This window comes from Scardinius erythrophthalmus (assembly GCF_964197995.2).
Source record: "Scardinius erythrophthalmus genome assembly, chromosome: 15".
NCBI classification, from domain to species: Eukaryota; Metazoa; Chordata; class Actinopteri; order Cypriniformes; family Leuciscidae; genus Scardinius; species Scardinius erythrophthalmus.
Genome location: NC_138235.1, coordinates 3,535,151 through 3,607,239, shown reverse-complemented (window position 1 = coordinate 3,607,239; position 72,089 = coordinate 3,535,151).

The window sequence follows — 72,089 nt, the reverse complement described above, 5'->3', positions numbered from 1 at the left end:
TCTTATCAGTTTAATATCTGATACGTGCCCTACCCGGGCACCATATATTAAATTGATTTTTGGAACTGGGAGATGGAATAGGGGCTTGCTCCGTCCACTCCACGCATCGACCCGGTATTGCAGTACTTCTGGGAACGGTGCACCCACCCTTAAAGTGTTCAATGAAAGAAATGTCTTATAGTGTGACAGCAGATGTTCGTGGAATGTCGTAGGTGATCATATGCAATACCGGTGAAGGTAGAATGGTGGGTGTGAAAAAAAAAAAAAAGAATAAACTCTGTTCTTATCAGTTTAATATCTGATTCGTCCACTCTCCGGGGACTGCGTATTAAATCCATTTTCCGGAGCATGAAACCAAAAAAAAGAAGAAAAAAAAAAAAAAAGTCACCGCACATTTTTGATGTCTCTCTTGTCTCTTGGAGTCTTTTACTAACCGTCGGTGAGGATTGCGAAGAGGGACAGGGTCCCTCTGACTGGAGGCCTGGGAACTCATACTTACCTGGCAGGGGAGACACCATGATCAGGAAGGTGGTTCACCCAGGGCGAGGCTCGGCCATTGCACTCCGGTTGTGCTGACCCCTGCGAATTCCCCAAATGTGGGAATCTCGACTGCATAATTTATGGTAGTGGGGGACTGCGTTCGCGCTCTCCCCTGGACGCACACTGGTTAAAAGAGCAGACTGTTAAAGCTCCGCTTATTTTTTTTCTCCTTCCTCTGGTGGGTAATGCAACCTAGGAAGTCCAGAGAATTGAACTGCAGTGGTTGATCCAGAGATAGAAAACAACCTGGGACCAATCTGCGAAAGTAGGCTTGTTGTTTTGTTTGTTTTTTTCATTCTTCAAGCAATCTCCAATATTTAAGGAACGCTTTGATTGACAGCAGTGGTCCAAAGTTGTTCAGAATGAGGAGTTCTATCATGTGGTTATGAATACCTTGTGCACGTGTGAAAAATCACGTGATACACAGTCGCCTATATGGCCGTATTCAAGTTGTTGTTGTTTTTTTTTCTGTTTACAGCGCCACCAGGTGGCCAGTCGCCACATCCCTTTTCACGTGACCACGGGCTGAGCCCGTACACAGGTGTACCGACTTGGGTGTAATTGTCTCTTTGCCGCCGGAGAGTTATGGCCATTTAAGTAAAGCCTGCCTCGCCCACTGCCAACGTTTTGGCGTCCCGTCGCCAGCGGGAATCGAAATTCCCACTTTTTTTCCGGTCACTGTTGGCAGTCAGACTCCAGAGAATCTTTCGGCACCGGTTTGGGCCAGATTGGGCAAACGGCCCAGGACTACTGTGCAAAAGTAGGTTTTTCAGAAAATCCAAAATACCCGAAAATCTCGCCAGCGCGACCCTCCAATCCGAGGCGTGCGTCTCGTTCGGCCCGAGCCAAGGATTCCGGTGATGTAAGACACTTGGGTCTGCGACCGACGCTTTAGGAGTTACGAGCCATTTCCTGCTTTTGAACGATGATGATCCAAAGTCCCAGGTTGCACTCCAAAGTGTCGTGTTGGGCACTCTGTTGTGATCCATTTTCGGTGAGCTTGTTTGTTGGCGACCTTAGGCCCTCTCGCCGCGGCCCAGGTGGGCGTGGCCTTTGCCGGCTCCCCCGCCTCGGCGTCATTGTGTCATCGCTTCTCGGCCTTTTGGCTAAGATCAAGTGTAGTATCTGTTCTTATCAGTTTAATATCTGATACGTGCCCTACCCGGGCACCATATATTAAATTGATTTTTGGAACTGGGAGATGGAATAGGGGCTTGCTCCGTCCACTCCACGCATCGACCCGGTATTGCAGTACTTCTGGGAACGGTGCACCCACCCTTAAAGTGTTCAATGAAAGAAAGGTCTTATAGTGTGACAGCAGATGTTCGTGGAATGTCGTAGGTGATCATATGCAATACCGGTGAAGGTAGAATGGTGGGTGTGAAAAAAAAAAAAAAGAATAAACTCTGTTCTTATCAGTTTAATATCTGATTCGTCCACTCTCCGGGGACTGCGTATTAAATCCATTTTCCGGAGCATGAAACCAAAAAAAAGAAGAAAAAAAAAAAAAAAGTCACCGCACATTTTTGATGTCTCTCTTGTCTCTTGGAGTCTTTTACTAACCGTCGGTGAGGATTGCGAAGAGGGACAGGGTCCCTCTGACTGGAGGCCTGGGAACTCATACTTACCTGGCAGGGGAGACACCATGATCAGGAAGGTGGTTCACCCAGGGCGAGGCTCGGCCATTGCACTCCGGTTGTGCTGACCCCTGCGAATTCCCCAAATGTGGGAATCTCGACTGCATAATTTATGGTAGTGGGGGACTGCGTTCGCGCTCTCCCCTGGACGCACACTGGTTAAAAGAGCAGACTGTTAAAGCTCCGCTTATTTTTTTTCTCCTTCCTCTGGTGGGTAATGCAACCTAGGAAGTCCAGAGAATTGAACTGCAGTGGTTGATCCAGAGATAGAAAACAACCTGGGACCAATCTGCGAAAGTAGGCTTGTTGTTTTGTTTGTTTTTTTCATTCTTCAAGCAATCTCCAATATTTAAGGAACGCTTTGATTGACAGCAGTGGTCCAAAGTTGTTCAGAATGAGGAGTTCTATCATGTGGTTATGAATACCTTGTGCACGTGTGAAAAATCACGTGATACACAGTCGCCTATATGGCCGTATTCAAGTTGTTGTTGTTTTTTTTTCTGTTTACAGCGCCACCAGGTGGCCAGTCGCCACATCCCTTTTCACGTGACCACGGGCTGAGCCCGTACACAGGTGTACCGACTTGGGTGTAATTGTCTCTTTGCCGCCGGAGAGTTATGGCCATTTAAGTAAAGCCTGCCTCGCCCACTGCCAACGTTTTGGCGTCCCGTCGCCAGCGGGAATCGAAATTCCCACTTTTTTTCCGGTCACTGTTGGCAGTCAGACTCCAGAGAATCTTTCGGCACCGGTTTGGGCCAGATTGGGCAAACGGCCCAGGACTACTGTGCAAAAGTAGGTTTTTCAGAAAATCCAAAATACCCGAAAATCTCGCCAGCGCGACCCTCCAATCCGAGGCGTGCGTCTCGTTCGGCCCGAGCCAAGGATTCCGGTGATGTAAGACACTTGGGTCTGCGACCGACGCTTTAGGAGTTACGAGCCATTTCGTGCTTTTGAACGATGATGATCCAAAGTCCCAGGTTGCACTCCAAAGTGTCGTGTTGGGCACTCTGTTGTGATCCATTTTCGGTGAGCTTGTTTGTTGGCCACCTTAGGCCCTCTCGCCGCGGCCCAGGTGGGCGTGGCCTTTGCCGGCTCCCCCGCCTCGGCGTCATTGTGTCATCGCTTCTCGGCCTTTTGGCTAAGATCAAGTGTAGTATCTGTTCTTATCAGTTTAATATCTGATACGTGCCCTACCCGGGCACCATATATTAAATTGATTTTTGGAACTGGGAGATGGAATAGGGGCTTGCTCCGTCCACTCCACGCATCGACCCGGTATTGCAATACTTCTGGGAACGGTGCACCCACCCTTAAAGTGTTCAATGAAAGAAATGTCTTATAGTGTGACAGCAGATGTTCGTGGAATGTCGTAGGTGATCATATGCAATACCGGTGAAGGTAGAATGGTGGGTGTGAAAAAAAAAAAAAGAATAAACTCTGTTCTTATCAGTTTAATATCTGATTCGTCCACTCTCCGGGGACTGCGTATTAAATCCATTTTCCGGAGCATGAAACCAAAAAAAAGAAGAAAAAAAAAAAAAAAGTCACCGCACATTTTTGATGTCTCTCTTGTCTCTTGGAGTCTTTTACTAACCGTCGGTGAGGATTGCGAAGAGGGACAGGGTCCCTCTGACTGGAGGCCTGGGAACTCATACTTACCTGGCAGGGGAGACACCATGATCAGGAAGGTGGTTCACCCAGGGCGAGGCTCGGCCATTGCACTCCGGTTGTGCTGACCCCTGCGAATTCCCCAAATGTGGGAATCTCGACTGCATAATTTATGGTAGTGGGGGACTGCGTTCGCGCTCTCCCCTGGACGCACACTGGTTAAAAGAGCAGACTGTTAAAGCTCCGCTTATTTTTTTTCTCCTTCCTCTGGTGGGTAATGCAACCTAGGAAGTCCAGAGAATTGAACTGCAGTGGTTGATCCAGAGATAGAAAACAACCTGGGACCAATCTGCGAAAGTAGGCTTGTTGTTTTGTTTGTTTTTTTCATTCTTCAAGCAATCTCCAATATTTAAGGAACGCTTTGATTGACAGCAGTGGTCCAAAGTTGTTCAGAATGAGGAGTTCTATCATGTGGTTATGAATACCTTGTGCACGTGTGAAAAATCACGTGATACACAGTCGCCTATATGGCCGTATTCAAGTTGTTGTTGTTTTTTTTTCTGTTTACAGCGCCACCAGGTGGCCAGTCGCCACATCCCTTTTCACGTGACCACGGGCTGAGCCCGTACACAGGTGTACCGACTTGGGTGTAATTGTCTCTTTGCCGCCGGAGAGTTATGGCCATTTAAGTAAAGCCTGCCTCGCCCACTGCCAACGTTTTGGCGTCCCGTCGCCAGCGGGAATCGAAATTCCCACTTTTTTTCCGGTCACTGTTGGCAGTCAGACTCCAGAGAATCTTTCGGCACCGGTTTGGGCCAGATTGGGCAAACGGCCCAGGACTACTGTGCAAAAGTAGGTTTTTCAGAAAATCCAAAATACCCGAAAATCTCGCCAGCGCGACCCTCCAATCCGAGGCGTGCGTCTCGTTCGGCCCGAGCCAAGGATTCCGGTGATGTAAGACACTTGGGTCTGCGACCGACGCTTTAGGAGTTACGAGCCATTTCGTGCTTTTGAACGATGATGATCCAAAGTCCCAGGTTGCACTCCAAAGTGTCGTGTTGGGCACTCTGTTGTGATCCATTTTCGGTGAGCTTGTTTGTTGGCGACCTTAGGCCCTCTCGCCGCGGCCCAGGTGGGCGTGGCCTTTGCCGGCTCCCCCGCCTCGGCGTCATTGTGTCATCGCTTCTCGGCCTTTTGGCTAAGATCAAGTGTAGTATCTGTTCTTATCAGTTTAATATCTGATACGTGCCCTACCCGGGCACCATATATTAAATTGATTTTTGGAACTGGGAGATGGAATAGGGGCTTGCTCCGTCCACTCCACGCATCGACCCGGTATTGCAGTACTTCTGGGAACGGTGCACCCACCCTTAAAGTGTTCAATGAAAGAAATGTCTTATAGTGTGACAGCAGATGTTCGTGGAATGTCGTAGGTGATCATATGCAATACCGGTGAAGGTAGAATGGTGGGTGTGAAAAAAAAAAAAAAGAATAAACTCTGTTCTTATCAGTTTAATATCTGATTCGTCCACTCTCCGGGGACTGCGTATTAAATCCATTTTCCGGAGCATGAAACCAAAAAAAAGAAGAAAAAAAAAAAAAAAGTCACCGCACATTTTTGATGTCTCTCTTGTCTCTTGGAGTCTTTTACTAACCGTCGGTGAGGATTGCGAAGAGGGACAGGGTCCCTCTGACTGGAGGCCTGGGAACTCATACTTACCTGGCAGGGGAGACACCATGATCAGGAAGGTGGTTCACCCAGGGCGAGGCTCGGCCATTGCACTCCGGTTGTGCTGACCCCTGCGAATTCCCCAAATGTGGGAATCTCGACTGCATAATTTATGGTAGTGGGGGACTGCGTTCGCGCTCTCCCCTGGACGCACACTGGTTAAAAGAGCAGACTGTTAAAGCTCCGCTTATTTTTTTTCTCCTTCCTCTGGTGGGTAATGCAACCTAGGAAGTCCAGAGAATTGAACTGCAGTGGTTGATCCAGAGATAGAAAACAACCTGGGACCAATCTGCGAAAGTAGGCTTGTTGTTTTGTTTGTTTTTTTCATTCTTCAAGCAATCTCCAATATTTAAGGAACGCTTTGATTGACAGCAGTGGTCCAAAGTTGTTCAGAATGAGGAGTTCTATCATGTGGTTATGAATACCTTGTGCACGTGTGAAAAATCACGTGATACACAGTCGCCTATATGGCCGTATTCAAGTTGTTGTTGTTTTTTTTTCTGTTTACAGCGCCACCAGGTGGCCAGTCGCCACATCCCTTTTCACGTGACCACGGGCTGAGCCCGTACACAGGTGTACCGACTTGGGTGTAATTGTCTCTTTGCCGCCGGAGAGTTATGGCCATTTAAGTAAAGCCTGCCTCGCCCACTGCCAACGTTTTGGCGTCCCGTCGCCAGCGGGAATCGAAATTCCCACTTTTTTTCCGGTCACTGTTGGCAGTCAGACTCCAGAGAATCTTTCGGCACCGGTTTGGGCCAGATTGGGCAAACGGCCCAGGACTACTGTGCAAAAGTAGGTTTTTCAGAAAATCCAAAATACCCGAAAATCTCGCCAGCGCGACCCTCCAATCCGAGGCGTGCGTCTCGTTCGGCCCGAGCCAAGGATTCCGGTGATGTAAGACACTTGGGTCTGCGACCGACGCTTTAGGAGTTACGAGCCATTTCCTGCTTTTGAACGATGATGATCCAAAGTCCCAGGTTGCACTCCAAAGTGTCGTGTTGGGCACTCTGTTGTGATCCATTTTCGGTGAGCTTGTTTGTTGGCGACCTTAGGCCCTCTCGCCGCGGCCCAGGTGGGCGTGGCCTTTGCCGGCTCCCCCGCCTCGGCGTCATTGTGTCATCGCTTCTCGGCCTTTTGGCTAAGATCAAGTGTAGTATCTGTTCTTATCAGTTTAATATCTGATACGTGCCCTACCCGGGCACCATATATTAAATTGATTTTTGGAACTGGGAGATGGAATAGGGGCTTGCTCCGTCCACTCCACGCATCGACCCGGTATTGCAGTACTTCTGGGAACGGTGCACCCACCCTTAAAGTGTTCAATGAAAGAAATGTCTTATAGTGTGACAGCAGATGTTCGTGGAATGTCGTAGGTGATCATATGCAATACCGGTGAAGGTAGAATGGTGGGTGTGAAAAAAAAAAAAAAGAATAAACTCTGTTCTTATCAGTTTAATATCTGATTCGTCCACTCTCCGGGGACTGCGTATTAAATCCATTTTCCGGAGCATGAAACCAAAAAAAAGAAGAAAAAAAAAAAAAAAGTCACCGCACATTTTTGATGTCTCTCTTGTCTCTTGGAGTCTTTTACTAACCGTCGGTGAGGATTGCGAAGAGGGACAGGGTCCCTCTGACTGGAGGCCTGGGAACTCATACTTACCTGGCAGGGGAGACACCATGATCAGGAAGGTGGTTCACCCAGGGCGAGGCTCGGCCATTGCACTCCGGTTGTGCTGACCCCTGCGAATTCCCCAAATGTGGGAATCTCGACTGCATAATTTATGGTAGTGGGGGACTGCGTTCGCGCTCTCCCCTGGACGCACACTGGTTAAAAGAGCAGACTGTTAAAGCTCCGCTTATTTTTTTTCTCCTTCCTCTGGTGGGTAATGCAACCTAGGAAGTCCAGAGAATTGAACTGCAGTGGTTGATCCAGAGATAGAAAACAACCTGGGACCAATCTGCGAAAGTAGGCTTGTTGTTTTGTTTGTTTTTTTCATTCTTCAAGCAATCTCCAATATTTAAGGAACGCTTTGATTGACAGCAGTGGTCCAAAGTTGTTCAGAATGAGGAGTTCTATCATGTGGTTATGAATACCTTGTGCACGTGTGAAAAATCACGTGATACACAGTCGCCTATATGGCCGTATTCAAGTTGTTGTTGTTTTTTTTTCTGTTTACAGCGCCACCAGGTGGCCAGTCGCCACATCCCTTTTCACGTGACCACGGGCTGAGCCCGTACACAGGTGTACCGACTTGGGTGTAATTGTCTCTTTGCCGCCGGAGAGTTATGGCCATTTAAGTAAAGCCTGCCTCGCCCACTGCCAACGTTTTGGCGTCCCGTCGCCAGCGGGAATCGAAATTCCCACTTTTTTTCCGGTCACTGTTGGCAGTCAGACTCCAGAGAATCTTTCGGCACCGGTTTGGGCCAGATTGGGCAAACGGCCCAGGACTACTGTGCAAAAGTAGGTTTTTCAGAAAATCCAAAATACCCGAAAATCTCGCCAGCGCGACCCTCCAATCCGAGGCGTGCGTCTCGTTCGGCCCGAGCCAAGGATTCCGGTGATGTAAGACACTTGGGTCTGCGACCGACGCTTTAGGAGTTACGAGCCATTTCCTGCTTTTGAACGATGATGATCCAAAGTCCCAGGTTGCACTCCAAAGTGTCGTGTTGGGCACTCTGTTGTGATCCATTTTCGGTGAGCTTGTTTGTTGGCGACCTTAGGCCCTCTCGCCGCGGCCCAGGTGGGCGTGGCCTTTGCCGGCTCCCCCGCCTCGGCGTCATTGTGTCATCGCTTCTCGGCCTTTTGGCTAAGATCAAGTGTAGTATCTGTTCTTATCAGTTTAATATCTGATACGTGCCCTACCCGGGCACCATATATTAAATTGATTTTTGGAACTGGGAGATGGAATAGGGGCTTGCTCCGTCCACTCCACGCATCGACCCGGTATTGCAGTACTTCTGGGAACGGTGCACCCACCCTTAAAGTGTTCAATGAAAGAAAGGTCTTATAGTGTGACAGCAGATGTTCGTGGAATGTCGTAGGTGATCATATGCAATACCGGTGAAGGTAGAATGGTGGGTGTGAAAAAAAAAAAAAAGAATAAACTCTGTTCTTATCAGTTTAATATCTGATTCGTCCACTCTCCGGGGACTGCGTATTAAATCCATTTTCCGGAGCATGAAACCAAAAAAAAGAAGAAAAAAAAAAAAAAAGTCACCGCACATTTTTGATGTCTCTCTTGTCTCTTGGAGTCTTTTACTAACCGTCGGTGAGGATTGCGAAGAGGGACAGGGTCCCTCTGACTGGAGGCCTGGGAACTCATACTTACCTGGCAGGGGAGACACCATGATCAGGAAGGTGGTTCACCCAGGGCGAGGCTCGGCCATTGCACTCCGGTTGTGCTGACCCCTGCGAATTCCCCAAATGTGGGAATCTCGACTGCATAATTTATGGTAGTGGGGGACTGCGTTCGCGCTCTCCCCTGGACGCACACTGGTTAAAAGAGCAGACTGTTAAAGCTCCGCTTATTTTTTTTCTCCTTCCTCTGGTGGGTAATGCAACCTAGGAAGTCCAGAGAATTGAACTGCAGTGGTTGATCCAGAGATAGAAAACAACCTGGGACCAATCTGCGAAAGTAGGCTTGTTGTTTTGTTTGTTTTTTTCATTCTTCAAGCAATCTCCAATATTTAAGGAACGCTTTGATTGACAGCAGTGGTCCAAAGTTGTTCAGAATGAGGAGTTCTATCATGTGGTTATGAATACCTTGTGCACGTGTGAAAAATCACGTGATACACAGTCGCCTATATGGCCGTATTCAAGTTGTTGTTGTTTTTTTTTCTGTTTACAGCGCCACCAGGTGGCCAGTCGCCACATCCCTTTTCACGTGACCACGGGCTGAGCCCGTACACAGGTGTACCGACTTGGGTGTAATTGTCTCTTTGCCGCCGGAGAGTTATGGCCATTTAAGTAAAGCCTGCCTCGCCCACTGCCAACGTTTTGGCGTCCCGTCGCCAGCGGGAATCGAAATTCCCACTTTTTTTCCGGTCACTGTTGGCAGTCAGACTCCAGAGAATCTTTCGGCACCGGTTTGGGCCAGATTGGGCAAACGGCCCAGGACTACTGTGCAAAAGTAGGTTTTTCAGAAAATCCAAAATACCCGAAAATCTCGCCAGCGCGACCCTCCAATCCGAGGCGTGCGTCTCGTTCGGCCCGAGCCAAGGATTCCGGTGATGTAAGACACTTGGGTCTGCGACCGACGCTTTAGGAGTTACGAGCCATTTCGTGCTTTTGAACGATGATGATCCAAAGTCCCAGGTTGCACTCCAAAGTGTCGTGTTGGGCACTCTGTTGTGATCCATTTTCGGTGAGCTTGTTTGTTGGCCACCTTAGGCCCTCTCGCCGCGGCCCAGGTGGGCGTGGCCTTTGCCGGCTCCCCCGCCTCGGCGTCATTGTGTCATCGCTTCTCGGCCTTTTGGCTAAGATCAAGTGTAGTATCTGTTCTTATCAGTTTAATATCTGATACGTGCCCTACCCGGGCACCATATATTAAATTGATTTTTGGAACTGGGAGATGGAATAGGGGCTTGCTCCGTCCACTCCACGCATCGACCCGGTATTGCAATACTTCTGGGAACGGTGCACCCACCCTTAAAGTGTTCAATGAAAGAAATGTCTTATAGTGTGACAGCAGATGTTCGTGGAATGTCGTAGGTGATCATATGCAATACCGGTGAAGGTAGAATGGTGGGTGTGAAAAAAAAAAAAAGAATAAACTCTGTTCTTATCAGTTTAATATCTGATTCGTCCACTCTCCGGGGACTGCGTATTAAATCCATTTTCCGGAGCATGAAACCAAAAAAAAGAAGAAAAAAAAAAAAAAAGTCACCGCACATTTTTGATGTCTCTCTTGTCTCTTGGAGTCTTTTACTAACCGTCGGTGAGGATTGCGAAGAGGGACAGGGTCCCTCTGACTGGAGGCCTGGGAACTCATACTTACCTGGCAGGGGAGACACCATGATCAGGAAGGTGGTTCACCCAGGGCGAGGCTCGGCCATTGCACTCCGGTTGTGCTGACCCCTGCGAATTCCCCAAATGTGGGAATCTCGACTGCATAATTTATGGTAGTGGGGGACTGCGTTCGCGCTCTCCCCTGGACGCACACTGGTTAAAAGAGCAGACTGTTAAAGCTCCGCTTATTTTTTTTCTCCTTCCTCTGGTGGGTAATGCAACCTAGGAAGTCCAGAGAATTGAACTGCAGTGGTTGATCCAGAGATAGAAAACAACCTGGGACCAATCTGCGAAAGTAGGCTTGTTGTTTTGTTTGTTTTTTTCATTCTTCAAGCAATCTCCAATATTTAAGGAACGCTTTGATTGACAGCAGTGGTCCAAAGTTGTTCAGAATGAGGAGTTCTATCATGTGGTTATGAATACCTTGTGCACGTGTGAAAAATCACGTGATACACAGTCGCCTATATGGCCGTATTCAAGTTGTTGTTGTTTTTTTTTCTGTTTACAGCGCCACCAGGTGGCCAGTCGCCACATCCCTTTTCACGTGACCACGGGCTGAGCCCGTACACAGGTGTACCGACTTGGGTGTAATTGTCTCTTTGCCGCCGGAGAGTTATGGCCATTTAAGTAAAGCCTGCCTCGCCCACTGCCAACGTTTTGGCGTCCCGTCGCCAGCGGGAATCGAAATTCCCACTTTTTTTCCGGTCACTGTTGGCAGTCAGACTCCAGAGAATCTTTCGGCACCGGTTTGGGCCAGATTGGGCAAACGGCCCAGGACTACTGTGCAAAAGTAGGTTTTTCAGAAAATCCAAAATACCCGAAAATCTCGCCAGCGCGACCCTCCAATCCGAGGCGTGCGTCTCGTTCGGCCCGAGCCAAGGATTCCGGTGATGTAAGACACTTGGGTCTGCGACCGACGCTTTAGGAGTTACGAGCCATTTCCTGCTTTTGAACGATGATGATCCAAAGTCCCAGGTTGCACTCCAAAGTGTCGTGTTGGGCACTCTGTTGTGATCCATTTTCGGTGAGCTTGTTTGTTGGCGACCTTAGGCCCTCTCGCCGCGGCCCAGGTGGGCGTGGCCTTTGCCGGCTCCCCCGCCTCGGCGTCATTGTGTCATCGCTTCTCGGCCTTTTGGCTAAGATCAAGTGTAGTATCTGTTCTTATCAGTTTAATATCTGATACGTGCCCTACCCGGGCACCATATATTAAATTGATTTTTGGAACTGGGAGATGGAATAGGGGCTTGCTCCGTCCACTCCACGCATCGACCCGGTATTGCAGTACTTCTGGGAACGGTGCACCCACCCTTAAAGTGTTCAATGAAAGAAAGGTCTTATAGTGTGACAGCAGATGTTCGTGGAATGTCGTAGGTGATCATATGCAATACCGGTGAAGGTAGAATGGTGGGTGTGAAAAAAAAAAAAAAGAATAAACTCTGTTCTTATCAGTTTAATATCTGATTCGTCCACTCTCCGGGGACTGCGTATTAAATCCATTTTCCGGAGCATGAAACCAAAAAAAAGAAGAAAAAAAAAAAAAAAGTCACCGCACATTTTTGATGTCTCTCTTGTCTCTTGGAGTCTTTTACTAACCGTCGGTGAGGATTGCGAAGAGGGACAGGGTCCCTCTGACTGGAGGCCTGGGAACTCATACTTACCTGGCAGGGGAGACACCATGATCAGGAAGGTGGTTCACCCAGGGCGAGGCTCGGCCATTGCACTCCGGTTGTGCTGACCCCTGCGAATTCCCCAAATGTGGGAATCTCGACTGCATAATTTATGGTAGTGGGGGACTGCGTTCGCGCTCTCCCCTGGACGCACACTGGTTAAAAGAGCAGACTGTTAAAGCTCCGCTTATTTTTTTTCTCCTTCCTCTGGTGGGTAATGCAACCTAGGAAGTCCAGAGAATTGAACTGCAGTGGTTGATCCAGAGATAGAAAACAACCTGGGACCAATCTGCGAAAGTAGGCTTGTTGTTTTGTTTGTTTTTTTCATTCTTCAAGCAATCTCCAATATTTAAGGAACGCTTTGATTGACAGCAGTGGTCCAAAGTTGTTCAGAATGAGGAGTTCTATCATGTGGTTATGAATACCTTGTGCACGTGTGAAAAATCACGTGATACACAGTCGCCTATATGGCCGTATTCAAGTTGTTGTTGTTTTTTTTTCTGTTTACAGCGCCACCAGGTGGCCAGTCGCCACATCCCTTTTCACGTGACCACGGGCTGAGCCCGTACACAGGTGTACCGACTTGGGTGTAATTGTCTCTTTGCCGCCGGAGAGTTATGGCCATTTAAGTAAAGCCTGCCTCGCCCACTGCCAACGTTTTGGCGTCCCGTCGCCAGCGGGAATCGAAATTCCCACTTTTTTTCCGGTCACTGTTGGCAGTCAGACTCCAGAGAATCTTTCGGCACCGGTTTGGGCCAGATTGGGCAAACGGCCCAGGACTACTGTGCAAAAGTAGGTTTTTCAGAAAATCCAAAATACCCGAAAATCTCGCCAGCGCGACCCTCCAATCCGAGGCGTGCGTCTCGTTCGGCCCGAGCCAAGGATTCCGGTGATGTAAGACACTTGGGTCTGCGACCGACGCTTTAGGAGTTACGAGCCATTTCGTGCTTTTGAACGATGATGATCCAAAGTCCCAGGTTGCACTCCAAAGTGTCGTGTTGGGCACTCTGTTGTGATCCATTTTCGGTGAGCTTGTTTGTTGGCCACCTTAGGCCCTCTCGCCGCGGCCCAGGTGGGCGTGGCCTTTGCCGGCTCCCCCGCCTCGGCGTCATTGTGTCATCGCTTCTCGGCCTTTTGGCTAAGATCAAGTGTAGTATCTGTTCTTATCAGTTTAATATCTGATACGTGCCCTACCCGGGCACCATATATTAAATTGATTTTTGGAACTGGGAGATGGAATAGGGGCTTGCTCCGTCCACTCCACGCATCGACCCGGTATTGCAATACTTCTGGGAACGGTGCACCCACCCTTAAAGTGTTCAATGAAAGAAATGTCTTATAGTGTGACAGCAGATGTTCGTGGAATGTCGTAGGTGATCATATGCAATACCGGTGAAGGTAGAATGGTGGGTGTGAAAAAAAAAAAAAGAATAAACTCTGTTCTTATCAGTTTAATATCTGATTCGTCCACTCTCCGGGGACTGCGTATTAAATCCATTTTCCGGAGCATGAAACCAAAAAAAAGAAGAAAAAAAAAAAAAAAGTCACCGCACATTTTTGATGTCTCTCTTGTCTCTTGGAGTCTTTTACTAACCGTCGGTGAGGATTGCGAAGAGGGACAGGGTCCCTCTGACTGGAGGCCTGGGAACTCATACTTACCTGGCAGGGGAGACACCATGATCAGGAAGGTGGTTCACCCAGGGCGAGGCTCGGCCATTGCACTCCGGTTGTGCTGACCCCTGCGAATTCCCCAAATGTGGGAATCTCGACTGCATAATTTATGGTAGTGGGGGACTGCGTTCGCGCTCTCCCCTGGACGCACACTGGTTAAAAGAGCAGACTGTTAAAGCTCCGCTTATTTTTTTTCTCCTTCCTCTGGTGGGTAATGCAACCTAGGAAGTCCAGAGAATTGAACTGCAGTGGTTGATCCAGAGATAGAAAACAACCTGGGACCAATCTGCGAAAGTAGGCTTGTTGTTTTGTTTGTTTTTTTCATTCTTCAAGCAATCTCCAATATTTAAGGAACGCTTTGATTGACAGCAGTGGTCCAAAGTTGTTCAGAATGAGGAGTTCTATCATGTGGTTATGAATACCTTGTGCACGTGTGAAAAATCACGTGATACACAGTCGCCTATATGGCCGTATTCAAGTTGTTGTTGTTTTTTTTTCTGTTTACAGCGCCACCAGGTGGCCAGTCGCCACATCCCTTTTCACGTGACCACGGGCTGAGCCCGTACACAGGTGTACCGACTTGGGTGTAATTGTCTCTTTGCCGCCGGAGAGTTATGGCCATTTAAGTAAAGCCTGCCTCGCCCACTGCCAACGTTTTGGCGTCCCGTCGCCAGCGGGAATCGAAATTCCCACTTTTTTTCCGGTCACTGTTGGCAGTCAGACTCCAGAGAATCTTTCGGCACCGGTTTGGGCCAGATTGGGCAAACGGCCCAGGACTACTGTGCAAAAGTAGGTTTTTCAGAAAATCCAAAATACCCGAAAATCTCGCCAGCGCGACCCTCCAATCCGAGGCGTGCGTCTCGTTCGGCCCGAGCCAAGGATTCCGGTGATGTAAGACACTTGGGTCTGCGACCGACGCTTTAGGAGTTACGAGCCATTTCGTGCTTTTGAACGATGATGATCCAAAGTCCCAGGTTGCACTCCAAAGTGTCGTGTTGGGCACTCTGTTGTGATCCATTTTCGGTGAGCTTGTTTGTTGGCGACCTTAGGCCCTCTCGCCGCGGCCCAGGTGGGCGTGGCCTTTGCCGGCTCCCCCGCCTCGGCGTCATTGTGTCATCGCTTCTCGGCCTTTTGGCTAAGATCAAGTGTAGTATCTGTTCTTATCAGTTTAATATCTGATACGTGCCCTACCCGGGCACCATATATTAAATTGATTTTTGGAACTGGGAGATGGAATAGGGGCTTGCTCCGTCCACTCCACGCATCGACCCGGTATTGCAATACTTCTGGGAACGGTGCACCCACCCTTAAAGTGTTCAATGAAAGAAATGTCTTATAGTGTGACAGCAGATGTTCGTGGAATGTCGTAGGTGATCATATGCAATACCGGTGAAGGTAGAATGGTGGGTGTGAAAAAAAAAAAAAGAATAAACTCTGTTCTTATCAGTTTAATATCTGATTCGTCCACTCTCCGGGGACTGCGTATTAAATCCATTTTCCGGAGCATGAAACCAAAAAAAAGAAGAAAAAAAAAAAAAAAGTCACCGCACATTTTTGATGTCTCTCTTGTCTCTTGGAGTCTTTTACTAACCGTCGGTGAGGATTGCGAAGAGGGACAGGGTCCCTCTGACTGGAGGCCTGGGAACTCATACTTACCTGGCAGGGGAGACACCATGATCAGGAAGGTGGTTCACCCAGGGCGAGGCTCGGCCATTGCACTCCGGTTGTGCTGACCCCTGCGAATTCCCCAAATGTGGGAATCTCGACTGCATAATTTATGGTAGTGGGGGACTGCGTTCGCGCTCTCCCCTGGACGCACACTGGTTAAAAGAGCAGACTGTTAAAGCTCCGCTTATTTTTTTTCTCCTTCCTCTGGTGGGTAATGCAACCTAGGAAGTCCAGAGAATTGAACTGCAGTGGTTGATCCAGAGATAGAAAACAACCTGGGACCAATCTGCGAAAGTAGGCTTGTTGTTTTGTTTGTTTTTTTCATTCTTCAAGCAATCTCCAATATTTAAAGGTCCCATGACATGAAATTTTCACTTTCTGAGGTTTTTTAACATTAATATGAGTTCCCCTAGCCTGTATATGGTCCCCAAGTTTCTAGAAATTTCAATCGGTGTAAATCGAGCTTTTGCTATCTTTCTCTGCCTTTGAGAAAATGGAAGCTCAATCGCGCTGATCTTGAATCTCCTCCTTGTGACGTTACAAGGAGGAATGTTACCTCCCCTGTCTCTGCTTTGCCCGCCCAGAGAATATTTCTCGCCCATGAGAAAATGAGCTAGGAAGGAAGTAACTTAGGAACACGCGCGCGCGATTTTAGTTTGTCCACGAGAGATATCATGGCTTTTGAGCGAGCGAAGCATAACACTTGCTCAATAATTGGATGTACAAATGAACACTGAAGGGTCAATACAGAGCTGGGCTTGCTGAACGTCTGAAACTAAAGTCTGGATCACTCTCTTTGGCTCAGCTACACACCTCGGAACAGTAAGTCAACTAATGATATATAAGTGTGTTGCTTTACTGTTTATGTTTGCCTAGACTGTTACACGTAGAATGTGGCTGTCACATTAGCTATGCAGCCATGCAGTTTATGTGTGTGAATACACACACTGTAACGCGAGTGTTGTACACTTCTTTGTTATTTGGATAACCGTTTTCCTGTTGGTTATATGGCGCGCGCGATATCCGCATTTCAAGATCGCAGAGCTTGATGATGTAATTGTAATAAGATAAATTACAGATGTTACAGATCTCTCATGAAAAGGCAACAGTAGGTTCGCGTTAGCTACATGATAATAACTGTAAACCATCCGAATAAAGTACCGTATCCAGACATAATATTTTAAACTAACCATTCGGAAATGTCCTGCTGGAACCGCTGAGTTGTTGCTTCTCCATCCGGATCAGATTCTGGGTCAAACTGAAATGCTTGAACGACTGCGTGTCTCCGTGCCATTGCAATATATCCAATGTAAACATGCATGGTCTACCGTTGCCGCAGATGGTCAAGGCCACACCCACCCTCCACCTTGCGCCGCCTTTCTCCTCCTTATTAGTATTTAAAGCTACAGACACCGAAACGGCCCGTCTGAAGGAAGCTCATTCTGGGACTGGCTTATAGTGGCTATAATTCTGCACTGAGACTGAATTTTTGAAAAGAGATTTCAGATACAGTACTAGGGACCACTAAGGCCTATATTAAAGCCTACAAAAAATAGCATGTCATGGGACCTTTAAGGAACGCTTTGATTGACAGCAGTGGTCCAAAGTTGTTCAGAATGAGGAGTTCTATCATGTGGTTATGAATACCTTGTGCACGTGTGAAAAATCACGTGATACACAGTCGCCTATATGGCCGTATTCAAGTTGTTGTTGTTTTTTTTTCTGTTTACAGCGCCACCAGGTGGCCAGTCGCCACATCCCTTTTCACGTGACCACGGGCTGAGCCCGTACACAGGTGTACCGACTTGGGTGTAATTGTCTCTTTGCCGCCGGAGAGTTATGGCCATTTAAGTAAAGCCTGCCTCGCCCACTGCCAACGTTTTGGCGTCCCGTCGCCAGCGGGAATCGAAATTCCCACTTTTTTTCCGGTCACTGTTGGCAGTCAGACTCCAGAGAATCTTTCGGCACCGGTTTGGGCCAGATTGGGCAAACGGCCCAGGACTACTGTGCAAAAGTAGGTTTTTCAGAAAATCCAAAATACCCGAAAATCTCGCCAGCGCGACCCTCCAATCCGAGGCGTGCGTCTCGTTCGGCCCGAGCCAAGGATTCCGGTGATGTAAGACACTTGGGTCTGCGACCGACGCTTTAGGAGTTACGAGCCATTTCGTGCTTTTGAACGATGATGATCCAAAGTCCCAGGTTGCACTCCAAAGTGTCGTGTTGGGCACTCTGTTGTGATCCATTTTCGGTGAGCTTGTTTGTTGGCGACCTTAGGCCCTCTCGCCGCGGCCCAGGTGGGCGTGGCCTTTGCCGGCTCCCCCGCCTCGGCGTCATTGTGTCATCGCTTCTCGGCCTTTTGGCTAAGATCAAGTGTAGTATCTGTTCTTATCAGTTTAATATCTGATACGTGCCCTACCCGGGCACCATATATTAAATTGATTTTTGGAACTGGGAGATGGAATAGGGGCTTGCTCCGTCCACTCCACGCATCAACCCGGTATTGCAGTACTTCTGGGAACGGTGCACCCACCCTTAAAGTGTTCAATGAAAGAAATGTCTTATAGTGTGACAGCAGATGTTCGTGGAATGTCGTAGGTGATCATATGCAATACCGGTGAAGGTAGAATGGTGGGTGTGAAAAAAAAAAAAAAGAATAAACTCTGTTCTTATCAGTTTAATATCTGATTCGTCCACTCTCCGGGGACTGCGTATTAAATCCATTTTCCGGAGCATGAAACCAAAAAAAAGAAGAAAAAAAAAAAAAAAGTCACCGCACATTTTTGATGTCTCTCTTGTCTCTTGGAGTCTTTTACTAACCGTCGGTGAGGATTGCGAAGAGGGACAGGGTCCCTCTGACTGGAGGCCTGGGAACTCATACTTACCTGGCAGGGGAGACACCATGATCAGGAAGGTGGTTCACCCAGGGCGAGGCTCGGCCATTGCACTCCGGTTGTGCTGACCCCTGCGAATTCCCCAAATGTGGGAATCTCGACTGCATAATTTATGGTAGTGGGGGACTGCGTTCGCGCTCTCCCCTGGACGCACACTGGTTAAAAGAGCAGACTGTTAAAGCTCCGCTTATTTTTTTTCTCCTTCCTCTGGTGGGTAATGCAACCTAGGAAGTCCAGAGAATTGAACTGCAGTGGTTGATCCAGAGATAGAAAACAACCTGGGACCAATCTGCGAAAGTAGGCTTGTTGTTTTGTTTGTTTTTTTCATTCTTCAAGCAATCTCCAATATTTAAGGAACGCTTTGATTGACAGCAGTGGTCCAAAGTTGTTCAGAATGAGGAGTTCTATCATGTGGTTATGAATACCTTGTGCACGTGTGAAAAATCACGTGATACACAGTCGCCTATATGGCCGTATTCAAGTTGTTGTTGTTTTTTTTTCTGTTTACAGCGCCACCAGGTGGCCAGTCGCCACATCCCTTTTCACGTGACCACGGGCTGAGCCCGTACACAGGTGTACCGACTTGGGTGTAATTGTCTCTTTGCCGCCGGAGAGTTATGGCCATTTAAGTAAAGCCTGCCTCGCCCACTGCCAACGTTTTGGCGTCCCGTCGCCAGCGGGAATCGAAATTCCCACTTTTTTTCCGGTCACTGTTGGCAGTCAGACTCCAGAGAATCTTTCGGCACCGGTTTGGGCCAGATTGGGCAAACGGCCCAGGACTACTGTGCAAAAGTAGGTTTTTCAGAAAATCCAAAATACCCGAAAATCTCGCCAGCGCGACCCTCCAATCCGAGGCGTGCGTCTCGTTCGGCCCGAGCCAAGGATTCCGGTGATGTAAGACACTTGGGTCTGCGACCGACGCTTTAGGAGTTACGAGCCATTTCGTGCTTTTGAACGATGATGATCCAAAGTCCCAGGTTGCACTCCAAAGTGTCGTGTTGGGCACTCTGTTGTGATCCATTTTCGGTGAGCTTGTTTGTTGGCGACCTTAGGCCCTCTCGCCGCGGCCCAGGTGGGCGTGGCCTTTGCCGGCTCCCCCGCCTCGGCGTCATTGTGTCATCGCTTCTCGGCCTTTTGGCTAAGATCAAGTGTAGTATCTGTTCTTATCAGTTTAATATCTGATACGTGCCCTACCCGGGCACCATATATTAAATTGATTTTTGGAACTGGGAGATGGAATAGGGGCTTGCTCCGTCCACTCCACGCATCGACCCGGTATTGCAATACTTCTGGGAACGGTGCACCCACCCTTAAAGTGTTCAATGAAAGAAATGTCTTATAGTGTGACAGCAGATGTTCGTGGAATGTCGTAGGTGATCATATGCAATACCGGTGAAGGTAGAATGGTGGGTGTGAAAAAAAAAAAAAGAATAAACTCTGTTCTTATCAGTTTAATATCTGATTCGTCCACTCTCCGGGGACTGCGTATTAAATCCATTTTCCGGAGCATGAAACCAAAAAAAAGAAGAAAAAAAAAAAAAAAGTCACCGCACATTTTTGATGTCTCTCTTGTCTCTTGGAGTCTTTTACTAACCGTCGGTGAGGATTGCGAAGAGGGACAGGGTCCCTCTGACTGGAGGCCTGGGAACTCATACTTACCTGGCAGGGGAGACACCATGATCAGGAAGGTGGTTCACCCAGGGCGAGGCTCGGCCATTGCACTCCGGTTGTGCTGACCCCTGCGAATTCCCCAAATGTGGGAATCTCGACTGCATAATTTATGGTAGTGGGGGACTGCGTTCGCGCTCTCCCCTGGACGCACACTGGTTAAAAGAGCAGACTGTTAAAGCTCCGCTTATTTTTTTTCTCCTTCCTCTGGTGGGTAATGCAACCTAGGAAGTCCAGAGAATTGAACTGCAGTGGTTGATCCAGAGATAGAAAACAACCTGGGACCAATCTGCGAAAGTAGGCTTGTTGTTTTGTTTGTTTTTTTCATTCTTCAAGCAATCTCCAATATTTAAGGAACGCTTTGATTGACAGCAGTGGTCCAAAGTTGTTCAGAATGAGGAGTTCTATCATGTGGTTATGAATACCTTGTGCACGTGTGAAAAATCACGTGATACACAGTCGCCTATATGGCCGTATTCAAGTTGTTGTTGGTTTTTTTTCTGTTTACAGCGCCACCAGGTGGCCAGTCGCCACATCCCTTTTCACGTGACCACGGGCTGAGCCCGTACACAGGTGTACCGACTTGGGTGTAATTGTCTCTTTGCCGCCGGAGAGTTATGGCCATTTAAGTAAAGCCTGCCTCGCCCACTGCCAACGTTTTGGCGTCCCGTCGCCAGCGGGAATCGAAATTCCCACTTTTTTTCCGGTCACTGTTGGCAGTCAGACTCCAGAGAATCTTTCGGCACCGGTTTGGGCCAGATTGGGCAAACGGCCCAGGACTACTGTGCAAAAGTAGGTTTTTCAGAAAATCCAAAATACCCGAAAATCTCGCCAGCGCGACCCTCCAATCCGAGGCGTGCGTCTCGTTCGGCCCGAGCCAAGGATTCCGGTGATGTAAGACACTTGGGTCTGCGACCGACGCTTTAGGAGTTACGAGCCATTTCGTGCTTTTGAACGATGATGATCCAAAGTCCCAGGTTGCACTCCAAAGTGTCGTGTTGGGCACTCTGTTGTGATCCATTTTCGGTGAGCTTGTTTGTTGGCCACCTTAGGCCCTCTCGCCGCGGCCCAGGTGGGCGTGGCCTTTGCCGGCTCCCCCGCCTCGGCGTCATTGTGTCATCGCTTCTCGGCCTTTTGGCTAAGATCAAGTGTAGTATCTGTTCTTATCAGTTTAATATCTGATACGTGCCCTACCCGGGCACCATATATTAAATTGATTTTTGGAACTGGGAGATGGAATAGGGGCTTGCTCCGTCCACTCCACGCATCAACCCGGTATTGCAGTACTTCTGGGAACGGTGCACCCACCCTTAAAGTGTTCAATGAAAGAAATGTCTTATAGTGTGACAGCAGATGTTCGTGGAATGTCGTAGGTGATCATATGCAATACCGGTGAAGGTAGAATGGTGGGTGTGAAAAAAAAAAAAAAGAATAAACTCTGTTCTTATCAGTTTAATATCTGATTCGTCCACTCTCCGGGGACTGCGTATTAAATCCATTTTCCGGAGCATGAAACCAAAAAAAAGAAGAAAAAAAAAAAAAAAGTCACCGCACATTTTTGATGTCTCTCTTGTCTCTTGGAGTCTTTTACTAACCGTCGGTGAGGATTGCGAAGAGGGACAGGGTCCCTCTGACTGGAGGCCTGGGAACTCATACTTACCTGGCAGGGGAGACACCATGATCAGGAAGGTGGTTCACCCAGGGCGAGGCTCGGCCATTGCACTCCGGTTGTGCTGACCCCTGCGAATTCCCCAAATGTGGGAATCTCGACTGCATAATTTATGGTAGTGGGGGACTGCGTTCGCGCTCTCCCCTGGACGCACACTGGTTAAAAGAGCAGACTGTTAAAGCTCCGCTTATTTTTTTTCTCCTTCCTCTGGTGGGTAATGCAACCTAGGAAGTCCAGAGAATTGAACTGCAGTGGTTGATCCAGAGATAGAAAACAACCTGGGACCAATCTGCGAAAGTAGGCTTGTTGTTTTGTTTGTTTTTTTCATTCTTCAAGCAATCTCCAATATTTAAGGAACGCTTTGATTGACAGCAGTGGTCCAAAGTTGTTCAGAATGAGGAGTTCTATCATGTGGTTATGAATACCTTGTGCACGTGTGAAAAATCACGTGATACACAGTCGCCTATATGGCCGTATTCAAGTTGTTGTTGTTTTTTTTTCTGTTTACAGCGCCACCAGGTGGCCAGTCGCCACATCCCTTTTCACGTGACCACGGGCTGAGCCCGTACACAGGTGTACCGACTTGGGTGTAATTGTCTCTTTGCCGCCGGAGAGTTATGGCCATTTAAGTAAAGCCTGCCTCGCCCACTGCCAACGTTTTGGCGTCCCGTCGCCAGCGGGAATCGAAATTCCCACTTTTTTTCCGGTCACTGTTGGCAGTCAGACTCCAGAGAATCTTTCGGCACCGGTTTGGGCCAGATTGGGCAAACGGCCCAGGACTACTGTGCAAAAGTAGGTTTTTCAGAAAATCCAAAATACCCGAAAATCTCGCCAGCGCGACCCTCCAATCCGAGGCGTGCGTCTCGTTCGGCCCGAGCCAAGGATTCCGGTGATGTAAGACACTTGGGTCTGCGACCGACGCTTTAGGAGTTACGAGCCATTTCGTGCTTTTGAACGATGATGATCCAAAGTCCCAGGTTGCACTCCAAAGTGTCGTGTTGGGCACTCTGTTGTGATCCATTTTCGGTGAGCTTGTTTGTTGGCGACCTTAGGCCCTCTCGCCGCGGCCCAGGTGGGCGTGGCCTTTGCCGGCTCCCCCGCCTCGGCGTCATTGTGTCATCGCTTCTCGGCCTTTTGGCTAAGATCAAGTGTAGTATCTGTTCTTATCAGTTTAATATCTGATACGTGCCCTACCCGGGCACCATATATTAAATTGATTTTTGGAACTGGGAGATGGAATAGGGGCTTGCTCCGTCCACTCCACGCATCGACCCGGTATTGCAATACTTCTGGGAACGGTGCACCCACCCTTAAAGTGTTCAATGAAAGAAATGTCTTATAGTGTGACAGCAGATGTTCGTGGAATGTCGTAGGTGATCATATGCAATACCGGTGAAGGTAGAATGGTGGGTGTGAAAAAAAAAAAAAGAATAAACTCTGTTCTTATCAGTTTAATATCTGATTCGTCCACTCTCCGGGGACTGCGTATTAAATCCATTTTCCGGAGCATGAAACCAAAAAAAAGAAGAAAAAAAAAAAAAAAGTCACCGCACATTTTTGATGTCTCTCTTGTCTCTTGGAGTCTTTTACTAACCGTCGGTGAGGATTGCGAAGAGGGACAGGGTCCCTCTGACTGGAGGCCTGGGAACTCATACTTACCTGGCAGGGGAGACACCATGATCAGGAAGGTGGTTCACCCAGGGCGAGGCTCGGCCATTGCACTCCGGTTGTGCTGACCCCTGCGAATTCCCCAAATGTGGGAATCTCGACTGCATAATTTATGGTAGTGGGGGACTGCGTTCGCGCTCTCCCCTGGACGCACACTGGTTAAAAGAGCAGACTGTTAAAGCTCCGCTTATTTTTTTTCTCCTTCCTCTGGTGGGTAATGCAACCTAGGAAGTCCAGAGAATTGAACTGCAGTGGTTGATCCAGAGATAGAAAACAACCTGGGACCAATCTGCGAAAGTAGGCTTGTTGTTTTGTTTGTTTTTTTCATTCTTCAAGCAATCTCCAATATTTAAGGAACGCTTTGATTGACAGCAGTGGTCCAAAGTTGTTCAGAATGAGGAGTTCTATCATGTGGTTATGAATACCTTGTGCACGTGTGAAAAATCACGTGATACACAGTCGCCTATATGGCCGTATTCAAGTTGTTGTTGGTTTTTTTTCTGTTTACAGCGCCACCAGGTGGCCAGTCGCCACATCCCTTTTCACGTGACCACGGGCTGAGCCCGTACACAGGTGTACCGACTTGGGTGTAATTGTCTCTTTGCCGCCGGAGAGTTATGGCCATTTAAGTAAAGCCTGCCTCGCCCACTGCCAACGTTTTGGCGTCCCGTCGCCAGCGGGAATCGAAATTCCCACTTTTTTTCCGGTCACTGTTGGCAGTCAGACTCCAGAGAATCTTTCGGCACCGGTTTGGGCCAGATTGGGCAAACGGCCCAGGACTACTGTGCAAAAGTAGGTTTTTCAGAAAATCCAAAATACCCGAAAATCTCGCCAGCGCGACCCTCCAATCCGAGGCGTGCGTCTCGTTCGGCCCGAGCCAAGGATTCCGGTGATGTAAGACACTTGGGTCTGCGACCGACGCTTTAGGAGTTACGAGCCATTTCGTGCTTTTGAACGATGATGATCCAAAGTCCCAGGTTGCACTCCAAAGTGTCGTGTTGGGCACTCTGTTGTGATCCATTTTCGGTGAGCTTGTTTGTTGGCGACCTTAGGCCCTCTCGCCGCGGCCCAGGTGGGCGTGGCCTTTGCCGGCTCCCCCGCCTCGGCGTCATTGTGTCATCGCTTCTCGGCCTTTTGGCTAAGATCAAGTGTAGTATCTGTTCTTATCAGTTTAATATCTGATACGTGCCCTACCCGGGCACCATATATTAAATTGATTTTTGGAACTGGGAGATGGAATAGGGGCTTGCTCCGTCCACTCCACGCATCGACCCGGTATTGCAATACTTCTGGGAACGGTGCACCCACCCTTAAAGTGTTCAATGAAAGAAATGTCTTATAGTGTGACAGCAGATGTTCGTGGAATGTCGTAGGTGATCATATGCAATACCGGTGAAGGTAGAATGGTGGGTGTGAAAAAAAAAAAAAAGAATAAACTCTGTTCTTATCAGTTTAATATCTGATTCGTCCACTCTCCGGGGACTGCGTATTAAATCCATTTTCCGGAGCATGAAACCAAAAAAAAGAAGAAAAAAAAAAAAAAAGTCACCGCACATTTTTGATGTCTCTCTTGTCTCTTGGAGTCTTTTACTAACCGTCGGTGAGGATTGCGAAGAGGGACAGGGTCCCTCTGACTGGAGGCCTGGGAACTCATACTTACCTGGCAGGGGAGACACCATGATCAGGAAGGTGGTTCACCCAGGGCGAGGCTCGGCCATTGCACTCCGGTTGTGCTGACCCCTGCGAATTCCCCAAATGTGGGAATCTCGACTGCATAATTTATGGTAGTGGGGGACTGCGTTCGCGCTCTCCCCTGGACGCACACTGGTTAAAAGAGCAGACTGTTAAAGCTCCGCTTATTTTTTTTCTCCTTCCTCTGGTGGGTAATGCAACCTAGGAAGTCCAGAGAATTGAACTGCAGTGGTTGATCCAGAGATAGAAAACAACCTGGGACCAATCTGCGAAAGTAGGCTTGTTGTTTTGTTTGTTTTTTTCATTCTTCAAGCAATCTCCAATATTTAAGGAACGCTTTGATTGACAGCAGTGGTCCAAAGTTGTTCAGAATGAGGAGTTCTATCATGTGGTTATGAATACCTTGTGCACGTGTGAAAAATCACGTGATACACAGTCGCCTATATGGCCGTATTCAAGTTGTTGTTGTTTTTTTTTCTGTTTACAGCGCCACCAGGTGGCCAGTCGCCACATCCCTTTTCACGTGACCACGGGCTGAGCCCGTACACAGGTGTACCGACTTGGGTGTAATTGTCTCTTTGCCGCCGGAGAGTTATGGCCATTTAAGTAAAGCCTGCCTCGCCCACTGCCAACGTTTTGGCGTCCCGTCGCCAGCGGGAATCGAAATTCCCACTTTTTTTCCGGTCACTGTTGGCAGTCAGACTCCAGAGAATCTTTCGGCACCGGTTTGGGCCAGATTGGGCAAACGGCCCAGGACTACTGTGCAAAAGTAGGTTTTTCAGAAAATCCAAAATACCCGAAAATCTCGCCAGCGCGACCCTCCAATCCGAGGCGTGCGTCTCGTTCGGCCCGAGCCAAGGATTCCGGTGATGTAAGACACTTGGGTCTGCGACCGACGCTTTAGGAGTTACGAGCCATTTCGTGCTTTTGAACGATGATGATCCAAAGTCCCAGGTTGCACTCCAAAGTGTCGTGTTGGGCACTCTGTTGTGATCCATTTTCGGTGAGCTTGTTTGTTGGCGACCTTAGGCCCTCTCGCCGCGGCCCAGGTGGGCGTGGCCTTTGCCGGCTCCCCCGCCTCGGCGTCATTGTGTCATCGCTTCTCGGCCTTTTGGCTAAGATCAAGTGTAGTATCTGTTCTTATCAGTTTAATATCTGATACGTGCCCTACCCGGGCACCATATATTAAATTGATTTTTGGAACTGGGAGATGGAATAGGGGCTTGCTCCGTCCACTCCACGCATCAACCCGGTATTGCAGTACTTCTGGGAACGGTGCACCCACCCTTAAAGTGTTCAATGAAAGAAATGTCTTATAGTGTGACAGCAGATGTTCGTGGAATGTCGTAGGTGATCATATGCAATACCGGTGAAGGTAGAATGGTGGGTGTGAAAAAAAAAAAAAAGAATAAACTCTGTTCTTATCAGTTTAATATCTGATTCGTCCACTCTCCGGGGACTGCGTATTAAATCCATTTTCCGGAGCATGAAACCAAAAAAAAGAAGAAAAAAAAAAAAAAAGTCACCGCACATTTTTGATGTCTCTCTTGTCTCTTGGAGTCTTTTACTAACCGTCGGTGAGGATTGCGAAGAGGGACAGGGTCCCTCTGACTGGAGGCCTGGGAACTCATACTTACCTGGCAGGGGAGACACCATGATCAGGAAGGTGGTTCACCCAGGGCGAGGCTCGGCCATTGCACTCCGGTTGTGCTGACCCCTGCGAATTCCCCAAATGTGGGAATCTCGACTGCATAATTTATGGTAGTGGGGGACTGCGTTCGCGCTCTCCCCTGGACGCACACTGGTTAAAAGAGCAGACTGTTAAAGCTCCGCTTATTTTTTTTCTCCTTCCTCTGGTGGGTAATGCAACCTAGGAAGTCCAGAGAATTGAACTGCAGTGGTTGATCCAGAGATAGAAAACAACCTGGGACCAATCTGCGAAAGTAGGCTTGTTGTTTTGTTTGTTTTTTTCATTCTTCAAGCAATCTCCAATATTTAAGGAACGCTTTGATTGACAGCAGTGGTCCAAAGTTGTTCAGAATGAGGAGTTCTATCATGTGGTTATGAATACCTTGTGCACGTGTGAAAAATCACGTGATACACAGTCGCCTATATGGCCGTATTCAAGTTGTTGTTGTTTTTTTTTCTGTTTACAGCGCCACCAGGTGGCCAGTCGCCACATCCCTTTTCACGTGACCACGGGCTGAGCCCGTACACAGGTGTACCGACTTGGGTGTAATTGTCTCTTTGCCGCCGGAGAGTTATGGCCATTTAAGTAAAGCCTGCCTCGCCCACTGCCAACGTTTTGGCGTCCCGTCGCCAGCGGGAATCGAAATTCCCACTTTTTTTCCGGTCACTGTTGGCAGTCAGACTCCAGAGAATCTTTCGGCACCGGTTTGGGCCAGATTGGGCAAACGGCCCAGGACTACTGTGCAAAAGTAGGTTTTTCAGAAAATCCAAAATACCCGAAAATCTCGCCAGCGCGACCCTCCAATCCGAGGCGTGCGTCTCGTTCGGCCCGAGCCAAGGATTCCGGTGATGTAAGACACTTGGGTCTGCGACCGACGCTTTAGGAGTTACGAGCCATTTCGTGCTTTTGAACGATGATGATCCAAAGTCCCAGGTTGCACTCCAAAGTGTCGTGTTGGGCACTCTGTTGTGATCCATTTTCGGTGAGCTTGTTTGTTGGCGACCTTAGGCCCTCTCGCCGCGGCCCAGGTGGGCGTGGCCTTTGCCGGCTCCCCCGCCTCGGCGTCATTGTGTCATCGCTTCTCGGCCTTTTGGCTAAGATCAAGTGTAGTATCTGTTCTTATCAGTTTAATATCTGATACGTGCCCTACCCGGGCACCATATATTAAATTGATTTTTGGAACTGGGAGATGGAATAGGGGCTTGCTCCGTCCACTCCACGCATCGACCCGGTATTGCAATACTTCTGGGAACGGTGCACCCACCCTTAAAGTGTTCAATGAAAGAAATGTCTTATAGTGTGACAGCAGATGTTCGTGGAATGTCGTAGGTGATCATATGCAATACCGGTGAAGGTAGAATGGTGGGTGTGAAAAAAAAAAAAAGAATAAACTCTGTTCTTATCAGTTTAATATCTGATTCGTCCACTCTCCGGGGACTGCGTATTAAATCCATTTTCCGGAGCATGAAACCAAAAAAAAGAAGAAAAAAAAAAAAAAAGTCACCGCACATTTTTGATGTCTCTCTTGTCTCTTGGAGTCTTTTACTAACCGTCGGTGAGGATTGCGAAGAGGGACAGGGTCCCTCTGACTGGAGGCCTGGGAACTCATACTTACCTGGCAGGGGAGACACCATGATCAGGAAGGTGGTTCACCCAGGGCGAGGCTCGGCCATTGCACTCCGGTTGTGCTGACCCCTGCGAATTCCCCAAATGTGGGAATCTCGACTGCATAATTTATGGTAGTGGGGGACTGCGTTCGCGCTCTCCCCTGGACGCACACTGGTTAAAAGAGCAGACTGTTAAAGCTCCGCTTATTTTTTTTCTCCTTCCTCTGGTGGGTAATGCAACCTAGGAAGTCCAGAGAATTGAACTGCAGTGGTTGATCCAGAGATAGAAAACAACCTGGGACCAATCTGCGAAAGTAGGCTTGTTGTTTTGTTTGTTTTTTTCATTCTTCAAGCAATCTCCAATATTTAAGGAACGCTTTGATTGACAGCAGTGGTCCAAAGTTGTTCAGAATGAGGAGTTCTATCATGTGGTTATGAATACCTTGTGCACGTGTGAAAAATCACGTGATACACAGTCGCCTATATGGCCGTATTCAAGTTGTTGTTGTTTTTTTTTCTGTTTACAGCGCCACCAGGTGGCCAGTCGCCACATCCCTTTTCACGTGACCACGGGCTGAGCCCGTACACAGGTGTACCGACTTGGGTGTAATTGTCTCTTTGCCGCCGGAGAGTTATGGCCATTTAAGTAAAGCCTGCCTCGCCCACTGCCAACGTTTTGGCGTCCCGTCGCCAGCGGGAATCGAAATTCCCACTTTTTTTCCGGTCACTGTTGGCAGTCAGACTCCAGAGAATCTTTCGGCACCGGTTTGGGCCAGATTGGGCAAACGGCCCAGGACTACTGTGCAAAAGTAGGTTTTTCAGAAAATCCAAAATACCCGAAAATCTCGCCAGCGCGACCCTCCAATCCGAGGCGTGCGTCTCGTTCGGCCCGAGCCAAGGATTCCGGTGATGTAAGACACTTGGGTCTGCGACCGACGCTTTAGGAGTTACGAGCCATTTCGTGCTTTTGAACGATGATGATCCAAAGTCCCAGGTTGCACTCCAAAGTGTCGTGTTGGGCACTCTGTTGTGATCCATTTTCGGTGAGCTTGTTTGTTGGCGACCTTAGGCCCTCTCGCCGCGGCCCAGGTGGGCGTGGCCTTTGCCGGCTCCCCCGCCTCGGCGTCATTGTGTCATCGCTTCTCGGCCTTTTGGCTAAGATCAAGTGTAGTATCTGTTCTTATCAGTTTAATATCTGATACGTGCCCTACCCGGGCACCATATATTAAATTGATTTTTGGAACTGGGAGATGGAATAGGGGCTTGCTCCGTCCACTCCACGCATCGACCCGGTATTGCAGTACTTCTGGGAACGGTGCACCCACCCTTAAAGTGTTCAATGAAAGAAATGTCTTATAGTGTGACAGCAGATGTTCGTGGAATGTCGTAGGTGATCATATGCAATACCGGTGAAGGTAGAATGGTGGGTGTGAAAAAAAAAAAAAAGAATAAACTCTGTTCTTATCAGTTTAATATCTGATTCGTCCACTCTCCGGGGACTGCGTATTAAATCCATTTTCCGGAGCATGAAACCAAAAAAAAGAAGAAAAAAAAAAAAAAAGTCACCGCACATTTTTGATGTCTCTCTTGTCTCTTGGAGTCTTTTACTAACCGTCGGTGAGGATTGCGAAGAGGGACAGGGTCCCTCTGACTGGAGGCCTGGGAACTCATACTTACCTGGCAGGGGAGACACCATGATCAGGAAGGTGGTTCACCCAGGGCGAGGCTCGGCCATTGCACTCCGGTTGTGCTGACCCCTGCGAATTCCCCAAATGTGGGAATCTCGACTGCATAATTTATGGTAGTGGGGGACTGCGTTCGCGCTCTCCCCTGGACGCACACTGGTTAAAAGAGCAGACTGTTAAAGCTCCGCTTATTTTTTTTCTCCTTCCTCTGGTGGGTAATGCAACCTAGGAAGTCCAGAGAATTGAACTGCAGTGGTTGATCCAGAGATAGAAAACAACCTGGGACCAATCTGCGAAAGTAGGCTTGTTGTTTTGTTTGTTTTTTTCATTCTTCAAGCAATCTCCAATATTTAAGGAACGCTTTGATTGACAGCAGTGGTCCAAAGTTGTTCAGAATGAGGAGTTCTATCATGTGGTTATGAATACCTTGTGCACGTGTGAAAAATCACGTGATACACAGTCGCCTATATGGCCGTATTCAAGTTGTTGTTGTTTTTTTTTCTGTTTACAGCGCCACCAGGTGGCCAGTCGCCACATCCCTTTTCACGTGACCACGGGCTGAGCCCGTACACAGGTGTACCGACTTGGGTGTAATTGTCTCTTTGCCGCCGGAGAGTTATGGCCATTTAAGTAAAGCCTGCCTCGCCCACTGCCAACGTTTTGGCGTCCCGTCGCCAGCGGGAATCGAAATTCCCACTTTTTTTCCGGTCACTGTTGGCAGTCAGACTCCAGAGAATCTTTCGGCACCGGTTTGGGCCAGATTGGGCAAACGGCCCAGGACTACTGTGCAAAAGTAGGTTTTTCAGAAAATCCAAAATACCCGAAAATCTCGCCAGCGCGACCCTCCAATCCGAGGCGTGCGTCTCGTTCGGCCCGAGCCAAGGATTCCGGTGATGTAAGACACTTGGGTCTGCGACCGACGCTTTAGGAGTTACGAGCCATTTCGTGCTTTTGAACGATGATGATCCAAAGTCCCAGGTTGCACTCCAAAGTGTCGTGTTGGGCACTCTGTTGTGATCCATTTTCGGTGAGCTTGTTTGTTGGCGACCTTAGGCCCTCTCGCCGCGGCCCAGGTGGGCGTGGCCTTTGCCGGCTCCCCCGCCTCGGCGTCATTGTGTCATCGCTTCTCGGCCTTTTGGCTAAGATCAAGTGTAGTATCTGTTCTTATCAGTTTAATATCTGATACGTGCCCTACCCGGGCACCATATATTAAATTGATTTTTGGAACTGGGAGATGGAATAGGGGCTTGCTCCGTCCACTCCACGCATCGACCCGGTATTGCAATACTTCTGGGAACGGTGCACCCACCCTTAAAGTGTTCAATGAAAGAAATGTCTTATAGTGTGACAGCAGATGTTCGTGGAATGTCGTAGGTGATCATATGCAATACCGGTGAAGGTAGAATGGTGGGTGTGAAAAAAAAAAAAAAGAATAAACTCTGTTCTTATCAGTTTAATATCTGATTCGTCCACTCTCCGGGGACTGCGTATTAAATCCATTTTCCGGAGCATGAAACCAAAAAAAAGAAGAAAAAAAAAAAAAAAGTCACCGCACATTTTTGATGTCTCTCTTGTCTCTTGGAGTCTTTTACTAACCGTCGGTGAGGATTGCGAAGAGGGACAGGGTCCCTCTGACTGGAGGCCTGGGAACTCATACTTACCTGGCAGGGGAGACACCATGATCAGGAAGGTGGTTCACCCAGGGCGAGGCTCGGCCATTGCACTCCGGTTGTGCTGACCCCTGCGAATTCCCCAAATGTGGGAATCTCGACTGCATAATTTATGGTAGTGGGGGACTGCGTTCGCGCTCTCCCCTGGACGCACACTGGTTAAAAGAGCAGACTGTTAAAGCTCCGCTTATTTTTTTTCTCCTTCCTCTGGTGGGTAATGCAACCTAGGAAGTCCAGAGAATTGAACTGCAGTGGTTGATCCAGAGATAGAAAACAACCTGGGACCAATCTGCGAAAGTAGGCTTGTTGTTTTGTTTGTTTTTTTCATTCTTCAAGCAATCTCCAATATTTAAGGAACGCTTTGATTGACAGCAGTGGTCCAAAGTTGTTCAGAATGAGGAGTTCTATCATGTGGTTATGAATACCTTGTGCACGTGTGAAAAATCACGTGATACACAGTCGCCTATATGGCCGTATTCAAGTTGTTGTTGTTTTTTTTTCTGTTTACAGCGCCACCAGGTGGCCAGTCGCCACATCCCTTTTCACGTGACCACGGGCTGAGCCCGTACACAGGTGTACCGACTTGGGTGTAATTGTCTCTTTGCCGCCGGAGAGTTATGGCCATTTAAGTAAAGCCTGCCTCGCCCACTGCCAACGTTTTGGCGTCCCGTCGCCAGCGGGAATCGAAATTCCCACTTTTTTTCCGGTCACTGTTGGCAGTCAGACTCCAGAGAATCTTTCGGCACCGGTTTGGGCCAGATTGGGCAAACGGCCCAGGACTACTGTGCAAAAGTAGGTTTTTCAGAAAATCCAAAATACCCGAAAATCTCGCCAGCGCGACCCTCCAATCCGAGGCGTGCGTCTCGTTCGGCCCGAGCCAAGGATTCCGGTGATGTAAGACACTTGGGTCTGCGACCGACGCTTTAGGAGTTACGAGCCATTTCGTGCTTTTGAACGATGATGATCCAAAGTCCCAGGTTGCACTCCAAAGTGTCGTGTTGGGCACTCTGTTGTGATCCATTTTCGGTGAGCTTGTTTGTTGGCGACCTTAGGCCCTCTCGCCGCGGCCCAGGTGGGCGTGGCCTTTGCCGGCTCCCCCGCCTCGGCGTCATTGTGTCATCGCTTCTCGGCCTTTTGGCTAAGATCAAGTGTAGTATCTGTTCTTATCAGTTTAATATCTGATACGTGCCCTACCCGGGCACCATATATTAAATTGATTTTTGGAACTGGGAGATGGAATAGGGGCTTGCTCCGTCCACTCCACGCATCAACCCGGTATTGCAGTACTTCTGGGAACGGTGCACCCACCCTTAAAGTGTTCAATGAAAGAAATGTCTTATAGTGTGACAGCAGATGTTCGTGGAATGTCGTAGGTGATCATATGCAATACCGGTGAAGGTAGAATGGTGGGTGTGAAAAAAAAAAAAAAGAATAAACTCTGTTCTTATCAGTTTAATATCTGATTCGTCCACTCTCCGGGGACTGCGTATTAAATCCATTTTCCGGAGCATGAAACCAAAAAAAAGAAGAAAAAAAAAAAAAAAGTCACCGCACATTTTTGATGTCTCTCTTGTCTCTTGGAGTCTTTTACTAACCGTCGGTGAGGATTGCGAAGAGGGACAGGGTCCCTCTGACTGGAGGCCTGGGAACTCATACTTACCTGGCAGGGGAGACACCATGATCAGGAAGGTGGTTCACCCAGGGCGAGGCTCGGCCATTGCACTCCGGTTGTGCTGACCCCTGCGAATTCCCCAAATGTGGGAATCTCGACTGCATAATTTATGGTAGTGGGGGACTGCGTTCGCGCTCTCCCCTGGACGCACACTGGTTAAAAGAGCAGACTGTTAAAGCTCCGCTTATTTTTTTTCTCCTTCCTCTGGTGGGTAATGCAACCTAGGAAGTCCAGAGAATTGAACTGCAGTGGTTGATCCAGAGATAGAAAACAACCTGGGACCAATCTGCGAAAGTAGGCTTGTTGTTTTGTTTGTTTTTTTCATTCTTCAAGCAATCTCCAATATTTAAGGAACGCTTTGATTGACAGCAGTGGTCCAAAGTTGTTCAGAATGAGGAGTTCTATCATGTGGTTATGAATACCTTGTGCACGTGTGAAAAATCACGTGATACACAGTCGCCTATATGGCCGTATTCAAGTTGTTGTTGTTTTTTTTTCTGTTTACAGCGCCACCAGGTGGCCAGTCGCCACATCCCTTTTCACGTGACCACGGGCTGAGCCCGTACACAGGTGTACCGACTTGGGTGTAATTGTCTCTTTGCCGCCGGAGAGTTATGGCCATTTAAGTAAAGCCTGCCTCGCCCACTGCCAACGTTTTGGCGTCCCGTCGCCAGCGGGAATCGAAATTCCCACTTTTTTTCCGGTCACTGTTGGCAGTCAGACTCCAGAGAATCTTTCGGCACCGGTTTGGGCCAGATTGGGCAAACGGCCCAGGACTACTGTGCAAAAGTAGGTTTTTCAGAAAATCCAAAATACCCGAAAATCTCGCCAGCGCGACCCTCCAATCCGAGGCGTGCGTCTCGTTCGGCCCGAGCCAAGGATTCCGGTGATGTAAGACACTTGGGTCTGCGACCGACGCTTTAGGAGTTACGAGCCATTTCGTGCTTTTGAACGATGATGATCCAAAGTCCCAGGTTGCACTCCAAAGTGTCGTGTTGGGCACTCTGTTGTGATCCATTTTCGGTGAGCTTGTTTGTTGGCGACCTTAGGCCCTCTCGCCGCGGCCCAGGTGGGCGTGGCCTTTGCCGGCTCCCCCGCCTCGGCGTCATTGTGTCATCGCTTCTCGGCCTTTTGGCTAAGATCAAGTGTAGTATCTGTTCTTATCAGTTTAATATCTGATACGTGCCCTACCCGGGCACCATATATTAAATTGATTTTTGGAACTGGGAGATGGAATAGGGGCTTGCTCCGTCCACTCCACGCATCGACCCGGTATTGCAATACTTCTGGGAACGGTGCACCCACCCTTAAAGTGTTCAATGAAAGAAATGTCTTATAGTGTGACAGCAGATGTTCGTGGAATGTCGTAGGTGATCATATGCAATACCGGTGAAGGTAGAATGGTGGGTGTGAAAAAAAAAAAAAGAATAAACTCTGTTCTTATCAGTTTAATATCTGATTCGTCCACTCTCCGGGGACTGCGTATTAAATCCATTTTCCGGAGCATGAAACCAAAAAAAAGAAGAAAAAAAAAAAAAAAGTCACCGCACATTTTTGATGTCTCTCTTGTCTCTTGGAGTCTTTTACTAACCGTCGGTGAGGATTGCGAAGAGGGACAGGGTCCCTCTGACTGGAGGCCTGGGAACTCATACTTACCTGGCAGGGGAGACACCATGATCAGGAAGGTGGTTCACCCAGGGCGAGGCTCGGCCATTGCACTCCGGTTGTGCTGACCCCTGCGAATTCCCCAAATGTGGGAATCTCGACTGCATAATTTATGGTAGTGGGGGACTGCGTTCGCGCTCTCCCCTGGACGCACACTGGTTAAAAGAGCAGACTGTTAAAGCTCCGCTTATTTTTTTTCTCCTTCCTCTGGTGGGTAATGCAACCTAGGAAGTCCAGAGAATTGAACTGCAGTGGTTGATCCAGAGATAGAAAACAACCTGGGACCAATCTGCGAAAGTAGGCTTGTTGTTTTGTTTGTTTTTTTCATTCTTCAAGCAATCTCCAATATTTAAGGAACGCTTTGATTGACAGCAGTGGTCCAAAGTTGTTCAGAATGAGGAGTTCTATCATGTGGTTATGAATACCTTGTGCACGTGTGAAAAATCACGTGATACACAGTCGCCTATATGGCCGTATTCAAGTTGTTGTTGTTTTTTTTTCTGTTTACAGCGCCACCAGGTGGCCAGTCGCCACATCCCTTTTCACGTGACCACGGGCTGAGCCCGTACACAGGTGTACCGACTTGGGTGTAATTGTCTCTTTGCCGCCGGAGAGTTATGGCCATTTAAGTAAAGCCTGCCTCGCCCACTGCCAACGTTTTGGCGTCCCGTCGCCAGCGGGAATCGAAATTCCCACTTTTTTTCCGGTCACTGTTGGCAGTCAGACTCCAGAGAATCTTTCGGCACCGGTTTGGGCCAGATTGGGCAAACGGCCCAGGACTACTGTGCAAAAGTAGGTTTTTCAGAAAATCCAAAATACCCGAAAATCTCGCCAGCGCGACCCTCCAATCCGAGGCGTGCGTCTCGTTCGGCCCGAGCCAAGGATTCCGGTGATGTAAGACACTTGGGTCTGCGACCGACGCTTTAGGAGTTACGAGCCATTTCGTGCTTTTGAACGATGATGATCCAAAGTCCCAGGTTGCACTCCAAAGTGTCGTGTTGGGCACTCTGTTGTGATCCATTTTCGGTGAGCTTGTTTGTTGGCGACCTTAGGCCCTCTCGCCGCGGCCCAGGTGGGCGTGGCCTTTGCCGGCTCCCCCGCCTCGGCGTCATTGTGTCATCGCTTCTCGGCCTTTTGGCTAAGATCAAGTGTAGTATCTGTTCTTATCAGTTTAATATCTGATACGTGCCCTACCCGGGCACCATATATTAAATTGATTTTTGGAACTGGGAGATGGAATAGGGGCTTGCTCCGTCCACTCCACGCATCGACCCGGTATTGCAGTACTTCTGGGAACGGTGCACCCACCCTTAAAGTGTTCAATGAAAGAAATGTCTTATAGTGTGACAGCAGATGTTCGTGGAATGTCGTAGGTGATCATATGCAATACCGGTGAAGGTAGAATGGTGGGTGTGAAAAAAAAAAAAAAGAATAAACTCTGTTCTTATCAGTTTAATATCTGATTCGTCCACTCTCCGGGGACTGCGTATTAAATCCATTTTCCGGAGCATGAAACCAAAAAAAAGAAGAAAAAAAAAAAAAAAGTCACCGCACATTTTTGATGTCTCTCTTGTCTCTTGGAGTCTTTTACTAACCGTCGGTGAGGATTGCGAAGAGGGACAGGGTCCCTCTGACTGGAGGCCTGGGAACTCATACTTACCTGGCAGGGGAGACACCATGATCAGGAAGGTGGTTCACCCAGGGCGAGGCTCGGCCATTGCACTCCGGTTGTGCTGACCCCTGCGAATTCCCCAAATGTGGGAATCTCGACTGCATAATTTATGGTAGTGGGGGACTGCGTTCGCGCTCTCCCCTGGACGCACACTGGTTAAAAGAGCAGACTGTTAAAGCTCCGCTTATTTTTTTTCTCCTTCCTCTGGTGGGTAATGCAACCTAGGAAGTCCAGAGAATTGAACTGCAGTGGTTGATCCAGAGATAGAAAACAACCTGGGACCAATCTGCGAAAGTAGGCTTGTTGTTTTGTTTGTTTTTTTCATTCTTCAAGCAATCTCCAATATTTAAGGAACGCTTTGATTGACAGCAGTGGTCCAAAGTTGTTCAGAATGAGGAGTTCTATCATGTGGTTATGAATACCTTGTGCACGTGTGAAAAATCACGTGATACACAGTCGCCTATATGGCCGTATTCAAGTTGTTGTTGTTTTTTTTTCTGTTTACAGCGCCACCAGGTGGCCAGTCGCCACATCCCTTTTCACGTGACCACGGGCTGAGCCCGTACACAGGTGTACCGACTTGGGTGTAATTGTCTCTTTGCCGCCGGAGAGTTATGGCCATTTAAGTAAAGCCTGCCTCGCCCACTGCCAACGTTTTGGCGTCCCGTCGCCAGCGGGAATCGAAATTCCCACTTTTTTTCCGGTCACTGTTGGCAGTCAGACTCCAGAGAATCTTTCGGCACCGGTTTGGGCCAGATTGGGCAAACGGCCCAGGACTACTGTGCAAAAGTAGGTTTTTCAGAAAATCCAAAATACCCGAAAATCTCGCCAGCGCGACCCTCCAATCCGAGGCGTGCGTCTCGTTCGGCCCGAGCCAAGGATTCCGGTGATGTAAGACACTTGGGTCTGCGACCGACGCTTTAGGAGTTACGAGCCATTTCGTGCTTTTGAACGATGATGATCCAAAGTCCCAGGTTGCACTCCAAAGTGTCGTGTTGGGCACTCTGTTGTGATCCATTTTCGGTGAGCTTGTTTGTTGGCGACCTTAGGCCCTCTCGCCGCGGCCCAGGTGGGCGTGGCCTTTGCCGGCTCCCCCGCCTCGGCGTCATTGTGTCATCGCTTCTCGGCCTTTTGGCTAAGATCAAGTATCTGGTCGTCAGGTAGAGACAGCGATCGCCTCTTGGAGGTTTCTTGGCTCGAGATCAGCCTTGTATCCCGAGCCACACAACTTTTAGGAGGTACATTGATCCAGCTGATTTTACGACTGTACAGTTTTAAGGTAAGACATTTTATCTATTTATCTATTTATTTATTTATTGTTCCTTTAAATTTTTAGGCTGTTGGTGCCTCCACCATGTCGGCTGCTCGTGCCGGCATGCGGAGGCACCACAGCGTGCGTTTCCTTTTTAAAGAAGTTGAGGGGAAGCTCCTGGGGATGTCACGTCTTGACTTCTCCAGGAAGCTGATCCAAAAGACTTTAAATTTTAAACCTGAGGATTTGAATTGTATTGTGACTCTGCCCCTTAACAAAGGTTATGATGTTAGCTTTAGAGCGATTTCCCACCTGAACGAGTTTTGGCACAGATTTGAAGCAGCTAAATCCCAGTTCTCTATGTTTACTGTTGAAAAGCTCTCTGATAACACACTTAAAACTGTGATTGTTAGAATGTTTAATGAGACAGTGACTGGGGAAGACATTTGTGTATGGCTGGGTAGATTTTGCACCGTTCGAAGCCAGCCAGTCAAGGTTTTAGATGAGGATGGCATCTGGACATGCTCTTGGCGAATTCCCATTAAACAATGGGAAGACGCCGGGGGCTACCAGGGCCTGAAGCATCTGCCTTCAATGATTGTGCTTGGTGAGAACAGAGGCTACATCCATTACCAGGGTATGCCCAAATTATGCAGGAAGTGTGGAAAGTTTGGGCACTTAGCTGAAGCATGCCAGGAAATTATATGTGGGAAATGCAGAGAAATTGGTCATAACTTTGAGGAGTGTACCAATGGCAGGCGGTGCAACCTGTGTGGAGAATCAAACCATCTCTACAGAGATTGCCCAAAAAGTTTTGCCAACAAACTTAAAAGCAACAAAATGGCCGCCCCACAAGCAAAGCAAACAAAAGAACAAAGGGAGGAGGAGGCGGTCCCTGAGGTTTTGGCGGGAATTTCAAATTCCCAGCCAGCCTCAGGGATTGGCCAGGAAAAAGGAAGTGGGGCGGCCACAGGGGCAGAGTCACGGATTGACACGGAACAGGGGGAGGAAACCACTCCCGAACAAGAAAAAGGAAATGAAACAGAAAGCGGAGAGGATGAAACGGTTTCCTCCCTCAACACCGTCTCGGAGGTGAGTATGCCCTCCAGTGGGAGTGAAAGTGATATTTCACTCCCAAATGCTCAAGTGCAGAAAAGAACTGCGAGATCTCCTCTGGTTCAAACAGAGGAGAAAAAGCTGCGGGTAGCGCATCGGCTAGATAGTTCCCCCACTGAAGATCTAGACCGTATGTGGCCCGCAGAATCTCCAAATGAAGTCTCTTTTCTGCATTTTAAGCTGAGAACATCGTCGCCAAAGGAGTCGCAAGAGGTTTTCTCTGCGAGCCCTGAGGCGTCAAGCACTTTCCCCCCTGATCCCAGTCCTTCTGGGGAAAAGGGAAGGCAAGTGCAACAAGATGTAACATGATTTTAACTATATCTCTGTAGTCACTCGGTTGCTTTTAAATGTCTCACACCTTTTTAACCATACTGCTCATGGCTCTCACTATCTCCACAATCAATGTGAGAAGTGTGAAGAGCAATATACGAGCACAGAGCGTGTTATCCTTTTTAAAATCTTTTAAGTCAGATGTGTTTTTATTGCAAGAATGTGGTCTGCCTTTTTTAACAAACTACAGGAAATGGGAGGAGATTTGGACCCCAGGACTTTCCATCTGGAGTGGGTCCAATTTTAACAAAAATGACGGTGTTGCTATTTTAATCAAAAATCCCAATATTTTAGTGAAGGGCAGCACTGTGGTGAGGGATGGGCGGGCAATTTTAACTAATCTGACTTTTTTAGGTAAGGATTTTAACATTTTAAATGTGTATGGTTTTACAGATAAAAATAACAGGCATGAGCTTTTAGAAGACCTGCAGCCCCACATGTTAGGTAGGGCTCCCCTAGTGGTAGCAGGGGATTTTAATTGTGTTTTAACTAAGAAAGATAGGAAGAGGACAGAGGATTTTAAAGTTGACAAAACATCGGTTTTATTGCAGGGTTTAGTTAGAGATTTTAAATTAGTAGACTGTTTTAAAGCAATGCATCACAGAGAGGAGGGCTTCACCTGGTTCAGTGGTGACGGCACCAGAGCCTCCCGCATTGACTATGTTTTTACACGAGACTGCCTGCCAACCGATGCAACATTAACCCCCCTCTTTTTTTCAGATCACATAATGCTGTCATGCACCCTTTCACTACCCACCGGTGTGACTGTAGGGGGAGGGCTGTGGAAGCTGAACTGCTCCCTTTTGGAAGATAAGGAAGTAGTTAGTGAGTACAGGGAGCAGTTCAGCCAATGGCAGACCCTCCAAGACTTTTACGACTCACGTGCACAGTGGTGGGAGATGGTAAAGGAACGGACGAGACAGTTTTTTAGAAAGATAGGAAAAAATAAAAAGAATAGTTTAAATCGATGCATGATGGGGCTGCAAAAACGACTACAGAGGTATTTTAATCTTTCAAATAATGGGATTGATTTTAGCGAAGAAATTAAAGAAATAAAACAAGAAATGTCAGTTTTATCCGAAAGTCAAAGCAAAGGTGTCATTTTAAGGAGCAGGGAGAGGGAGATAGAGGAAGGTGAAAGGTGTACTAGGTATTTTTTTAAAAAGATTATTTCACGGGGTGGGGCTATCACTGGTTTGAAAAGTGGAGGAAGGGAGGTTTACACCACAAAAGAAATTTTAAAGGAAACTGAAGTATTTTATGAAAACCTATACAGCACAAAAGACGTTCACAATGACACGCTAAGGGAAGTTTTAGAGTTTTTAGAAAAGAAAGTCGACAGCGAATGCACAATTTTATCTCAAGATTTTAACATCTTAGAAATTCACAAAGCTCTTAAAAGTTTTAAACGAGGAAAGTCCCCTGGTACAGACGGACTTCCTCTAGAGTTTTATTTAACCTTTTGGGATATTTTAGCGTTCGACTTACTGACTGTTTTTAAAGAATTTGAGACTCTTGAAAGACTTCCTGACAGTTTTAGAATAGGGATAGTTTCACTTTTACATAAAAAAGGAGACAAGACGGACTTACGGAACTGGCGACCCATTACTCTTTTAAACGTTGACTGCAAACTTTTTAGCAAAATTTTAGCCACACGTATGTCGACGGTTTTAGCGGACGTAATCCACCCGGATCAAGCATGCGCTGTGCCCGGAAGGAAGATCACGGACAGCCTGGTGCTGATCAGAGACGCCATCTGTTACGCGAGAGACAGAAACATTCGGCTAGTAGTCCTAAATTTAGACTTTGAAAAAGCATTCGACCGCATCTCGCACCAGTTCCTTTTTAAGGTACTGGATAAAATGGGGTTTCCAGGGAGGTTCATAGCCTGGGTGGGACTGCTGTACAACAGTCTGATCAGCAGATTTGTAGTTAATGGGCATTTATCCAACGCGGTAAATATCCGCAGCGGCGTCCGTCAGGGGTGTCCATTATCTGCCCTTCTGTATGTGGCTTGTATTGAGCCACTGGCACAAATCTTGAGAAGGGATAAATGGATTAAAGGACTAGACATCCCAGGAACTGGTGGACTGACGGCGACCTGTGTTTTATATATGGATGACGTGACCCTTTTAGCGACTGACCTTTTATCAGTACGAAGAGCAATGGACTTGACTGACTGGTACGGTCGGGCCTCAGGCGCTAAGCTCAACAGGAGCAAGTCCGAGGCCCAGCTCTTCGGGCCGTGGGGGGACGTGGACACAGGTGGACTAGATTTGGATTTTAAAGAAAATAATTTGAAAATTTTAGGAGTCAAATTTGACAGAGAGGGTGGAGGACAAGGAAACTGGACTGACTTGATAGGGAAAGTTAGGCAAAGACTCGGGTTTTGGGGACTAAGACAACTGACTTACGAAGGCAAGATTTTAATTTTCAAAGCTGTGATTTTACCACTGATTTTACTTGTCTGTTCTGTTATTAGTCCCCCACGAAGTTTCCTCATCAACCTGGAGAGGGCAGTGTTTTATTTCCTGTGGGGGTCCAAGTGGGAGCGACTCAAAAGAGACGTCGTAAAGAAAAAAACAGAAAACGGCGGGAAAGGCCTCCCAGACCCCCACCTGTTTTTAGGCAGTCGCTTCACCGCCCTCCATATTAAATATGCAATGACCCCATCCAGAGAGAACAAGACTGCAGCCATGACCCGTTTCTGGATGGGGTCGTACCTAAGATATTTGAAAATTTTACCAGTTGATCTTAAATGTCCAGTGTCTTTTAACTTGCCCAGAGAGTATTGTTTTATCAAGAAATTTTTAAAGAAATACCTTTTAGAGAATCAAGATGTCACAGTTTTAACTAACCACAAGTCTCTTATCTCTCTTGTGCAGGACCGCGAACCGGTGAGTCCGATTCCAGGCCTCACACTAGGTGAGGCCAAAGACGTTTGGAGGAACGCAGCCCACCCAGCTCTCCAGAACAGGCTTAAGGACTTGTCGTGGATGGTGGCTCATGAGATCCTCCCGGTCAGGGCGGTCATGCACTCCAGAGGCATGGCCAAAAACTCCACCTGCCCACGGTCCGGATGTGGTTCCCCGGAGACCGTCTACCATCTGCTCTGGGAGTGCGGCGCTGCGCGGGACCTGTGGGCCAAGACCGGCCCCCTGTTTTTCCCGTGCCTGCCAGCGGGTGGGGCCCAGGTGGACTACAAGCTCGCCATCCTGGGGGTGGGTCAGGGCTTGAAGGAGCTGACACCACCAACATTTTCCTCGCTCTGGCTCACCCTAAACATGATCAAGGATCAAACAGCGGGCCAGCGGGCCGGAGGAGAGGGGATCTTCGCTGGGCACTGGAAGCGGGGAGTCTGGAGCCTGTTCTGGAGACCTGGAGTGAATGGAAAATCTTGATAGGGACTCACCCGCGATCCTGTACAAGAGATGATGTTTTAGTTGGCATGCTTTATTGTTTTATATCTTTTATTTCTATTTATTTTCATCCATTTTACCTTTCTTTTAAACCAAGCACTTTTACATACATGGACTTTTACATGACACACCACACAAAACTGATTTTTAAAAGTTAAATGTGTCATTTGTATTTTAAAGACGTGTATTGTTTAAAAGGAAAAAATGTGAAAATGAAATGAAAATGTGACAATAAACTTTTTTCGAAAGAAAAATCTGTTCTTATCAGTTTAATATCTGATACGTGCCCTACCCGGGCACCATATATTAAATTGATTTTTGGAACTGGGAGATGGAATAGGGGCTTGCTCCGTCCACTCCACGCATCGACCCGGTATTGCAGTACTTCTGGGAACGGTGCACCCACCCTTAAAGTGTTCAATGAAAGAAATGTCTTATAGTGTGACAGCAGATGTTCGTGGAATGTCGTAGGTGATCATATGCAATACCGGTGAAGGTAGAATGGTGGGTGTGGAAAAAAAAAAAAAAAAAAAAAAAGAATAAACTCTGCTCTTATCAGTTTAATATCTGATTCGTCCACTCTCCGGGGACTGCGTATTAAATCCATTTTCCGGAGCATGAAACCAAAAAAAAGAAGAAGAGAAAAAAAAAAAAAAAAAAGTCACCGCACATTTTTGATGTCTCTCTTGTCTCTTGGAGTCTTTTACTAACCGTCGGTGAGGATTGCGAAGAGGGACAGGGTCCCTCTGACTGGAGGCCTGGGAACTCATACTTACCTGGCAGGGGAGACACCATGATCAGGAAGGTGGTTCACCCAGGGCGAGGCTCGGCCATTGCACTCCGGTTGTGCTGACCCCTGCGAATTCCCCAAATGTGGGAATCTCGACTGCATAATTTATGGTAGTGGGGGACTGCGTTCGCGCTCTCCCCTGGACGCACACTGGTTAAAAGAGCAGACTGTTAAAGCTCCGCTTATTTTTTTTCTCCTTCCTCTGGTGGGTAATGCAACCTAGGAAGTCCAGAGAATTGAACTGCAGTGGTTGATCCAGAGATAGAAAACAACCTGGGACCAATCTGCGAAAGTAGGCTTGTTGTTTTGTTTGTTTTTTTCATTCTTCAAGCAATCTCCAATATTTAAGGAACGCTTTGATTGACAGCAGTGGTCCAAAGTTGTTCAGAATGAGGAGTTCTATCATGTGGTTATGAATACCTTGTGCACGTGTGAAAAATCACGTGATACACAGTCGCCTATATGGCCGTATTCAAGTTGTTGTTGTTTTTTTTTCTGTTTACAGCGCCACCAGGTGGCCAGTCGCCACATCCCTTTTCACGTGACCACGGGCTGAGCCCGTACACAGGTGTACCGACTTGGGTGTAATTGTCTCTTTGCCGCCGGAGAGTTATGGCCATTTAAGTAAAGCCTGCCTCGCCCACTGCCAACGTTTTGGCGTCCCGTCGCCAGCGGGAATCGAAATTCCCACTTTTTTTCCGGTCACTGTTGGCAGTCAGACTCCAGAGAATCTTTCGGCACCGGTTTGGGCCAGATTGGGCAAACGGCCCAGGACTACTGTGCAAAAGTAGGTTTTTCAGAAAATCCAAAATACCCGAAAATCTCGCCAGCGCGACCCTCCAATCCGAGGCGTGCGTCTCGTTCGGCCCGAGCCAAGGATTCCGGTGATGTAAGACACTTGGGTCTGCGACCGACGCTTTAGGAGTTACGAGCCATTTCGTGCTTTTGAACGATGATGATCCAAAGTCCCAGGTTGCACTCCAAAGTGTCGTGTTGGGCACTCTGTTGTGATCCATTTTCGGTGAGCTTGTTTGTTGGCGACCTTAGGCCCTCTCGCCGCGGCCCAGGTGGGCGTGGCCTTTGCCGGCTCCCCCGCCTCGGCGTCATTGTGTCATCGCTTCTCGGCCTTTTGGCTAAGATCAAGTGTCTGGTCAATCGGCAGTGTTGCGATCGCCTCTTTGTGGGTTTTGGGTTGTGTTTATCCATAGCACGTTCCTACACCTTCAGAGAGGTATATTGTACTGCTCACAGCCGTACTTTTTTATTGTTATTTATTGCTTTTTACTGTGTTGTTTCTGTTTTAAGGAGGAGATTTCTACTGAGAGAATCCCTTTTAAGGTAAGTCTTTTATCCTTCAGCAGTGTTTTAAAATTTTATTGTTAATAGTCTTCTTTTAAGTAATTTTTTTAAGCTGGGGGTGCCTCCATCATGTCGGCTGCTCGTGCCGGCATGCGGAGGCACCACAGCGTGCGTTGTAGTTTTTTAGAAAAAGATGGGAAGATGTTGGAAATGTCTAGACTAGATTTTTCCAGGAAACTGATACAGAAATGTTTAGGGTTTACCCCTGTTGACTTGAATTGTATTCTGACCCTGCCTTTTAACAAAGGCTTTGATGTGAGTTTTAAGAATGCAGCACTGTTAAATGACTTCTGGCAACGTTTTGACACACACAAGACCCAGTTCTCCATGTTTAAAGTTGAGAAACTAACTGACAACACGCAAAAAGTGGTTATTGTTAAGATGTTCAATGAGACTATAAATGGAGAAGATGTTTGTACATGGCTGGGAAGATTTTGCACTGTAAGGGGCCAGGCTATGAAGGTGTATGATGAAGATGGGATTTGGAATTGTTCCTGGAGGGTCCCCATTAAGCAATGGGAAGACCCCCAGGGCTTCCAAGGTCTGAGGCATTTACCACAAATGATAGTTCTGGGGGAAAACAGGGGCTACATCCACTATCAGGGGATGCCCAAACTCTGCCGGCGATGTGGGGAGTTTGGGCATCTTGTTGAAGCATGCCAGAAAGTTTTTTGTAACAAGTGCAGAGAAATTGGACACTCTTTCGAAGAATGTCCCAATGGCAGAAGGTGTAATCTTTGTGGAGACCTTCTCCATCTCTACAGAGATTGCCCCAAATCGTTTGCCAACAAAGTCAAAGCACACAAAATGGCGGTGAAGCAGATAATGCCACAGGACAACGAGGAGGCGGGGCCAAATTCAAATCTCCCGCCAAACCCTGTGGTTGGTGGAGAGAAAGCAGATGACAGAGGCGAGGAAAAGGCAGAACCAATGAGAAAAGGGGCGGAGCAAATTTTGAATTTCCCACCAAACCACACAATTGGAGCAGATGAAAATGAGGTGATGGAACTCCACCAATCCCTAATGGATAAAGAAACTGAGTCAGATGAACAAAGTAAGGATGGTGACAGTGAACAGGACAACCAAGAACAAGAAAAGGTAGTGGAGGAGGAACAAGAGACAGAGGTAAGTAATGATTTTTCAGGAGTTATATTGAGAGGGAAAAAAAGGAACGCCCGATCCCCCATTGAGGAGAAAAAAGAGAAAAGGGATCGGGTGGGATTGCGGTCGGATTCCTCCTCATCAGACGATCTGAACCGACTCTTTCCACTCAGTTCGCCAAACGAAGTATCCTTTTTGTCAATAGAACTCCAAACATCAACCCCTAGAGCTAGCTCAAGGGAGAAACAGCTCCAACCTCCGGTTTCCCCCAATGGGGAAGAAAAGGAAAAGCTGGTTTCACAGGACACAGATACCTTTTTTTAATTGAAGTTATTTTAGTTATTTAAATGTCTTCTAAAATGTTGTACTTATCCTTTTTAAATATTCTTATCATGACACTCACACTCTCTACCTTAAATGTAAGAAGTGTGAGGTCACAGTTGAGAGCCAAAACTGTTTTATCCTTTTTACAAACTCAAAATAGCGATATCCTCCTTTTACAAGAATGTGCTCTACCTTTTATGTCCAACTATAGGAGATGGGAAGAACAATGGCCCCACGTTTCTGTGTGGAGTGGATCAAATTTTAACAGAGCAGATGGAGTAGCCATCTTAATTAAAAACCCTCAGCTCCTGGTGAAGGGAAGCACAGTGGTGAGAGACGGGAGAGCTCTTTTAATAAACCTGTCCTTTTTAGGACTTGATTTTAATATACTAAATATGTATGCTTTCACAGATAAAAATGAGAGGTACGACCTTTTAGAAGACGTGCAGTCCCACCTCTTAGGGAAGACCCCATTCGTCTTAGCAGGGGATTTTAATTGCATTTTAAGTAAAAATGATAGGAAAGGGGAAAGGGAAGATTTTAAAATGGATAAAACATCTATTTTTTTACAGAACATTATAAAGGATTTTAAATTGACTGACTGTTTTAGAAATTTGCATCCTGGGGAAAAAGGACTCACTTGGTTTAGTGGTGATGGCACAAAAGCCTCCCGCATAGATTATATCTTTACACGGGACCTGGCACCAGTAGATGTTAAATTAACACCCGTTTTCTTTTCAGACCACGTTATGCTTTCTTGCACCCTTTCATTTCCCACAGATGTGACGACAGGTGGAGGGATGTGGAGGCTCAACAGCTCCCTGTTGGAAGATTTGGAGATCACGACAGACTACAGGGAGCAATACAGCCAATGGCAGACCTTACAAGACTTTTATGATTCACGAGCACAATGGTGGGAGATGGTAAAGGGAAAGACCAAGACTTTTTTTAGATGGGCAGGGAAAAAGAAAAAATCAAAAGAAAAGAGACAAATGGTGGGACTGCAAAAGAGGCTACAACGCTACTTTTATCTTCTTAGTCAGGGTTTTGATTTTAACGATGAAATTAAAGAAGTTAAGAAAGAAATGTCGGACTTGGCCGAGGTCAAAAGTAGAGGTATTATTTTTAGGAGCAAAGAAAGGGAAATAGAGGAAGGTGAGAAATGCACAAGATACTTTTTTAAGAAAATCATTGATGGAGGCAGAGCAATAGTCAAACTGAAAAACAAAGAAGGAGAAACAATGACAGACACAAATGGTATTTTATCAGCAGTAGAAAGTTTTTATGAGGAACTTTATGAAGAAAAGGTAAGTGACGATAGTATTTTAAGCGAAATTTTAACAAGCATTGAAAAAACAGTAAAAGATAATACCGCTCTGACAAATAATTTTAATCTCTCTGAGATAGATAAAAGTGTAAAAAATTTTAAAAAAGGGAAAACTCCTGGAATTGATGGACTTCCTCTAGAATTTTATTTGACCTTTTGGGACATTTTAAGACAAGACTTACTGGCTGTTTTTAATGACTTTGACAAGATTGACCGACTTCCTGACAGTTTTAGGACGGGAATAATGACCTTACTACATAAAAAAGATGACAAGACTGATCTAAAAAACTGGCGTCCTATAACTCTTTTAAATGTGGATTGTAAACTTTTTAGCAAACTTTTAACAACACGGATGTCAACAGTTTTAACAGACCTGATCCACCCGGATCAAGCCTGTGCCGTCCCTGGGAGAAAGATCACGGACAGCCTCATACTGATAAGAGATGCCATCTGTTATGCGAGAGACAGAAATATTCGGCTGATAGTGTTAAATTTAGACTTTGAAAAAGCATTCGACCGAGTCTCGCACCACTACTTGTCTCAAGTTTTGGGCAAAATGGGGTTCCCTAGGAGATTTTTAGCATGGGTGGGGCTGCTGTATAAGGACATAACCAGCAAAATCCTAGTTAATGGGAATCTTTCAAAAGCGATAGATATACGCAGCGGTGTCCGTCAGGGCTGTCCGCTATCTCCCCTCCTGTATGTGGCTTGCATCGAACCCCTAGCGCAGGTCTTGAGAAAGGATAGATGGATTAATGGACTGACCATACCTGGGACTGGAGGACTGACTGCAAAGACTGTTTTATATATGGATGATGTCAACCTTTTATGCACTGACGTTTTATCAATACAGAGGACTATGGACTTGACAGACTGGTTTGGGAAAGCGTCGGGGGCCAGACTAAACAGAGACAAGACCCAGGCACAGTTCTACGGCCCCTGGAAACCCAGTGAGCTTGCCGGACTGGACTTCACTATCAAAAAGACAGACTTAAAAATACTGGGCATTAAGTTCGACAGAGACGGGGGAGGGAGTGGGAACTGGAACGACGTGATGGGTAACGTGAGGAAAAAATTGGGTTTCTGGGGACTGAGACGTTTGACTTTTGAAGGAAAGGTTTTAATCATAAAAGCTGTGATTTTACCTTTGTTTTTATTGTTGTGTTCGGTTTTTTTCCCCCCCAGATTCTTTCTCGTATCCTTGGACCGTGCCATATTTTATTTCCTGTGGGGGTCTAAGTGGGAGAGGCTTAAAAGAGTAAATATGAAGAAAGCACCACAAAATGGAGGAAAAGGCGTACCAGACCCTTATTTGTTTTTAGGAGCTTTTTATACTGCACTACATATGAAATATGCCTTGGCCCCATCCAAACAAGAAAAAACAACAGCTATGGCCCGGTTCTGGATGGGGTCCTTTTTAAGAACCCAAAAATTTTTACAGACAGATTTGACAACACCAGTGGCTTTTAACCAACCCCCAGCATACACCCACATAAAGAAGTTTTTAAAGAATTTTAATTTGATAAAAGAAAGTGTGACTGTTTTAACCAATCATCGCTCTATCCTCTCCCTTGCGCAGGAACGGGAACAAGTGTGTCCAGTGCGCGGGCTCACTCTAGGTGAAGCCCAAAAGGTTTGGCGGAATGTATCCCACTCAGCTCTTCATAACCGACACCGAGACCTGGCTTGGATGGCTGCCCATGAGATCCTCCCGGTCAGGGCCGTGATGCACTCCCGAGGCATGTCAAAGAATCCCATCTGCCCACGGCCCGGGTGTGGCGCACCGGAGACCGTGAGGCACGCCCTCTGGGAGTGCAGCGCTGTGAGGGACCTGTGGGCGACAGCTGGCCCCCAACAATTCCCGTACCTGCCAGTAGGGGGGGTCCCAGATTACCCCATGGGAAGAGGAGGGGTGAGCCAAGAGGAAACGCCAGCTAAAACACCTCCCAGGCTATGGCTCACCATCCTCTGCATCAAAGACGCCATTTGGACCTCCAGAAACCTACTGGTAGGGAAGCGCATGCAGGTGTCCCTCCACGCCACCATCCAGCTGGCTAAATCTAGGCTGCAGGAGTACACCGCATGTCGCCATTCGGACGTGGGGGCCAGAGCTTCACAGGAAAGGTCCGCACAGCCACGAGCCCTGACTGCCCGTAGATGCCCCCCAACACCCTAGGCGGAGCAGCGGTGCCGCGGTTCAAGAGGATCTCCTCTGGGCCGGGAAAAGCCAGGTCTTTGGGACTGGTTTTGAAGAGCTGAGTTGATGGTTAAAAGGTTATAAGGACATACCTGTTCTTGCACAATGGAAGAGAGAGCTTTTAAAGTATGTTTTATTGTTTTATCTGGTTTTATACCTTAAGTATTTACCATATTTATTCATCCGTTTATGTCTATTCTTTTTATCAGAATGTTCTTTTTTTTTAAATTATATACCAGAATGTTTTTCTTTTAAATTATATACACGGACAAATCAATCTGTTGAGAGAATAAAACAATCATGTAAATATTCTGTAAAAATGAAATAATGTATAAATGAATGAATTGTTACAATAAAAATATGTCAAAAGAAAAAAATCTGTTCTTATCAGTTTAATATCTGATACGTGCCCTACCCGGGCACCATATATTAAATTGATTTTTGGAACTGGGAGATGGAATAGGGGCTTGCTCCGTCCACTCCACGCATCGACCCGGTATTGCAGTACTTCTGGGAACGGTGCACCCACCCTTAAAGTGTTCAATGAAAGAAATGTCTTATAGTGTGACAGCAGATGTTCGTGGAATGTCGTAGGTGATCATATGCAATACCGGTGAAGGTAGAATGGTGGGTGTGGAAAAAAAAAAAAAAAAAAAAAAAGAATAAACTCTGCTCTTATCAGTTTAATATCTGATTCGTCCACTCTCCGGGGACTGCGTATTAAATCCATTTTCCGGAGCATGAAACCAAAAAAAAGAAGAAGAGAAAAAAAAAAAAAAAAAAGTCACCGCACATTTTTGATGTCTCTCTTGTCTCTTGGAGTCTTTTACTAACCGTCGGTGAGGATTGCGAAGAGGGACAGGGTCCCTCTGACTGGAGGCCTGGGAACTCATACTTACCTGGCAGGGGAGACACCATGATCAGGAAGGTGGTTCACCCAGGGCGAGGCTCGGCCATTGCACTCCGGTTGTGCTGACCCCTGCGAATTCCCCAAATGTGAGAATCTCGACTGCATAATTTATGGTAGTGGGGGACTGCGTTCGCGCTCTCCCCTGGACGCACACTGGTTAAAAGAGCAGACTGTTAAAGCTCCGCTTATTTTTTTTCTCCTTCCTCTGGTGGGTAATGCAACCTAGGAAGTCCAGAGAATTGAACTGCAGTGGTTGATCCAGAGATAGAAAACAACCTGGGACCAATCTGCGAAAGTAGGCTTGTTGTTTTGTTTGTTTTTTTCATTCTTCAAGCAATCTCCAATATTTAAGGAACGCTTTGATTGACAGCAGTGGTCCAAAGTTGTTCAGAATGAGGAGTTCTATCATGTGGTTATGAATACCTTGTGCACGTGTGAAAAATCACGTGATACACAGTCGCCTATATGGCCGTATTCAAGTTGTTGTTGTTTTTTTTTCTGTTTACAGCGCCACCAGGTGGCCAGTCGCCACATCCCTTTTCACGTGACCACGGGCTGAGCCCGTACACAGGTGTACCGACTTGGGTGTAATTGTCTCTTTGCCGCCGGAGAGTTATGGCCATTTAAGTAAAGCCTGCCTCGCCCACTGCCAACGTTTTGGCGTCCCGTCGCCAGCGGGAATCGAAATTCCCACTTTTTTTCCGGTCACTGTTGGCAGTCAGACTCCAGAGAATCTTTCGGCACCGGTTTGGGCCAGATTGGGCAAACGGCCCAGGACTACTGTGCAAAAGTAGGTTTTTCAGAAAATCCAAAATACCCGAAAATCTCGCCAGCGCGACCCTCCAATCCGAGGCGTGCGTCTCGTTCGGCCCGAGCCAAGGATTCCGGTGATGTAAGACACTTGGGTCTGCGACCGACGCTTTAGGAGTTACGAGCCATTTCGTGCTTTTGAACGATGATGATCCAAAGTCCCAGGTTGCACTCCAAAGTGTCGTGTTGGGCACTCTGTTGTGATCCATTTTCGGTGAGCTTGTTTGTTGGCGACCTTAGGCCCTCTCGCCGCGGCCCAGGTGGGCGTGGCCTTTGCCGGCTCCCCCGCCTCGGCGTCATTGTGTCATCGCTTCTCGGCCTTTTGGCTAAGATCAAGTATCTGGTCGTCAGGTAGAGACAGCGATCGCCTCTTGGAGGTTTCTTGGCTCGAGATCAGCCTTGTATCCCGAGCCACACAACTTTTAGGAGGTACATTGATCCAGCTGATTTTACGACTGTACAGTTTTAAGGTAAGACATTTTATCTATTTATCTATTTATTTATTTATTGTTCCTTTAAATTTTTAGGCTGTTGGTGCCTCCACCATGTCGGCTGCTCGTGCCGGCATGCGGAGGCACCACAGCGTGCGTTTCCTTTTTAAAGAAGTTGAGGGGAAGCTCCTGGGGATGTCACGTCTTGACTTCTCCAGGAAGCTGATCCAAAAGACTTTAAATTTTAAACCTGAGGATTTGAATTGTATTGTGACTCTGCCCCTTAACAAAGGTTATGATGTTAGCTTTAGAGCGATTTCCCACCTGAACGAGTTTTGGCACAGATTTGAAGCAGCTAAATCCCAGTTCTCTATGTTTACTGTTGAAAAGCTCTCTGATAACACACTTAAAACTGTGATTGTTAGAATGTTTAATGAGACAGTGACTGGGGAAGACATTTGTGTATGGCTGGGTAGATTTTGCACCGTTCGAAGCCAGCCAGTCAAGGTTTTAGATGAGGATGGCATCTGGACATGCTCTTGGCGAATTCCCATTAAACAATGGGAAGACGCCGGGGGCTACCAGGGCCTGAAGCATCTGCCTTCAATGATTGTGCTTGGTGAGAACAGAGGCTACATCCATTACCAGGGTATGCCCAAATTATGCAGGAAGTGTGGAAAGTTTGGGCACTTAGCTGAAGCATGCCAGGAAATTATATGTGGGAAATGCAGAGAAATTGGTCATAACTTTGAGGAGTGTACCAATGGCAGGCGGTGCAACCTGTGTGGAGAATCAAACCATCTCTACAGAGATTGCCCAAAAAGTTTTGCCAACAAACTTAAAAGCAACAAAATGGCCGCCCCACAAGCAAAGCAAACAAAAGAACAAAGGGAGGAGGAGGCGGTCCCTGAGGTTTTGGCGGGAATTTCAAATTCCCAGCCAGCCTCAGGGATTGGCCAGGAAAAAGGAAGTGGGGCGGCCACAGGGGCAGAGTCACGGATTGACACGGAACAGGGGGAGGAAACCACTCCCGAACAAGAAAAAGGAAATGAAACAGAAAGCGGAGAGGATGAAACGGTTTCCTCCCTCAACACCGTCTCGGAGATGAGTATGCCCTCCAGTGGGAGTGAAAGTGATATTTCACTCCCAAATGCTCAAGTGCAGAAAAGAACTGCGAGATCTCCTCTGGTTCAAACAGAGGAGAAAAAGCTGCGGGTAGCGCATCGGCTAGATAGTTCCCCCACTGAAGATCTAGACCGTATGTGGCCCGCAGAATCTCCAAATGAAGTCTCTTTTCTGCATTTTAAGCTGAGAACATCGTCGCCAAAGGAGTCGCAAGAGGTTTTCTCTGCGAGCCCTGAGGCGTCAAGCACTTTCCCCCCTGATCCCAGTCCTTCTGGGGAAAAGGGAAGGCAAGTGCAACAAGATGTAACATGATTTTAACTATATCTCTGTAGTCACTCGGTTGCTTTTAAATGTCTCACACCTTTTTAACCATACTGCTCATGGCTCTCACTATCTCCACAATCAATGTGAGAAGTGTGAAGAGCAATATACGAGCACAGAGCGTGTTATCCTTTTTAAAATCTTTTAAGTCAGATGTGTTTTTATTGCAAGAATGTGGTCTGCCTTTTTTAACAAACTACAGGAAATGGGAGGAGATTTGGACCCCAGGACTTTCCATCTGGAGTGGGTCCAGTTTTAACAAAAATGACGGTGTTGCTATTTTAATCAAAAATCCCAATATTTTGGTGAAGGGCAGCACTGTGGTGAGGGATGGGCGGGCAATTTTAACTAATCTGACTTTTTTAGGTAAGGATTTTAACATTTTAAATGTGTATGGTTTTACAGATAAAAATAACAGGCATGAGCTTTTAGAAGACCTGCAGCCCCACATGTTAGGTAGGGCTCCCCTAGTGGTAGCAGGGGATTTTAATTGTGTTTTAACTAAGAAAGATAGGAAGAGGACAGAGGATTTTAAAGTTGACAAAACATCGGTTTTATTGCAGGGTTTAGTTAGAGATTTTAAATTAGTAGACTGTTTTAAAGCAATGCATCACAGAGAGGAGGGCTTCACCTGGTTCAGTGGTGACGGCACCAGAGCCTCCCGCATTGACTATGTTTTTACACGAGACTGCCTGCCAACCGATGCAACATTAACCCCCCTCTTTTTTTCAGATCACATAATGCTGTCATGCACCCTTTCACTACCCACCGGTGTGACTGTAGGGGGAGGGCTGTGGAAGCTGAACTGCTCCCTTTTGGAAGATAAGGAAGTAGTTAGTGAGTACAGGGAGCAGTTCAGCCAATGGCAGACCCTCCAAGACTTTTACGACTCACGTGCACAGTGGTGGGAGATGGTAAAGGAACGGACGAGACAGTTTTTTAGAAAGATAGGACAAAATAAAAAGAATAGTTTAAATCGATGCATGATGGGGCTGCAAAAACGACTACAGAGGTATTTTAATCTTTCAAATAATGGGATTGATTTTAGCGAAGAAATTAAAGAAATAAAACAAGAAATGTCAGTTTTATCCGAAAGTCAAAGCAAAGGTGTCATTTTAAGGAGCAGGGAGAGGGAGATAGAGGAAGGTGAAAGGTGTACTAGGTATTTTTTTAAAAAGATTATTTCACGGGGTGGGGCTATCACTGGTTTGAAAAGTGGAGGAAGGGAGGTTTACACCACAAAAGAAATTTTAAAGGAAACTGAAGTATTTTATGAAAACCTATACAGCACAAAAGACGTTCACAATGACACGCTAAGGGAAGTTTTAGAGTTTTTAGAAAAGAAAGTCGACAGCGAATGCACAATTTTATCTCAAGATTTTAACATCTTAGAAATTCACAAAGCTCTTAAAAGTTTTAAACGAGGAAAGTCCCCTGGTACAGACGGACTTCCTCTAGAGTTTTATTTAACCTTTTGGGATATTTTAGCGTTCGACTTACTGACTGTTTTTAAAGAATTTGAGACTCTTGAAAGACTTCCTGACAGTTTTAGAATAGGGATAGTTTCACTTTTACATAAAAAAGGAGACAAGACGGACTTACGGAACTGGCGACCCATTACTCTTTTAAACGTTGACTGCAAACTTTTTAGCAAAATTTTAGCCACACGTATGTCGACGGTTTTAGCGGACGTAATCCACCCGGATCAAGCATGCGCTGTGCCCGGAAGGAAGATCACGGACAGCCTGGTGCTGATCAGAGACGCCATCTGTTACGCGAGAGACAGAAACATTCGGCTAGTAGTCCTAAATTTAGACTTTGAAAAAGCATTCGACCGCATCTCGCACCAGTTCCTTTTTAAGGTACTGGATAAAATGGGGTTTCCAGGGAGGTTCATAGCCTGGGTGGGACTGCTGTACAACAGTCTGATCAGCAGATTTGTAGTTAATGGGCATTTATCCAACGCGGTAAATATCCGCAGCGGCGTCCGTCAGGGGTGTCCATTATCTGCCCTTCTGTATGTGGCTTGTATTGAGCCACTGGCACAAATCTTGAGAAGGGATAAATGGATTAAAGGACTAGACATCCCAGGAACTGGTGGACTGACGGCGACCTGTGTTTTATATATGGATGACGTGACCCTTTTAGCGACTGACCTTTTATCAGTACGAAGAGCAATGGACTTGACTGACTGGTACGGTCGGGCCTCGGGCGCTAAGCTCAACAGGAGCAAGTCCGAGGCCCAGCTCTTCGGGCCGTGGGGGGACGTGGACACAGGTGGACTAGATTTGGATTTTAAAGAAAATAATTTGAAAATTTTAGGAGTCAAATTTGACAGAGAGGGTGGAGGACAAGGAAACTGGACTGACTTGATAGGGAAAGTTAGGCAAAGACTCGGGTTTTGGGGACTAAGACAACTGACTTACGAAGGCAAGATTTTAATTTTCAAAGCTGTGATTTTACCACTGATTTTACTTGTCTGTTCTGTTTTTAGTCCCCCACGAAGTTTCCTCATCAACCTGGAGAGGGCAGTGTTTTATTTCCTGTGGGGGTCCAAGTGGGAGCGACTCAAAAGAGACGTCGTAAAGAAAAAAACAGAAAACGGCGGGAAAGGCCTCCCAGACCCCCACCTGTTTTTAGGCAGTCGCTTCACCGCCCTCCATATTAAATATGCAATGACCCCATCCAGAGAGAACAAGACTGCAGCCATGACCCGTTTCTGGATGGGGTCGTACCTAAGATATTTGAAAATTTTACCAGTTGATCTTAAATGTCCAGTGTCTTTTAACTTGCCCAGAGAGTATTGTTTTATCAAGAAATTTTTAAAGAAATACCTTTTAGAGAATCAAGATGTCACAGTTTTAACTAACCACAAGTCTCTTATCTCTCTTGTGCAGGACCGCGAACCGGTGAGTCCGATTCCAGGCCTCACACTAGGTGAGGCCAAAGACGTTTGGAGGAACGCAGCCCACCCAGCTCTCCAGAACAGGCTTAAGGACTTGTCGTGGATGGTGGCTCATGAGATCCTCCCGGTCAGGGCGGTCATGCACTCCAGAGGCATGGCCAAAAACTCCACCTGCCCACGGTCCGGATGTGGTTCCCCGGAGACCGTCTACCATCTGCTCTGGGAGTGCGGCGCTGCGCGGGACCTGTGGGCCAAGACCGGCCCCCTGTTTTTCCCGTGCCTGCCAGCGGGTGGGGCCCAGGTGGACTACAAGCTCGCCATCCTGGGGGTGGGTCAGGGCTTGAAGGAGCTGACACCACCAACATTTTCCTCGCTCTGGCTCACCCTAAACATGATCAAGGATGCCATCTGGGTCACCAGAAACCTGCTGGTGGGGAAACGCGTGACGGTCCCCCTCCACGCGTGCGAGCAGAGAATAACATCAACGCTGCAGGGTGGGCCGCACGTCGTTATTCGGATGAGGGGGCCAGGCTGCACAGAAAAGGTCCCGGCCGCCACCGACCCTGGCCGCCCGTAGATGCACCCTCACCACACCGGCTACGGGAACAGCGGGCCAGCGGGCCGGAGGAGAGGGGATCTTCGCTGGGCACTGGAAGCGGGGAGTCTGGAGCCTGTTCTGGAGACCTGGAGTGAATGGAAAATCTTGATAGGGACTCACCCGCGATCCTGTACAAGAGATGATGTTTTAGTTGGCATGCTTTATTGTTTTATATCTTTTATTTCTATTTATTTTCATCCATTTTACCTTTCTTTTAAACCAAGCACTTTTACATACATGGACTTTTACATGACACACCACACAAAACTGATTTTTAAAAGTTAAATGTGTCATTTGTATTTTAAAGACGTGTATTGTTTAAAAGGAAAAAATGTGAAAATGAAATGAAAATGTGACAATAAACTTTTTTCGAAAGAAAAATCTGTTCTTATCAGTTTAATATCTGATACGTGCCCTACCCGGGCACCATATATTAAATTGATTTTTGGAACTGGGAGATGGAATAGGGGCTTGCTCCGTCCACTCCACGCATCGACCCGGTATTGCAGTACTTCTGGGAACGGTGCACCCACCCTTAAAGTGTTCAATGAAAGAAATGTCTTATAGTGTGACAGCAGATGTTCGTGGAATGTCGTAGGTGATCATATGCAATACCGGTGAAGGTAGAATGGTGGGTGTGGAAAAAAAAAAAAAAAAAAAAAAAGAATAAACTCTGCTCTTATCAGTTTAATATCTGATTCGTCCACTCTCCGGGGACTGCGTATTAAATCCATTTTCCGGAGCATGAAACCAAAAAAAAGAAGAAAAAAAAAAAAAAGTCACCGCACATTTTTGATGTCTCTCTTGTCTCTTGGAGTCTTTTACTAACCGTCGGTGAGGATTGCGAAGAGGGACAGGGTCCCTCTGACTGGAGGCCTGGGAACTCATACTTACCTGGCAGGGGAGACACCATGATCAGGAAGGTGGTTCACCCAGGGCGAGGCTCGGCCATTGCACTCCGGTTGTGCTGACCCCTGCGAATTCCCCAAATGTGGGAATCTCGACTGCATAATTTATGGTAGTGGGGGACTGCGTTCGCGCTCTCCCCTGGACGCACACTGGTTAAAAGAGCAGACTGTTAAAGCTCCGCTTATTTTTTTTCTCCTTCCTCTGGTGGGTAATGCAACCTAGGAAGTCCAGAGAATTGAACTGCAGTGGTTGATCCAGAGATAGAAAACAACCTGGGACCAATCTGCGAAAGTAGGCTTGTTGTTTTGTTTGTTTTTTTCATTCTTCAAGCAATCTCCAATATTTAAGGAACGCTTTGATTGACAGCAGTGGTCCAAAGTTGTTCAGAATGAGGAGTTCTATCATGTGGTTATGAATACCTTGTGCACGTGTGAAAAATCACGTGATACACAGTCGCCTATATGGCCGTATTCAAGTTGTTGTTGTTTTTTTTTCTGTTTACAGCGCCACCAGGTGGCCAGTCGCCACATCCCTTTTCACGTGACCACGGGCTGAGCCCGTACACAGGTGTACCGACTTGGGTGTAATTGTCTCTTTGCCGCCGGAGAGTTATGGCCATTTAAGTAAAGCCTGCCTCGCCCACTGCCAACGTTTTGGCGTCCCGTCGCCAGCGGGAATCGAAATTCCCACTTTTTTTCCGGTCACTGTTGGCAGTCAGACTCCAGAGAATCTTTCGGCACCGGTTTGGGCCAGATTGGGCAAACGGCCCAGGACTACTGTGCAAAAGTAGGTTTTTCAGAAAATCCAAAATACCCGAAAATCTCGCCAGCGCGACCCTCCAATCCGAGGCGTGCGTCTCGTTCGGCCCGAGCCAAGGATTCCGGTGATGTAAGACACTTGGGTCTGCGACCGACGCTTTAGGAGTTACGAGCCATTTCGTGCTTTTGAACGATGATGATCCAAAGTCCCAGGTTGCACTCCAAAGTGTCGTGTTGGGCACTCTGTTGTGATCCATTTTCGGTGAGCTTGTTTGTTGGCGACCTTAGGCCCTCTCGCCGCGGCCCAGGTGGGCGTGGCCTTTGCCGGCTCCCCCGCCTCGGCGTCATTGTGTCATCGCTTCTCGGCCTTTTGGCTAAGATCAAGTATCTGGTCGTCAGGTAGAGACAGCGATCGCCTCTTGGAGGTTTCTTGGCTCGAGATCAGCCTTGTATCCCGAGCCACACAACTTTTAGGAGGTACATTGATCCAGCTGATTTTACGACTGTACAGTTTTAAGGTAAGACATTTTATCTATTTATCTATTTATTTATTTATTGTTCCTTTAAATTTTTAGGCTGTTGGTGCCTCCACCATGTCGGCTGCTCGTGCCGGCATGCGGAGGCACCACAGCGTGCGTTTCCTTTTTAAAGAAGTTGAGGGGAAGCTCCTGGGGATGTCACGTCTTGACTTCTCCAGGAAGCTGATCCAAAAGACTTTAAATTTTAAACCTGAGGATTTGAATTGTATTGTGACTCTGCCCCTTAACAAAGGTTATGATGTTAGCTTTAGAGCGATTTCCCACCTGAACGAGTTTTGGCACAGATTTGAAGCAGCTAAATCCCAGTTCTCTATGTTTACTGTTGAAAAGCTCTCTGATAACACACTTAAAACTGTGATTGTTAGAATGTTTAATGAGACAGTGACTGGGGAAGACATTTGTGTATGGCTGGGTAGATTTTGCACCGTTCGAAGCCAGCCAGTCAAGGTTTTAGATGAGGATGGCATCTGGACATGCTCTTGGCGAATTCCCATTAAACAATGGGAAGACGCCGGGGGCTACCAGGGCCTGAAGCATCTGCCTTCAATGATTGTGCTTGGTGAGAACAGAGGCTACATCCATTACCAGGGTATGCCCAAATTATGCAGGAAGTGTGGAAAGTTTGGGCACTTAGCTGAAGCATGCCAGGAAATTATATGTGGGAAATGCATAGAAATTGGTCATAACTTTGAGGAGTGTACCAATGGCAGGCGGTGCAACCTGTGTGGAGAATCAAACCATCTCTACAGAGATTGCCCAAAAAGTTTTGCCAACAAACTTAAAAGCAACAAAATGGCCGCCCCACAAGCAAAGCAAACAAAAGAACAAAGGGAGGAGGAGGCGGTCCCTGAGGTTTTGGCGGGAATTTCAAATTCCCAGCCAGCCTCAGGGATTGGCCAGGAAAAAGGAAGTGGGGCGGCCACAGGGGCAGAGTCACGGATTGACACGGAACAGGGGGAGGAAACCACTCCCGAACAAGAAAAAGGAAATGAAACAGAAAGCGGAGAGGATGAAACGGTTTCCTCCCTCAACACCGTCTCGGAGATGAGTATGCCCTCCAGTGGGAGTGAAAGTGATATTTCACTCCCAAATGCTCAAGTGCAGAAAAGAACTGCGAGATCTCCTCTGGTTCAAACAGAGGAGAAAAAGCTGCGGGTAGCGCATCGGCTAGATAGTTCCCCCACTGAAGATCTAGACCGTATGTGGCCCGCAGAATCTCCAAATGAAGTCTCTTTTCTGCATTTTAAGCTGAGAACATCGTCGCCAAAGGAGTCGCAAGAGGTTTTCTCTGCGAGCCCTGAGGCGTCAAGCACTTTCCCCCCTGATCCCAGTCCTTCTGGGGAAAAGGGAAGGCAAGTGCAACAAGATGTAACATGATTTTAACTATATCTCTGTAGTCACTCGGTTGCTTTTAAATGTCTCACACCTTTTTAACCATACTGCTCATGGCTCTCACTATCTCCACAATCAATGTGAGAAGTGTGAAGAGCAATATACGAGCACAGAGCATGTTATCCTTTTTAAAATCTTTTAAGTCAGATGTGTTTTTATTGCAAGAATGTGGTCTGCCTTTTTTAACAAACTACAGGAAATGGGAGGAGATTTGGACCCCAGGACTTTCCATCTGGAGTGGGTCCAGTTTTAACAAAAATGACGGTGTTGCTATTTTAATCAAAAATCCCAATATTTTGGTGAAGGGCAGCACTGTGGTGAGGGATGGGCGGGCAATTTTAACTAATCTGACTTTTTTAGGTAAGGATTTTAACATTTTAAATGTGTATGGTTTTACAGATAAAAATAACAGGCATGAGCTTTTAGAAGACCTGCAGCCCCACATGTTAGGTAGGGCTCCCCTAGTGGTAGCAGGGGATTTTAATTGTGTTTTAACTAAGAAAGATAGGAAGAGGACAGAGGATTTTAAAGTTGACAAAACATCGGTTTTATTGCAGGGTTTAGTTAGAGATTTTAAATTAGTAGACTGTTTTAAAGCAATGCATCACAGAGAGGAGGGCTTCACCTGGTTCAGTGGTGACGGCACCAGAGCCTCCCGCATTGACTATGTTTTTACACGAGACTGCCTGCCAACCGATGCAACATTAACCCCCCTCTTTTTTTCAGATCACATAATGCTGTCATGCACCCTTTCACTACCCACCGGTGTGACTGTAGGGGGAGGGCTGTGGAAGCTGAACTGCTCCCTTTTGGAAGATAAGGAAGTAGTTAGTGAGTACAGGGAGCAGTTCAGCCAATGGCAGACCCTCCAAGACTTTTACGACTCACGTGCACAGTGGTGGGAGATGGTAAAGGAACGGACGAGACAGTTTTTTAGAAAGATAGGACAAAATAAAAAGAATAGTTTAAATCGATGCATGATGGGGCTGCAAAAACGACTACAGAGGTATTTTAATCTTTCAAATAATGGGATTGATTTTAGCGAAGAAATTAAAGAAATAAAACAAGAAATGTCAGTTTTATCCGAAAGTCAAAACAAAGGTGTCATTTTAAGGAGCAGGGAGAGGGAGATAGAGGAAGGTGAAAGGTGTACTAGGTATTTTTTTAAAAAGATTATTTCACGGGGTGGGGCTATCACTGGTTTGAAAAGTGGAGGAAGGGAGGTTTACACCACAAAAGAAATTTTAAAGGAAACTGAAGTATTTTATGAAAACCTATACAGCACAAAAGACGTTCACAATGACACGCTAAGGGAAGTTTTAGAGTTTTTAGAAAAGAAAGTCGACAGCGAATGCACAATTTTATCTCAAGATTTTAACATCTTAGAAATTCACAAAGCTCTTAAAAGTTTTAAACGAGGAAAGTCCCCTGGTACAGACGGACTTCCTCTAGAGTTTTATTTAACCTTTTGGGATATTTTAGCGTTCGACTTACTGACTGTTTTTAAAGAATTTGAGACTCTTGAAAGACTTCCTGACAGTTTTAGAATAGGGATAGTTTCACTTTTACATAAAAAAGGAGACAAGACGGACTTACGGAACTGGCGACCCATTACTCTTTTAAACGTTGACTGCAAACTTTTTAGCAAAATTTTAGCCACACGTATGTCGACGGTTTTAGCGGACGTAATCCACCCGGATCAAGCATGCGCTGTGCCCGGAAGGAAGATCACGGACAGCCTGGTGCTGATCAGAGACGCCATCTGTTACGCGAGAGACAGAAACATTCGGCTAGTAGTCCTAAATTTAGACTTTGAAAAAGCATTCGACCGCATCTCGCACCAGTTCCTTTTTAAGGTACTGGATAAAATGGGGTTTCCAGGGAGGTTCATAGCCTGGGTGGGACTGCTGTACAACAGTCTGATCAGCAGATTTGTAGTTAATGGGCATTTATCCAACGCGGTAAATATCCGCAGCGGCGTCCGTCAGGGGTGTCCATTATCTGCCCTTCTGTATGTGGCTTGTATTGAGCCACTGGCACAAATCTTGAGAAGGGATAAATGGATTAAAGGACTAGACATCCCAGGAACTGGTGGACTGACGGCGACCTGTGTTTTATATATGGATGACGTGACCCTTTTAGCGACTGACCTTTTATCAGTACGAAGAGCAATGGACTTGACTGACTGGTACGGTCGGGCCTCGGGCGCTAAGCTCAACAGGAGCAAGTCCGAGGCCCAGCTCTTCGGGCCGTGGGGGGACGTGGACACAGGTGGACTAGATTTGGATTTTAAAGAAAATAATTTGAAAATTTTAGGAGTCAAATTTGACAGAGAGGGTGGAGGACAAGGAAACTGGACTGACTTGATAGGGAAAGTTAGGCAAAGACTCGGGTTTTGGGGACTAAGACAACTGACTTACGAAGGCAAGATTTTAATTTTCAAAGCTGTGATTTTACCACTGATTTTACTTGTCTGTTCTGTTTTTAGTCCCCCACGAAGTTTCCTCATCAACCTGGAGAGGGCAGTGTTTTATTTCCTGTGGGGGTCCAAGTGGGAGCGACTCAAAAGAGACGTCGTAAAGAAAAAAACAGAAAACGGCGGGAAAGGCCTCCCAGACCCCCACCTGTTTTTAGGCAGTCGCTTCACCGCCCTCCATATTAAATATGCAATGACCCCATCCAGAGAGAACAAGACTGCAGCCATGACCCGTTTCTGGATGGGGTCGTACCTAAGATATTTGAAAATTTTACCAGTTGATCTTAAATGTCCAGTGTCTTTTAACTTGCCCAGAGAGTATTGTTTTATCAAGAAATTTTTAAAGAAATACCTTTTAGAGAATCAAGATGTCACAGTTTTAACTAAACTGTGCAGGACCGCGAACCGGTGAGTCCGATTCCAGGCCTCACACTAGGTGAGGCCAAAGACGTTTGGAGGAACGCAGCCCACCCAGCTCTCCAGAACAGGCTTAAGGACTTGTCGTGGATGGTGGCTCATGAGATCCTCCCGGTCAGGGCGGTCATGCACTCCAGAGGCATGGCCAAAAACTCCACCTGCCCACGGTCCGGATGTGGTTCCCCGGAGACCGTCTACCATCTGCTCTGGGAGTGCGGCGCTGCGCGGGACCTGTGGGCCAAGACCGGCCCCCTGTTTTTCCCGTGCCTGCCAGCGGGTGGGGCCCAGGTGGACTACAAGCTCGCCATCCTGGGGGTGGGTCAGGGCTTGAAGGAGCTGACACCACCAACATTTTCCTCGCTCTGGCTCACCCTAAACATGATCAAGGATGCCATCTGGGTCACCAGAAACCTGCTGGTGGGGAAACGCGTGACGGTCCCCCTCCACGCGTGCGAGCAGAGAATAACATCAACGCTGCAGGGTGGGCCGCACGTCGTTATTCGGATGAGGGGGCCAGGCTGCACAGAAAAGGTCCCGGCCGCCACCGACCCTGGCCGCCCGTAGATGCACCCTCACCACACCGGCTACGGGAACAGCGGGCCAGCGGGCCGGAGGAGAGGGGATCTTCGCTGGGCACTGGAAGCGGGGAGTCTGGAGCCTGTTCTGGAGACCTGGAGTGAATGGAAAATCTTGATAGGGACTCACCCGCGATCCTGTACAAGAGATGATGTTTTAGTTGGCATGCTTTATTGTTTTATATCTTTTATTTCTATTTATTTTCATCCATTTTACCTTTCTTTTAAACCAAGCACTTTTACATACATGGACTTTTACATGACACACCACACAAAACTGATTTTTAAAAGTTAAATGTGTCATTTGTATTTTAAAGACGTGTATTGTTTAAAAGGAAAAAATGTGAAAATGAAATGAAAATGTGACAATAAACTTTTTTCGAAAGAAAAATCTGTTCTTATCAGTTTAATATCTGATACGTGCCCTACCCGGGCACCATATATTAAATTGATTTTTGGAACTGGGAGATGGAATAGGGGCTTGCTCCGTCCACTCCACGCATCGACCCGGTATTGCAGTACTTCTGGGAACGGTGCACCCACCCTTAAAGTGTTCAATGAAAGAAATGTCTTATAGTGTGACAGCAGATGTTCGTGGAATGTCGTAGGTGATCATATGCAATACCGGTGAAGGTAGAATGGTGGGTGTGGAAAAAAAAAAAAAAAAAAAAAAAGAATAAACTCTGCTCTTATCAGTTTAATATCTGATTCGTCCACTCTCCGGGGACTGCGTATTAAATCCATTTTCCGGAGCATGAAACCAAAAAAAAGAAGAAAAAAAAAAAAAAGTCACCGCACATTTTTGATGTCTCTCTTGTCTCTTGGAGTCTTTTACTAACCGTCGGTGAGGATTGCGAAGAGGGACAGGGTCCCTCTGACTGGAGGCCTGGGAACTCATACTTACCTGGCAGGGGAGACACCATGATCAGGAAGGTGGTTCACCCAGGGCGAGGCTCGGCCATTGCACTCCGGTTGTGCTGACCCCTGCGAATTCCCCAAATGTGGGAATCTCGACTGCATAATTTATGGTAGTGGGGGACTGCGTTCGCGCTCTCCCCTGGACGCACACTGGTTAAAAGAGCAGACTGTTAAAGCTCCGCTTATTTTTTTTCTCCTTCCTCTGGTGGGTAATGCAACCTAGGAAGTCCAGAGAATTGAACTGCAGTGGTTGATCCAGAGATAGAAAACAACCTGGGACCAATCTGCGAAAGTAGGCTTGTTGTTTTGTTTGTTTTTTTCATTCTTCAAGCAATCTCCAATATTTAAGGAACGCTTTGATTGACAGCAGTGGTCCAAAGTTGTTCAGAATGAGGAGTTCTATCATGTGGTTATGAATACCTTGTGCACGTGTGAAAAATCACGTGATACACAGTCGCCTATATGGCCGTATTCAAGTTGTTGTTGTTTTTTTTTCTGTTTACAGCGCCACCAGGTGGCCAGTCGCCACATCCCTTTTCACGTGACCACGGGCTGAGCCCGTACACAGGTGTACCGACTTGGGTGTAATTGTCTCTTTGCCGCCGGAGAGTTATGGCCATTTAAGTAAAGCCTGCCTCGCCCACTGCCAACGTTTTGGCGTCCCGTCGCCAGCGGGAATCGAAATTCCCACTTTTTTTCCGGTCACTGTTGGCAGTCAGACTCCAGAGAATCTTTCGGCACCGGTTTGGGCCAGATTGGGCAAACGGCCCAGGACTACTGTGCAAAAGTAGGTTTTTCAGAAAATCCAAAATACCCGAAAATCTCGCCAGCGCGACCCTCCAATCCGAGGCGTGCGTCTCGTTCGGCCCGAGCCAAGGATTCCGGTGATGTAAGACACTTGGGTCTGCGACCGACGCTTTAGGAGTTACGAGCCATTTCGTGCTTTTGAACGATGATGATCCAAAGTCCCAGGTTGCACTCCAAAGTGTCGTGTTGGGCACTCTGTTGTGATCCATTTTCGGTGAGCTTGTTTGTTGGCGACCTTAGGCCCTCTCGCCGCGGCCCAGGTGGGCGTGGCCTTTGCCGGCTCCCCCGCCTCGGCGTCATTGTGTCATCGCTTCTCGGCCTTTTGGCTAAGATCAAGTATCTGGTCGTCAGGTAGAGACAGCGATCGCCTCTTGGAGGTTTCTTGGCTCGAGATCAGCCTTGTATCCCGAGCCACACAACTTTTAGGAGGTACATTGATCCAGCTGATTTTACGACTGTACAGTTTTAAGGTAAGACATTTTATCTATTTATCTATTTATTTATTTATTGTTCCTTTAAATTTTTAGGCTGTTGGTGCCTCCACCATGTCGGCTGCTCGTGCCGGCATGCGGAGGCACCACAGCGTGCGTTTCCTTTTTAAAGAAGTTGAGGGGAAGCTCCTGGGGATGTCACGTCTTGACTTCTCCAGGAAGCTGATCCAAAAGACTTTAAATTTTAAACCTGAGGATTTGAATTGTATTGTGACTCTGCCCCTTAACAAAGGTTATGATGTTAGCTTTAGAGCGATTTCCCACCTGAACGAATTTTGGCACAGATTTGAAGCAGCTAAATCCCAGTTCTCTATGTTTACTGTTGAAAAGCTCTCTGATAACACACTTAAAACTGTGATTGTTAGAATGTTTAATGAGACAGTGACTGGGGAAGACATTTGTGTATGGCTGGGTAGATTTTGCACCGTTCGAAGCCAGCCAGTCAAGGTTTTAGATGAGGATGGCATCTGGACATGCTCTTGGCGAATTCCCATTAAACAATGGGAAGACGCCGGGGGCTACCAGGGCCTGAAGCATCTGCCTTCAATGATTGTGCTTGGTGAGAACAGAGGCTACATCCATTACCAGGGTATGCCCAAATTATGCAGGAAGTGTGGAAAGTTTGGGCACTTAGCTGAAGCATGCCAGGAAATTATATGTGGGAAATGCAGAGAAATTGGTCATAACTTTGAGGAGTGTACCAATGGCAGGCGGTGCAACCTGTGTGGAGAATCAAACCATCTCTACAGAGATTGCCCAAAAAGTTTTGCCAACAAACTTAAAAGCAACAAAATGGCCGCCCCACAAGCAAAGCAAACAAAAGAACAAAGGGAGGAGGAGGCGGTCCCTGAGGTTTTGGCGGGAATTTCAAATTCCCAGCCAGCCTCAGGGATTGGCCAGGAAAAAGGAAGTGGGGCGGCCACAGGGGCAGAGTCACGGATTGACACGGAACAGGGGGAGGAAACCACTCCCGAACAAGAAAAAGGAAATGAAACAGAAAGCGGAGAGGATGAAACGGTTTCCTCCCTCAACACCGTCTCGGAGATGAGTATGCCCTCCAGTGGGAGTGAAAGTGATATTTCACTCCCAAATGCTCAAGTGCAGAAAAGAACTGCGAGATCTCCTCTGGTTCAAACAGAGGAGAAAAAGCTGCGGGTAGCGCATCGGCTAGATAGTTCCCCCACTGAAGATCTAGACCGTATGTGGCCCGCAGAATCTCCAAATGAAGTCTCTTTTCTGCATTTTAAGCTGAGAACATCGTCGCCAAAGGAGTCGCAAGAGGTTTTCTCTGCGAGCCCTGAGGCGTCAAGCACTTTCCCCCCTGATCCCAGTCCTTCTGGGGAAAAGGGAAGGCAAGTGCAACAAGATGTAACATGATTTTAACTATATCTCTGTAGTCACTCGGTTGCTTTTAAATGTCTCACACCTTTTTAACCATACTGCTCATGGCTCTCACTATCTCCACAATCAATGTGAGAAGTGTGAAGAGCAATATACGAGCACAGAGCGTGTTATCCTTTTTAAAATCTTTTAAGTCAGATGTGTTTTTATTGCAAGAATGTGGTCTGCCTTTTTTAACAAACTACAGGAAATGGGAGGAGATTTGGACCCCAGGACTTTCCATCTGGAGTGGGTCCAGTTTTAACAAAAATGACGGTGTTGCTATTTTAATCAAAAATCCCAATATTTTGGTGAAGGGCAGCACTGTGGTGAGGGATGGGCGGGCAATTTTAACTAATCTGACTTTTTTAGGTAAGGATTTTAACATTTTAAATGTGTATGGTTTTACAGATAAAAATAACAGGCATGAGCTTTTAGAAGACCTGCAGCCCCACATGTTAGGTAGGGCTCCCCTAGTGGTAGCAGGGGATTTTAATTGTGTTTTAACTAAGAAAGATAGGAAGAGGACAGAGGATTTTAAAGTTGACAAAACATCGGTTTTATTGCAGGGTTTAGTTAGAGATTTTAAATTAGTAGACTGTTTTAAAGCAATGCATCACAGAGAGGAGGGCTTCACCTGGTTCAGTGGTGACGGCACCAGAGCCTCCCGCATTGACTATGTTTTTACACGAGACTGCCTGCCAACCGATGCAACATTAACCCCCCTCTTTTTTTCAGATCACATAATGCTGTCATGCACCCTTTCACTACCCACCGGTGTGACTGTAGGGGGAGGGCTGTGGAAGCTGAACTGCTCCCTTTTGGAAGATAAGGAAGTAGTTAGTGAGTACAGGGAGCAGTTCAGCCAATGGCAGACCCTCCAAGACTTTTACGACTCACGTGCACAGTGGTGGGAGATGGTAAAGGAACGGACGAGACAGTTTTTTAGAAAGATAGGACAAAATAAAAAGAATAGTTTAAATCGATGCATGATGGGGCTGCAAAAACGACTACAGAGGTATTTTAATCTTTCAAATAATGGGATTGATTTTAGCGAAGAAATTAAAGAAATAAAACAAGAAATGTCAGTTTTATCCGAAAGTCAAAACAAAGGTGTCATTTTAAGGAGCAGGGAGAGGGAGATAGAGGAAGGTGAAAGGTGTACTAGGTATTTTTTTAAAAAGATTATTTCACGGGGTGGGGCTATCACTGGTTTGAAAAGTGGAGGAAGGGAGGTTTACACCACAAAAGAAATTTTAAAGGAAACTGAAGTATTTTATGAAAACCTATACAGCACAAAAGACGTTCACAATGACACGCTAAGGGAAGTTTTAGAGTTTTTAGAAAAGAAAGTCGACAGCGAATGCACAATTTTATCTCAAGATTTTAACATCTTAGAAATTCACAAAGCTCTTAAAAGTTTTAAACGAGGAAAGTCCCCTGGTACAGACGGACTTCCTCTAGAGTTTTATTTAACCTTTTGGGATATTTTAGCGTTCGACTTACTGACTGTTTTTAAAGAATTTGAGACTCTTGAAAGACTTCCTGACAGTTTTAGAATAGGGATAGTTTCACTTTTACATAAAAAAGGAGACAAGACGGACTTACGGAACTGGCGACCCATTACTCTTTTAAACGTTGACTGCAAACTTTTTAGCAAAATTTTAGCCACACGTATGTCGACGGTTTTAGCGGACGTAATCCACCCGGATCAAGCATGCGCTGTGCCCGGAAGGAAGATCACGGACAGCCTGGTGCTGATCAGAGACGCCATCTGTTACGCGAGAGACAGAAACATTCGGCTAGTAGTCCTAAATTTAGACTTTGAAAAAGCATTCGACCGCATCTCGCACCAGTTCCTTTTTAAGGTACTGGATAAAATGGGGTTTCCAGGGAGGTTCATAGCCTGGGTGGGACTGCTGTACAACAGTCTGATCAGCAGATTTGTAGTTAATGGGCATTTATCCAACGCGGTAAATATCCGCAGCGGCGTCCGTCAGGGGTGTCCATTATCTGCCCTTCTGTATGTGGCTTGTATTGAGCCACTGGCACAAATCTTGAGAAGGGATAAATGGATTAAAGGACTAGACATCCCAGGAACTGGTGGACTGACGGCGACCTGTGTTTTATATATGGATGACGTGACCCTTTTAGCGACTGACCTTTTATCAGTACGAAGAGCAATGGACTTGACTGACTGGTACGGTCGGGCCTCGGGCGCTAAGCTCAACAGGAGCAAGTCCGAGGCCCAGCTCTTCGGGCCGTGGGGGGACGTGGACACAGGTGGACTAGATTTGGATTTTAAAGAAAATAATTTGAAAATTTTAGGAGTCAAATTTGACAGAGAGGGTGGAGGACAAGGAAACTGGACTGACTTGATAGGGAAAGTTAGGCAAAGACTCGGGTTTTGGGGACTAAGACAACTGACTTACGAAGGCAAGATTTTAATTTTCAAAGCTGTGATTTTACCACTGATTTTACTTGTCTGTTCTGTTTTTAGTCCCCCACGAAGTTTCCTCATCAACCTGGAGAGGGCAGTGTTTTATTTCCTGTGGGGGTCCAAGTGGGAGCGACTCAAAAGAGACGTCGTAAAGAAAAAAACAGAAAACGGCGGGAAAGGCCTCCCAGACCCCCACCTGTTTTTAGGCAGTCGCTTCACCGCCCTCCATATTAAATATGCAATGACCCCATCCAGAGAGAACAAGACTGCAGCCATGACCCGTTTCTGGATGGGGTCGTACCTAAGATATTTGAAAATTTTACCAGTTGATCTTAAATGTCCAGTGTCTTTTAACTTGCCCAGAGAGTATTGTTTTATAAAGAAATTTTTAAAGAAATACCTTTTAGAGAATCAAGATGTCACAGTTTTAACTAACCACAAGTCTCTTATCTCTCTTGTGCAGGACCGCGAACCGGTGAGTCCGATTCCAGGCCTCACACTAGGTGAGGCCAAAGACGTTTGGAGGAACGCAGCCCACCCAGCTCTCCAGAACAGGCTTAAGGACTTGTCGTGGATGGTGGCTCATGAGATCCTCCCGGTCAGGGCGGTCATGCACTCCAGAGGCATGGCCAAAAACTCCACCTGCCCACGGTCCGGATGTGGTTCCCCGGAGACCGTCTACCATCTGCTCTGGGAGTGCGGCGCTGCGCGGGACCTGTGGGCCAAGACCGGCCCCCTGTTTTTCCCGTGCCTGCCAGCGGGTGGGGCCCAGGTGGACTACAAGCTCGCCATCCTGGGGGTGGGTCAGGGCTTGAAGGAGCTGACACCACCAACATTTTCCTCGCTCTGGCTCACCCTAAACATGATCAAGGATGCCATCTGGGTCACCAGAAACCTGCTGGTGGGGAAACGCGTGACGGTCCCCCTCCACGCGTGCGAGCAGAGAATAACATCAACGCTGCAGGGTGGGCCGCACGTCGTTATTCGGATGAGGGGGCCAGGCTGCACAGAAAAGGTCCCGGCCGCCACCGACCCTGGCCGCCCGTAGATGCACCCTCACCACACCGGCTACGGGAACAGCGGGCCAGCGGGCCGGAGGAGAGGGGATCTTCGCTGGGCACTGGAAGCGGGGAGTCTGGAGCCTGTTCTGGAGACCTGGAGTGAATGGAAAATCTTGATAGGGACTCACCCGCGATCCTGTACAAGAGATGATGTTTTAGTTGGCATGCTTTATTGTTTTATATCTTTTATTTCTATTTATTTTCATCCATTTTACCTTTCTTTTAAACCAAGCACTTTTACATACATGGACTTTTACATGACACACCACACAAAACTGATTTTTAAAAGTTAAATGTGTCATTTGTATTTTAAAGACGTGTATTGTTTAAAAGGAAAAAATGTGAAAATGAAATGAAAATGTGACAATAAACTTTTTTCGAAAGAAAAATCTGTTCTTATCAGTTTAATATCTGATACGTGCCCTACCCGGGCACCATATATTAAATTGATTTTTGGAACTGGGAGATGGAATAGGGGCTTGCTCCGTCCACTCCACGCATCGACCCGGTATTGCAGTACTTCTGGGAACGGTGCACCCACCCTTAAAGTGTTCAATGAAAGAAATGTCTTATAGTGTGACAGCAGATGTTCGTGGAATGTCGTAGGTGATCATATGCAATACCGGTGAAGGTAGAATGGTGGGTGTGGAAAAAAAAAAAAAAAAAAAAAAAGAATAAACTCTGCTCTTATCAGTTTAATATCTGATTCGTCCACTCTCCGGGGACTGCGTATTAAATCCATTTTCCGGAGCATGAAACCAAAAAAAAGAAGAAAAAAAAAAAAAAGTCACCGCACATTTTTGATGTCTCTCTTGTCTCTTGGAGTCTTTTACT